The sequence below is a fragment of the Botryllus schlosseri genome, chromosome 2 (genome assembly GCF_051294905.1).
Source record: "Botryllus schlosseri isolate E-star chromosome 2, Bs_hap1, whole genome shotgun sequence".
In the NCBI taxonomy this organism is placed as follows: Eukaryota; Metazoa; Chordata; class Ascidiacea; order Stolidobranchia; family Styelidae; genus Botryllus; species Botryllus schlosseri.
Genome location: NC_137237.1, coordinates 37,786,361 through 37,852,065, shown reverse-complemented (window position 1 = coordinate 37,852,065; position 65,705 = coordinate 37,786,361). Strand labels below are relative to the sequence as shown.

Sequence of the window (65,705 nt, the reverse complement as noted above, 5' to 3'; positions counted from 1 at the left end):
ATAACACATTACATGGAGCGAGTGACATAATCAATCCCAGCAGGACATTGGCGGACGTCATGATTCAGTACGACAAAGCGACGTTACTAACGTTGCATTTGAAACCAAAACGAATTTAGGAAAACCTGTATAAAGCATGACCCCATTAAAATACTTTTTTAGCCACTACGTCACGAATCCTTAATTGTGACGTCACAATGGTTTGACAACCTCTGCGACTGCGTACCCTTTCGCAATTATCTACATGTATGGCGTACCCCTCAAAATAATGACAGTGTTGGGATCAAAACTAACCCGAAATCTACCCTCCATAGTAGGCTAAGACGTAGCTCTCGTCACGTTGAATGCAGAGAAACAGAAATTCACTACAATTAATGAGGAAGTGAATAACAACGTTACGCGGCAATGTAAAAGCATAGTGGTTTAAGCCTTAAAAATGATACATTAGTTAGCTTAAACCAGTGTTCTTACCCTTTTTTTCTCCAGCACCCCCTTTCAAAAATTGCCTGAGTCTGGGGCCCACTATTTTAATGACTGAAGTAAAAAACAACGCTGAGTGGTTGTAGTATCCTACCCGGTGTCCGATATCACACGTACATGCAGTCTTATTCCGATCCTTTATTCACTCCGCTCTCACTCTGTCACCCGCTTCACTACTCGCCTCATGCATACTCGCGCACCGTGGTCATGTGACTCCTACCCACAATGCCAAGACACTACAGTGGTCAAAGTCCGGTTTCGGGTTGGGAATTCCCTATTAGACCACTCGACTAATTAACGGTATATTTGTATGTACTATTTTCGGGATAAAATCCAGGGTGAGGCCTATACGGGCTCACAGCATTCGGTTCGAGATCGATGTACAGATCCCGAATACTCCTCTGCGATTGGCAATACCAAGAAGTTAATTGTATTGGGTTTTGTTTTATTGCTTTGTGTGACTACTAAAGCAACTGAGAATGTGGTTGAGATTTGCTCACATTAAATTTAGTACTGCACCAAGCTCTTAACTTTAACATGAATGGGGGTGACAATGACAACACTAAGCAGTATCATCCTTTATAATACGATGAAGAAATACTCTTGAGGATTTAGTTTTGTAGCTCTTAAATACAAGTATATTTTTTTAATCATTTTGGCCAAAAAGCTTCAAAAAATCTTCAATGTACAAAGGGCATTACTCTCGAAAGTTGTACAGTAAAATGCCTTTTCGATACCGACACGCAGTGCGCTGCAGGATACAACATCTAGTTCTAAACATTTTGTGGAAAACAACCCGAGCTATCAGTATAAGTATTACTTTAATAATATTTTCATCATTTCAAAACACCACAAAACTGCGATACATTGAAAAGATAGGAAGGTATCGAAACGACTTGGAGTAGCTAGCGTGACGGGAGTGTTTTAACGGGGAAATGGCAATCCAATAGTACGCCAATTTCATTTTACATGAATTAAAATAAACAACTGCATTCATGGAAATATCGTCGGTGGATAATTCGCGATGAGCGCAACGAAAAACGGTTTGATTTGACAGATTTTGTCAAATGTTAGTCGGCAATGAGAACTCAGGGATATATAGAGCTATTGCTTTACTATATAATCATATGTCCTTACCACACCATCTACCTCGGTAATCACTAATAAGGCACTACGAGTGTGCTGTGGTGCGATGAAAAGCACTCCGATATGTTCGATAGAAGCGTCGTGCAACGAAATGCCTATACACATAGGACACCAGTTTCTTTGTTTGAAATACCGATATGAAACTTCAACTAAGTCAAATCACCTAAACTCCTAATTACTCCAGACAACGTGGGAAGACACATACTGCCTATTGAGAAACAGATATTGTACGTTCAAATTTTTGACAAGATCGAACCCACTCGACGACCAGTGTATTCGCGGCAAGGAACTCGTTCGAGCAGCACCTTGAACAATCGGTGATTTACAGGTTGATTTGTCATTATCACGAATTATCAATCGTCACTCATTCCGATACATTGTGGGCGCAGCCTATTCTGAACTTATGGGCTCATACCCAAACCATTTACATGTTTTCACAGACGGATTGAAGACCACTGACGCCACTGGTTATGCGATATACGTAAAAGATCGGAATGTAACAATATCCCACAAATACCAAGGAGCTCTGTCGTCATTCTCAGTAGAATCGTATGCCATATTATCCGCTCTTCATTGGATCGAAACGAATAACGTTAGCCAAGCTGTTGTTCTCAGCGATTGCCTTAGTGCACTGGGCTGTATAGCTAATTATCGAACAGATGGGCCTTTTATCGTTAATCAAATCGTTAATGTTCTCAACAGGTTGACGAGAGAGAAGGAAAGACAATCACGCTCATATGGATTCCGGGCCACGCAGGAATTCCCGGAAATGAAGTAGCCGATCGCCTGGCCAAGGAGGCGACATCATCACATCGTGCCATCACAATTCATGACATCCCTATGGACCAGTGGTCGGGAGCCTTTTTCGTCCAAAGAGCCATATTGGCCCAATTTTTTCCATTTTAACTCCCAAAGAGCCATACATGTCAATCAACTGTTACGTCACAATTGCAAATTCGTGACGTCATTGTAGCACTTATATAAACTCACATTTTCTCTGTAAAAACTCGTACTAATCATGCTGGTAACCTTATTCGAGCATGCGAAACTTGAGTTGCGAGAACTTAGCTCCGTCGTAATGCTCCTTTTAAATGCGACAACCCATGATCACATGCGTAAGTGGACCCAAACATGATCACTACAGCAGTGTATAGCCAATGTAAAGTGTGATACTTCAGTCACATGGGGTCAGGGGAGGAAAGCGAGGCAGTTCGTCACCTGTCGCCAGGATGAGTGAACGATAATTGTGAAAATTTCAATTATTATTCGCATTTTCTATCGATGTTAATGAATGACTGAATTTTCCTCCGAAAATTAGGCGATTTGCATATTTATCATTCAAAAAGACAGCCCGATGCGAGAGGTAAGGCACAGACGGACCGCAATTGACAGCACAATTCATCGTAGATAGCTTAAAATTTATAATAACTGTAATGAACTGAATGTAACTGTTGCACTGATTACGAAAATCTAAATCCGGATCGACTTCTCAATTCTAAAAGTATTCGGCGAGAACATATAACGTTGCGCTGCACTCCTTCATTTTATCGCTTGTGTTACAAAGCAACTTATCAATCAAGAACGTGGATAGCTATATGGCGTTGTTTGTAATTGTGAATGTCACTTCCACGGCAGTTCATTTCGCGCCGTAGATCAGGAAGACGGTGAGTATATATTTGATAACGGCGTTGTCATTTATGGGCATCGCCATGTCTGCTATTCTCTTTGATCAATCAACGTATCGTGCAATCAAAGATTTCGAGTCGGATGCATCGAATTCGCGAGTGATATTGGTCGCAGGCGCGACAGTAACTGACATTTGGGGTTTTTGAAAAGGGCTGTCCGAGCCTCTAACCCTGAAGACGGCATTGCCTTCACCTCACAAAGGCATGTTTATACGCTCACGAGAATAATTATTCTGGTCGTGACGAAAATTTACCAACAAGTTGCTGCAATATTGATCAATTCAGTAAAATATATCTATATTTGGCAAAGAGCCATATCTTACACCCAAAAGAGCCACATATGGCTCGCGAGCCATAGGTTCCCGACCGCTGCTATAGACGATGCAAAGAAAATCGCTTTACGTAAATATAAAGCTATTTGGAACCGGGAATATCTCGATTCAGAAACAAGAAGCCATTACAAAATCTTCAGACCAAATCTGGAGGTGAAATTACCATCAGTCCCACCACGACGCAACGAAGCTACGTTGTTTCGACTACACACCGGCCATTGCGGACTCAATGCACATCTCCACCACATTGGCTGCTCGGAATCACCATTGTGCGAGCATTGCGGCGAATTAGAAAAGGTCGAACACTATATTATGACTTGCGCACATCTGACTGAGATAAGGAGAAAGCTACAACGTATCGCGCACACAAAGAACGTACCTTTCCAGCTATATAACCTTTTAACGGACAGCAACATTATCGCTGATCTACTGGACTTTATACGAGGGTCAAAGCGTCGCATTTAACTACTTACAGAAACAGAAACAGAGCTGTCAGATCACTTGTCAAACTGCTCCAGCACACCGTCATAAATGAAGATTTCAACCCTAAACGCAAACGGAATACAAAATAGACTTGCAGACATAAAGAACTACATTCAACAATCAAATATGGACATACTCCTCTTACAAGAGACGCACGGAATAAATAAATCGGATATAATGGATGGGGATGAAAGACTGGGATTCAAGATATTCTTCAACAACACAAATTACACAAGACAATTCGATGGAGCCGCAATAATGGTAAATAAAGACCACAAAGGTAAAATCTTAAAACTTCTACTCCCGTCGAGAATAGGCTCCAAAGTATAATAATAGAAATGGACCAATGCCCTGTTGAAGTAATCAATGTCTACGCTCCTTCCGGGAATACGCCAGCCGCCATAAAAAATAGAATCAAATTGTTAAACGCACTGGACATAGAGCTCGATAGAATCGACACCCCTATTGTAATTGGAGGCGACTTCAATTTTGTGACTGATCATAAGATGTTAAAGCCAAACGAAAGTTTGCTAGTACAAGCGAAGCTAAACAGTTTGAAAAGTCGATAGAAGATGCTGGTATGGTTGACATCTTCAGACATAAACGCCCCGGCGCAGAAGAATATACACATATAACGAAATATGGCGCAAGCAGAATCGATAGAATTTATATGACATATGAACTCATTGATCAGGTCGTACATGTGGGACATGAGAACAATTCCGTTGCCGACCATCTAAGCCCCACTGCAACCCTAGTCTTTGAAAACAAACCAGGTGGCATAGGCCGAATTGGAAGTGTAACAGCGACCTTCTGAAAGATGAAACTTACCGTGACATTATGAAAAACCTGATTGAAACAGAAAACTCCAAGACTTAATCATATGAATCAATTACCACCTGGTGGGATGCTCTAAAAACTAAAATTGGAAACGTTAGTAAAAGATACCAAATCCTAAGGGACAAACAACCAGACCTATCCGTACGATATGAACGTGCAAAGGGAAAGCTAAAAATGCTAACCAGAATTGACACCTTTGAAGGGGAAAAATGCTCCACAAGGCAGTTCTGGGCACAATTTAAAGGAAGAAAACGAATAACTGACATTAACGAACTGCGCGCAAACGATGGCAAGATAATTAATAATCCTAATGACATTGCTTACCAGATCGAGCAATTCTATCTAGAACTGTGGACACAACCCCAATCAAGTATACAGCGCTCTCAGGAGGACTATCTCGCACCGTGCACCTGGTCAACTACACAGCAGACCAACTCAGAGGAACCGAAAGCGGAACCCTTATATCAACATGAGGTCTGGAACGCGCTGAGCACCATGAAAAAGGACAAAAGTCCGGGAAGAGACGGTATTACCAGTGAATTCTACTCCACGTTCTGGAAAATCATTGGTAGGAGGCTTACTCAATTGATAAATAACGCGATTCTATTTAACAACATGCCGGAAAGCTGGGAGTCAGCAAAAATAATACTAATCCATAAGGGAAAGTATAAAAAGAAGCTATAAAATTGGCGACCAATCTCGATTCTCAATAGTGAATATAAAATAATGGTAAAATACTCAACAATCGACTAACTAAAGAAATTGAATCATCTATAAGCAAATCGCAAAAAGCCGGAGTCCCTGGACGCTATATGAACACAATTCATGACAATGTGAGCGCAATTAAGAACTACTATAAATCAAATTGCAAAGAGGCTTACATAATGACAGTTGATGGGAGGAAAGCGTTTGACAAAGTAAATCAACAAATGTTGATGAAAATCCTGGCCAAACTACCGCTAACAAGAGAGACTTTTAACACCATCGCAGCTATATATGCAAACCCAACTGCCGCAATTGAAATCAACGGGCTAGAAATAGCAAAAATACGATGTACAAGGGGAATTAGACAAGGATGCCCCCTAAGCATGACACTATATGCAATAAGTGCCGACCCATTAGCTCAGAGGCTAATTGGAAACCCAGATATTGACGGACTAAGAATTGGGGGAATCACCAAGAAAATAGACCAATTTGCAGACGATGTCAGTCTGTATATTGGTTCTATACGCGCAATAACAGCAGCGCTCGACGAATATGACATATACCTCAAAACAACTGGTCAAGATATCAACCTTGAAAAAACAGAAATTCTTCCCCTCAACAACAAGTCGAGAGTAATCCTCCAAAATTCCCGACATGCTGTACTAATAAAACCAACAATCAAGATTCTGGGAATCTACCATGGCGACTATGACGTTGAAAAGAACCATGATGAATTGATAAAAAAGCTGGAAGCAAGTGCAAGGAACATCAAAGCAAAAAAAACTGACATGGATTGGGAGAATTCAGGCAATAAAAGCATACATGCTATCCAAGATAACTTACGTCTATTACAATCTACAGATAACTGAAAAACAATCAAAGCAGATGGGAAGGATCCTATACAACATCCTATGGAGTCCTGAAAACCTGGAACAAAAATCAAGGAACACACTGATCAGGCCAAAAGAATATGGAGGATTAGGAATGCCTCACATACCGACCACGATCAACGCCAGAAATGCAAAGCGCCTACAGGAAATAGCAAAACTCGAAACACCCGAGGACATATGGCATGCCGAGGCCATTCACAACCTGGGGACCAAGGTGAGGTCAATAAATAAATCCCTCTACAACAGCCTCTTTCCTCACAGACAAATGCCAACACACAAATGGACCGAGGAGAAACGCATATACGACTCACTCGAAAACGAAGAGACGCCAACCTACGATCTGACTCAAAAAGAGATATATGCTTCACTAATACGAAGAAAAACGAAACACGGTGATCAGGAAGACACTTACTGGAAAGAAATATGGCTCTACAACGATACCATCAAGCACAACATAACCAATCACCAAAGAGTAATATCACATCGTATTAACAATGAAGCATATTTTACAGGCGCAAGGAAGAACGAAGCGAAATGGACGAGGAGGAAAGATGCAGAACTAAAAAACAACTGTAAATTCTGCAAAAGCAGCCATGAAACCCTATATCATATCTTCACGACATGCCCAATTTACAAAAATTTATTCTACCTTGTCAGATCCGACCCCGAGGACTCCCTGCAAACCGACATCAACGCTTCTACGGAAGAAATCCTCAGAAACACCTACGAGGGGCCGCACAAACTCATCGCGATTACAACCTTCATGAAAATGAAATGCGAAATATGGGAATGAAAAAAAACGCTTGATATTAAAAATGATTACGCCGAAGATATCAATTCAAAAACCGACGAGATCAGAAGAAAATTACACAAACCAGTAAGAAGACAATGGGATAGAGGGTGAAACGCGAAGCAGACCTGATGAACAATTGAAATCGACCACGCGCGCGCAAACGCTAATACCGAAATACATAGATAATATGCATAACGCGATATTAAGCGATATTAAGCACTTGACTAGTTCCTATAGAACCTATAATACTTAACGCACTGTTATTTTGACATTTATCCTGAAATCAACCGTAAAAAAATGAAATATTCAGCCAATATACTTACTGACCATGCCACCGCTAACCGAAAGATGAATGACATCTTATGCAACATCAACACCCCACGCTTACCTGTATTGCCCTATTCTACTATGCATTTCTTTTATATTTATGTGTGTATTACATTTTGAAATAAAATCACTGAAAAACTACTTACTGATATTGTGTTTTCATGCCATTTTTTGCCATCATATTGATCAAAATGTCTAAATCGCCGTGGTGCAAAAAGCCTTCGATGCGAAAAGCACCACTAAATGTTTTTATTCCTAATAACCTCGTGGCCATTTTTCTTCAGCGCCCCCATATACCGCCCCCTGATCCCAGCGCCCCATACTGCTCCTGATCCCAGCGCCCCCCATTTCACCCCCTGAGCGTTTACGTCCCCTTCAAAACCCAAATCGCCCCCTGGAGACAAGGTCAAGAACCACTGGCCTAAACCTTGTTCCCGCTTGTCACGTAAACGCTAAAATCGCTATTGCAGAAAACTTGCTAAAGTTACTAGCTTAACCCCGGATATTCTCTCGCGTACCACGGTTTGAGATACCCTGGTCTAGTCTATAGCTAAAGCAACCGAGGACCGTGGTAACGTCAGTAGCTGATGAGTCATCAAATATATCGGCATGGCGTAGAACGTGCAAGCCTGGATGTAACAGATGCTCAAGCCGTGCATTTTTGGCATTTTTCTGATTTTATTTTTGGCAATTTTGGCATCGCCATGAATTCATATTTATAGACTCGAATTAGCCGCGTAAATTGCTCAAGTGTGGTCTCTCTTATGAAACGAAAGTCACAAAACAAGCAGTATCCACACTCTGCAATCAAACAGCAAGATTTAAATCGTAATCGAGAACGGTGCTGAAGACCGAATTTACCCGAAACAAAACCGAGCGCTTCTGCAAAATCTATTCTCAATAGTCGATTCACTATGCGTACAACATTACCGGCAGTCACTCAGGTTACAATACTTACGATAACAATTTAAAAGGGTTTCTCTCTCTGATACGTTTGGGTAGTAGCCTTCACTACCCAACCAAATGGTTAGAAATTTTAAGTGACTTTAACAATAATATGAAACATTATCCACCCGGCAATGAAAAGCTAGGAAAGTACTGCATGTATATTTATATATATATATGTATGGTATACATATAGATTTGGAGGCCTTTTCCAAAGGCGGCATTTTTGGCATATGCCCAAAATGCCAAAAAATTCCTTATTTTTGGCATTTTTCAGATTTTATTTCGGCAGTTGTGGCATCGACAAGATTTCATATTTGTATACTCGAATTAACGATGTAAAACGTTGCATAGTTTAATCTCTCAGATCAAACGAAAGTCACAAAACGTGGAGTATCCACGTTGCGTCATCAAACAGCGACAGTAAAAACCAAATTGACAACGGTGTCGAAGAGTCAATTCACCCAATGCAAAATCGACCGACTGCTTCTGCAATATTTAATCCGAATAGTTGATTCGAAAGCCATGCATAATTACCCGTATCATCATTGATCAAGTATGATATTCGGAATCCGATTCGCATTTCCCATGATTCGATTTTGGTCATTTCCTTTTAGCAGGGCATGGTATGGTATGGTATGGTATTGAAGTATGGTATGGAAGGAAAATTCGGTATGGAATAGGGAAATGTGCAAGTATGGTATGTTATGGTAATTTTTTTCCATACATTCTATACTTTGGCAATTTTGCCAGAACCATGGCAATGAACGAACTTTCAATTTGCCAAATCGATTGCATACCTCAGAAAATCGTTCACTGACATGTCTATGTTCACATCTAAAATTGCGACTCAGACTCACTCACCCCTGTCGACATCAATACGAAGACAAAAAAAGTTGTACAACTCACATATGAAGCGAAATAATATTAATTAATATTTATATCTGAATATCAATAAAACGAATGATTTTCGATCGCTGTCGCGTTTCAGCTTACATTTCCCTTATAGTAACTTCCTCTCCGTAAACTACGAAGAGTAGTTTTACCATCGTATACTCTGTGAATGTAGCAGTTACATGAATATTTATCAATTTCTTGAACTTGGAAGTAACTTATTGCTGCATTTTGCTCGAATGATCACCACGCAATATCTATTTGACGTAAAGCATTATTGTTACTATAAAATATGTAGCTAATAGTCACGGAGCGAGGTTACGCCATGCCTGCCTCCTATATGCAACTTCTTTAAATCTGGTTATCTCTGATAGAAGAATGGACACTCCGATATTGGCTATAATTAAGCTAATGAGTATGACCCACACATTGACGGGGGAATCGGGCATTGGACCAGCTGTCGCAAAATCCCTAATGATTGTAGCGATGTAAAATTGTATTGTAAGTTGTAAGATATATTCGAATGGGACAATACCTTTTTTATGTAATTTTGTGGATAGTATCTTCATATTACTGCTAGAAGCGCGTTGCCACACTAGTTTTACTTGTCATGAGCTTTTATTGTGATTCCCATGTAATCTCGTCTTTGATGATTAGGCATCGCTTACATATGACAACAAGAAATTAGGGATTGAATTGGTGCATTAGAACTGTTAAATGAATAATTTCATCCAATATAATCAGATTATAGACGCCGGAAAATTTCCATGCATCAAAAATGGAATATTATCTGAGAGGTTGAGCAACTGGGAAAGTATGGAAAAAGTATCAAATATGGTATGGAAGAATGTTAGCTATGGTATGGGAAACTGTAAGTTTGGGATGGAAGGACTGAGGCGAGTTTGGAGTATGGAAATGTCCCATTCCATACCATACCATGCCATGCCCTGGTATTGAGATGAGAGTTTTTCCTACGTTCACAGTTTTGCATACCAAGCTGCAAAAGCGGTCCAGAACACATTTGAAGTTGGTGAGCCAAGGCTTGAAGAGTGAATACATCTACCAATTGCAAATATCATTTTTCTTTGTCTCCAATCCACTTCCATGTAATTCCACTCTAATCATTTTTCAACGGCAACTTTAGAGTAATTGATGTAATTATATTTGTCTTAAGAACGTTACAAGGGCCGAATGCGTAAGAATAGCATCAAAATCGTTGATGTTCCGTCTTATCAAAACATTGGAAACGATTGATCAATTGATATGTGTGGAGCGACCCCGTTGCGGCGTATACCAGTAACGGGATCGCGGGTTTGTTACTGGGCACGGGACCTCGTCTCTTTGCGACTGCCGCCTGCTCAAAAGATCACTTACCATCACAGCACAACCGACAACACCACAAGTCTATGTGGTTATAATTACATTGATACGACACAAGAAACTCATAACAGCGATGCTCATGAACACATAGCCTACATATAACGGAAGACAGACGATCTATAACACTCCTTCACGATACATGCACATTGCACAAGCATACTGCACAGCAAACTGTAACGGCACTCCAAGCTAACCCCACGCACACATACCCATCAGCCTAAACCTAGCCCAGCAGCCGTCTTGTCATCTACAAGCGAGTACGGACTACCAACGGGGCAACATCACTCCCTAGGTGCTCGCGTAGCACCGTCACTGACTAGGCCGTGCCCCAGTCAACTATCCGCGCAGAGACTCCGACCGGTACATCCAACTCAAGCCTGCTAATACAAGGCCAACTACCTACCACTTCAAGCCCTATCTGCCTAATAGCACCACTACTTCACGCTGCTGCTCCCAACTACTGATACTTCACGCTACCAAACCCAGAGACATACTCACTCGCATCCATCTTCAGATCCACGCTCTCAGCCAACTCCCTACTCAACTCACTCAACACGCGGTCTCCAGCCACACCACGTGCAACAATATTCTAAGCGGCAAATACAGAACATTTTGGAAACCTCGAGTTTCCACATGTGCTAATTCGGCTCAATGGGATTTGGAGTAAATTCAATTTCAAAGGCATCATCATGCATCATATCAATTGAGATAGAGATATCTCATAGCTTTAGGAATGTTGACAGCGTATGACTCTTGCTGATTAATTAAAAATATTCCAATCTGATGTCCGTGTTAGAGATGTCATACTTTGCAGATCGACTTCAGCGGATATATGTGGTACCCAAGAAGGCCCAAGGCAATACATTTAAATTTGGTGTGAGTGTGAGCATTTCGATTACCTAAGTATTGACTGTGAAGGCGCTAACCTTGCGTTCCGTCAGCAGATTATTATAGATTCGATCTTCCGCTTGCTGGGGGAATGATGACTACTTCGCCTACGTTTCCTCAAAACATCACGACAAAGTCGAGCTTAGAAACACCATCATCAGACATCAGCCCGCATGCGCTCGCTGTAATATGGAGTATAATTGGAATGCTGACAATCGTTGGATTGATTGCGAACATCGCAATGATCATTATCCTGCTTAGAATCAAAGCCAGTAACTTCACCTTGATCGTGACCGGCCTTAGTTTTTCTGATCTTGTATCGGCATTAAACAGTCCTTTTTACGTATACCAGTCTATATACAGCAGTAGCTTCGAATTGCCGTGGGGTTTCTGTTACATGATCATTCCCTGTGACACCGCAACCTCAATGGTGACGGAACAACATGTACTACTGCTGAGCGTAATCCGGTTTCGTAGTTTAGTGCATGATTTCAATTCACGCGGTGATGGTATGTCTGTACAGTACAGTCTTGTCGCAAACTGATCCTGGGATCATGGTTTATTTCATTTTCTGTCATGATTTGTCCGATGGTTTTGCAATCGCAACACGTTAATGATCATCATGGTAGCATGTGCACTTTCGGAGAGAAGCGTTTACTTTGGTTGAATGTGTTGACTGCAATTTCGATGACAATAGGAATATTGATACCAATCGTTTTAGTTGTTGCCATATGCATAGCGATAGTTTTCTTTTGCGACGCCGAAGAACATCTTCCATGTCCCTGTCCACCAGCAAGTCGTCAAAGCAGAAAGAGAAACATGCGATTTTTCAACTAAAAGCCATCATCATTACATTTCTTCTAGGGTACGGCATCAGTTATGGTGCACAAATGTCCTTCCTGATCAAAATAAGTCGTACGCCTAACATGGTCTTAGCATTAGTTTTCGTGCCGCACGCAACCCTTCGCGTCACCGAATGTCTCAATACGTTTCTGTACTATTTCGCGTCGAGCGAAATTAAGAGGTACAACGGTGTAGAGGTAGCGTGCTCAAATATGCCAGGAAGCGATTCAGTTGCTCTGAGATTGAGACTGCTGCTACTACTCACACTGCCACGACTACTGCAAGAGACAAATAATTGAATAAAAGAATGATTGACTTCATCCACGGAAACGTACTTTTCTATGTCCTTGATTACGAAGAGGATTGTATTTAAAATGAAATTATATTTAAAACACGGATGTTCAAAAAGGGACATGGTTTAATCAATGTTTATCGGTGTTTTTAGATATGACAATCTGTGTATGAAAAATAGAAGTTACAATATTTAGTTCATTCGCATACATGTCCAGTTGTGCACGACATAGAATTTTCAAGTGTTATGATAAACTTTAATTCAATAATTGTTTTCTCGTCATCAAATACCCAAGATACGTCCATTCACAGCCGACTGAGCTGCAATAAGCGGTAGTTGCTTAGTTGTCGCGTATTAAACAGGTCATCTTCCCTCATGGTCGCGTTTGCTAAATCAATCATATAGTAGGGATGGTGTGCACTTCTGAAATCTGGAGGTTCGCGTTCACAAACGAACCTTGGTAGGTACTGCACTGTGAACCTTTTTCATGTATCACAATTTTTCACGACATTATAACATCTTTGGCTGAAATTTTTTATGTTTCAACTTCGGACCAGCTATCTGTTCATTACATCGCATTGTGTCGTATCGTATTGTACATTGTGTTTGTCTTGTTCAGATGAAAAATATAATTCAACGATTTACGATTTACGATTTGATTGTTCCATTTCCAGTTTGACGTTTGCATGTACTTCAGCATTGTGGTATAATACTAGGGTTTTCATAAGTCAGTATTTCCTAAACTTTTTAGACCGCGACCCGAATCTGAGTTTTAATCAGAGGTGGTCAAAGTAGTCACTGTCGCTACTTAAGTAGAAGTAGAAGAAACGCCGGAATATCTACTCAAGTAGAAGCAGGAATGTTGGTTCACAAGTACGTGAGTAAGTAAGTATTCTACGCTTATTTTTGCCTACAAAACTGAAAACTGTCAAGTAGCAGTAGAAGTAGTCTAAAATCATAACTACTTAGAAAGTAGTGTTAGTAGGCAAAATCGACTTCAAGTACTTCAAAAAGTTGAAGTACTTCGTTACTGACCACCTCTGGTTTTAATGGCATCTCGCAACCCAAGTCCCACACTTCGAAATAAATTCATTATTAATATTAGTATTCTGGGCTACGTGTTTACACGTATGTATGACTTAGAGAGCGCGCAGACAATAGTTGTTTTCGAAACGCAACTCTATGAAACATGTCGTCTAATCACACGACTTCAAATTGAATGCATCATTTTTCTCTGTGGGAAGTCTCATTTGTACTGCGTTTGTACTACTGTCTACTCAGATTGCAATCATCGGACTGTTCGATGGGAACCATTTCGACGACCGGACATATCAATATCGAAGGTTTTAGCCAACCAGCATGGTCTATTTTGGTCAAGTTTTTATCGCTGCCGATCTTTTTAGCATCGTGCTTTGCCCAACGGTATGTTGGCCTAACATATATGCCCTCATGTGTCCCATCGCGGAAAGGGGTTGCTTCGAAATACCAGTGTCTGTGTATCCAGCAACACCCACTTGTTGCACACCCCTACACTAACTCATCCCAATGGTCGCCTTGGTGTTCTCCAGATAAACCCATGCCGGAAAAATCTTATCAATAATTCAAACCAAGTTGTGTAATACAAGGGTCGGCACATTTTCATGATTAAGCCATATTGTAGTAACAACGTTTCTAGGTGTTTCGCTTTGCCTATAGCATCCAACACAGTGAGCGCCGGACATGTAGAAACCAGCATCCTGAGATCGCAGGATGCACGACGAAACGTTTTGTCGCATAAAATTCAAAAAATATTGCATGCACATTAAAAGATTGCTCGGTTGCCGTCGAGATCCAATATTATACCGTTCGCGGCCCATGTTTGGGTAGCCACCCACACTTTAAGAACCCTTGTACTATAGTGTTATGTTGTTATGACAGTATTGATTATAATTTAAAATATACCCACCCTTATTTCGCACTAACCCGTTTGATGTCGTAGCGCTTATGCCTATCTATTATTCGTTTACGGTGAACATAACCGACCGTAAGAATCTACTGGTATTATTTTGGTAAAGTTACACATATTTATGAGAATGATGTTGCAGTTTCATGCTGAAGGAAGTGATAGTATAGAATGGAAGGTAACATTTACCTAACCGGGCCAGATAAATAATCCTGCTAGACTCCTAAGGGTGCAGTGATAACGCTCTTACCATCAACACGTATGGCACATGCGCCAAAGGCGTGGCACTTGCTTGTCCTGATGAAGTTCTGGCGTCACAAATGTGTTGGAGTGTTTAACGGAAAGCATGTGAACGTCCACCTAAAACAAAGCTATCAAGCAGGCGGCTATCAAGCACGCCGTTCCATTAAAATGTGCGGAATTTAAATCCCATTAGTTACTACAGTAATGAGGTAAATATCAGGCCATTTGTGGGTTCACATTCAAAGCAACTTGACGAGATGGTGTCAATGTTCAACATTGGCACAGCGTTCGTTGCACAGCCTAGAACTGTCCATCATTCTATCACTCGATAGAGCGATAGCCTTCATTATTCATTCATTCATTAATTCACCGTAGGATTATAGGATCATTAATACAACGTGCAGATAGGTTCACGGCGAATCCACATGGAGTGGCCGATCAAACAAGAACTCGCCTTGAGATATATCCCGATGATAATAGGAAAATAATTATGACATGCGCACACGATGTATTTTCGTCATGTTGGATACAACACTAGATCCAGTGAGCCAAGAGCCCATCCCAAAGTGAGCGATTGTGAGAGACGGGGCAAGAAAACTGTAGATGTAGAAGTAGTATACATGCAAAACTACTTTAGTAAGTGAATACAACCTATACTTGAATTATACGGAAAAATGGAAGGATGCGGTTACTGGCGACCTACAGTCTTTAGGAGGGCGAGAAAAATATGTCGAGCTTCAAAAGCAGCGATGAGTCAGGAAATTTGAGAACCAATGAAACGTCCCAGCGCTGAATAGTCCTGTCCTCTATGCTGGACGACTCTCGTGTTGCCGGAGAAATACCGTTCCATGATCGTGGTCAGTCATAGTTAGTGCACCCTAAAATCGTGCTGATTGTATGTTGATAGTACCAGAAAGGGTGGCGGTGGCGGGATAGCGTAGTGGTATAATCCATAGCTGCAACACCAATGGGTTGCAGGTTCGAATCCGACCGAGGTCTACTCCAGAATTCCTACTTAAGTGTTGGAGGTTTTTCTAGGCTTTTCCTCGCCATCTCATCCGCGTAAGCGGTATCTTATAAAAAGCCTAGAAATTGGCCGTGCTACTAGTCAGCAGCTACGGAATAAAAATGAAGATTATTGGCCTGGTGTAAATGACCATAGTAGTCGACAAACACCATGAATACCACAAACAAACAAATACACCAGAAAGGGTCATTAACGATGCACTTTTTACTTAATTAATTGTAATGACTTTTGCATTACATAACAGTGGTCTGGGGTAACCAGAAAAGGTCAATGCACCAGAGAAAAGAGCTATACAGACTTTTGGCAGAGGGAGGGAAAAGACTGTCAAAAACACAGAACGCCGGAGAACCTTTTCGACCCTTCCGCTTTCAAGGAATTGTCTTTCCTTGAATTCAAACGCCGTTGGACCGATAAATTAAATTGTTGCCGATAATCTTTAAACAATTACGATAATGAGAAAGCGTGTTTCGGCTGCTTTCTAGTGTGGAGTTGCCGCAGCGGATCAATGACCGCTGAGCAGTTGTCCTCACAATTATGGTGCCGATCATAAAATCACACCGAGGTCTTTTCCCAGCAACGTTCTCGCTGCCTTGTAAGTTTCATTTTGCATTATCCCCTGAATCTTAAATGCTTTTTGTTCGAAGTGGCGGAGTTTGCCTGCATTTAGTTGCTCTCGTACGTCCTCTACCGATCTGTCGTATGGGATGACAACGTCCCTGAAAATTATAACAAGCCCTGATTTGAGACTAAAAGTTCCTAGTTGCGCGGACTCTGACTGGCGAAAGGTACCTATGCGTTTCGAACACATCTCACTTATTACACCACCTGTGAGGACACGCGTTGCTGAGTAGAATATCGTGTGACCTTTCGAAGAGATACCAATATTACACATGAAATACGCCGGGGCTTTCGAAGTGTAAAACTATTATCCAAGGGTTGCGAACCGGCAATCTGAGCTAAGTATTTGGTCACCAAAACATAGATTCTGAAGGCATTTCGCATGCATCATGTATAGCGCCCTGGAAAGTAGCCGATGATAGCTCAAGATTTGCTATTGGATAGTAGGAATCGTCGGAGGCCCAACGCCGTGGAACACCGAACGATAACTGTTGTCTAGGCCAATTTGGATATGCATTGATCTAAAATAGTATTTGATAGGGATGGTGGGGGGTCATAAAAGGTTCAGCTTTGTTTGTTAGTTTTATGAAGGCAAACTTGAACTAGAACAGATGACGTAAACATATGTCAGAATGCTAAATTTAAACTCAAATTAATTTCTTTTTTCTGCCTATACGTAGACTCCCGTCTGTTGCCGGAGATTTAGTCGCACTGGACGCTTGGTGTCAGTATTGTAGCATAATGATTTATGATGATCTTATCTTGTAATAAGTTAACTGTGTAATTGTATAAGTTCGGGTTGATTTCGGGCCTTGAACAGGCTCTATTTTTTACCCTGCATTACTAGATCTTCCGGGGATCTTCGGAGCCCATTAACGATTTTGCAAGACTTTTATGTCAGTTTACTGTTGACCTGTCGCGAAACACTGGTTTGCACTTTGCAGACGCTGCCTTAGCACACTGCAAACAGAAATAATATCTAAAGGTGAGTCTGATTGGAATCACGCCACAAGATTCGAAATACAGTCATGCCCATCTGTATTAGGCGCGTCACTTTCGCAATTTCAACGCATCCGGAAAAGATGTGCCTAATATCGAAAGGACACGATGAGAGATGAGGCTGATTAAAGGATTTCGTATTGAATTGCGTATCTACTGCGAAAATGCCGCAACTTCATATCATCAAACACACGCAAGTTTCAACGCAAAACAATGAACTCACCGAATATGCGTGTATCAGTGATTTCTTATCGGCCACCACAATAATAGGATAACGTGATTGTAATTCACTCGGGTATTAACGCAGCGGTTGCTTACTCGTATACTAAGCCATGAGATCAAATGAAACACAGTGAAGTTTTCATTATTGTCCTGAATAATACATATAATCTACCGCGGAGTTTCAGCTCAAACATGTTTGTTTCCGCACGTCGCACAACAAGTCAATAGCTTTCGCAGTTTGAAGGTAAATATTATATAAAAACGTTTTCAAACGTTCTTCTTAGTAGTACCGGCATTTTATAGGTGTTTTCATTCAGTAGATGTCAGTTCGGAACCATCTTGTCACTCATAGTGTCGCTATCATCCTTCCATTTTATTAGTATACAAGTACGGACACTATAACGGACGAATGAATGTTGAATTGTATATGCAACACTGGTTTCTACTAACGTTGTATTTAAAACAAAAATCAATCTAAAACAAGCATGTTTAAAACAAGGCCCTCATATAAAAGATGTTTTTATTGTTGTTTTTCAAAGCCATGTCGTCACCAATATTGAATTGTGACGGCATAGTGGATTGACATTGACAATTGAAAATATAGGGTAAATATAGCTCCTTTGACGAGATATCTGAACTATTAATGTTGAACCGAATATTTTGCGGGTTCCAACTATCCCATATCGATATGTGTCAGCTATATCGGGTGGTAATTGTCCGTAGGCTCATACAACATGTTTTTTCGAAAGTATTTACACAATTATAGCATAATTTCACAACTTGAAAAAACACAACTTAAAAAAAAAAGGCATTCATTTAAAACATTGTTTAAAACATATTTTGAACAAAGTGCTTTAAAACACCGTTTGTTTTAAATGCAACCCTAGTTTCTACGATACATACTATCTGTATAGTCGCACTGTGACGCGCAGGTACTAATGTAAATTTGTTTAAGGTCACGGCTGCAGTGCACGTTTACATCCAGGCACAGTAGCCATAATAAATTCTGGGGATCTTTACAATCTCGCGTCTGCGGTTTACATCAGAAATGTATATTTCTACGTGCGAGACGTCTCGATGGAATAACGTCAGTTGCTGCTCAAACTATCGGCGATAGTTTTGCAATTAAAAGTTATAAACTATATTCCACTATTAGCTTGACGCGTATTTCTTCGTTACTCGAATTCCTGGATTTGATATGACCAATTAATATCGTTTACAAATCCATTGAATAGTTCAATCTATATACGTGTACCAACGGATTCACACAGACTTATCCTAATCTCTTCTCATAAATATGCTTTTAATATAATTCGAAGCGGTGATCTTCATTGACCTGCTATGTTCACTGCAGAATGCCACAAGGGATTCGACATTCCAACTTTGAGACTCAGAGTGCAAGTTAATGCTGTCACCTACCGCTGCGCGATATGCAGCTCCACCACTGAACACTCGTCCGTGATATTTAATATAAAAGAGTTCGGCATAGACTTGTACAAACTAAACATTTGGTTAGTTGATCGTCAACCAACTAACGGTTTTTTGAGTAGTTCTAGTTCCAGTCCTAGTTGCGGATTTTGAAAATTGAGTAGTTCTAGTTGCAGATTCTGAAAATTCTGTAGTTCTAGTTGTAGTTGCACATCTGAAAAAATATTAGTTGCTGAACAACTAGAGAGCACGTGCTGTGGTTTTCGGCGAATTGAGAGGCCGGTATTATGTTGAGCGACGTTTGTGCTGCCATTGCTCGCTCAAAGCCATCACTACTAACAGTGGCGTAGCCAGCGGGTGACTTTTTGGGGTCGGAATCTCTCCCATTTCAAACTCGAAATCCCGTTCCTTTGAAATGTCGATTCAATGTCTGATATTTCCGATAAAATAAAAATTAGTATACTTAATACGAGCACGAAATCCAGTCCTGTACGGTTCCTAACCTTTACTGACTTGGGAACCTCTACGTCACAGATGGGCAACTAGTTTTTGAGAATGACAGGCAGCAATTACGTTGGCGAACTAAATCAAAAGTTTGCACTATATTCGGCGGTGTATTAATATCTAATAATTTATAAATTGAAAACAATGAATAACGTGGTTAACACAAGCTTCTGGGTGGATGTGTTACTATTGGGCAATTAAGAATTTATAGTCAAAGTACAAATATAATATCTATCTCACGTAATTATTCGTAACAATGGTAAACAAGAAACATGGTGAACTCTTTTTAGTCACACCAACCCACAGACACGTTCTTCTATTAAAACACCAAAATGTATGGGATGTTACAGCTTGGTCGCTATCCCGAGCGGTATGTAGGTTGATAAAATCGTCTTGTTGTATTGGTAATTTCGCTGGCAGGTCGTCCAAATTCATAAGCCTGACTTAAATTAATCCATGTTATATCGAGTTTATTATGAATATAGATTATTCCAGGGATCGGATATCCCTGCCACGCGTGCCATTTTCATAGCACGCTAAATGATTTGATGTGCTTTATTATAATCATGTTTCCTGCGAAAAGTAAAACTAAAGTTTTGAAAATGGGAAATGCTCGAATGTGAATCCAAAATATTTCGTAAATCAACATGAAATAGTGTCTTTTGGGACAGATTATGTTTTTCTTCAAAATGTTCTCCGCACTTTTCACGTACCCGTATAATCCGTATTTGGTTCACGGGCAGGTAAGTGCCCAGGTCTGCCCTACGCTAATCTACAAGCCTTCGGAGAACCCTTAATTTTCAGTGAGTCACAAAACAAAAGTCTACCACATGTGTGCGCATACCATATGTATTGAAGTCTGTAGGACTACCAGTAAAGCTATTCAGGCAGACTTGTACAAACTACCCATTTAGTTAGTTGATGGTCAACTAACTAACGGTTTTTTGAGTAGTTCTAGTTCCAGTTGCTGATTTTGAAAATTGAGTAGTTGTAGTTGTAGTTCTAGTTGCGGATTTTGAAAATAGGCTAGTTCTAGTTCCATAGTTGCAGATTTTGAAAATTGGCTAGTTCTAATTCTAGTTCTGGCTGCGGATTTGAAAAATCGGGTGGTTCTAGTTCCAGTTATAGTTATGAGTTTTAAAAATTGACTAGTTCTAGTTCTAGTTATAGTTGCGCTTTTTGAAAATACAGTAGTTTGTACAAGTCTGGTTCTGCACGTAAGCACCACGTGTGCCAGAGAAAGAGAGAGAGAGACTATCTATTCCACACTATATTCATATCAAACGCACGTTTTTGATAAACAGTTACCCAAGAATGTTTATTATCAGAAAACGCCGTAATGTCGATGAAAATGTGTGTCAAACCGTGTTCCGAGGCTCAGTATTTAGTCTCTCGAAACAGCTTCCTAGGTGTGACATGAATCTGTTTGGAATTTGGAAAAATTGCTGTATTATTATATATTCAATATTTAAATGAATTTCGGGCGTATCCTCGCTAATCCTAGTCGATCGTCGGTACGAATTAAATCAGAATTATAACGCCATGGCAATGAAATACTAGTTTCCTTGTTTTGACAAATTAGAGGCTGCAAACGAGAGAGACTGAAAGCCTGGAATTGACAACAAAATATTTATCAACAATAATGCAACCTCGTTTCAGTCGTAGAAGAACGAATAACGAAACACCTCTGTGCATTAACAAGCGAAAAGAAACTTTTCTCAAGCAACATTCCTTCTCTTCCAAGCGTGCCGCGAGCATTTGATGATTATTCTACTTAGCCGTAAACTGAATAAGTTAAGGACCCAATGCTGTACTGACTACTTCACGTTTTCCCTCTTTATGTAATTGATAACACTGGTCGACACATATTTTGAGGCAGACAAAGTAAGATTGGTTTGGGGGGTTCAGAAGGACACTGATTCCGAATATGACGTCCGTTTTATTCAAATTGACCCTATTTTAGGAGATAATCCATGGGGCTATTTTGACGAAAATCTCATGTTTTCGCTGTATGGGCTTGATAGAAAATCTGCTCAGTCGTACTATTAAGTTCAGAAATGCACTCTACTTGTTATTTTGACACGCTGAAGACTGTTTTAAATCAAAATTGGTTCTCGCACTATTTTCGGTTGTAAGCAGTTTAGTGCAGTTTTTCGAAACGTTCCAGCAACAGTCTGCCATAATATGTTCGTCGCATCTGCACTAATACCTTTCTTTTGTTGATTTGATGTATTGGTGGATCTCTCCCCTTTCTATTCGCTCTAATCCACAATATTATCAGAAAATATTGCAAGATGACTGAACAGGAAGTGAGATTTAATGCTCATGTTTGCTTCAAGGTTTCCATGTGCAGATACCAATTCTCGGACCAACTGTTTGTATAGTTGGGTGCTTTGTAATCTTCCAAAAAGTTTTATTTACTTCATCCTAGAAGAGCTTCCATTCAGTGAGCACCTCTTCTAATATGAAATTGTAATCCTTAGTCCGTATTCGAGTCTGAGATCCATCAAAGATTCCAGATTTAAGCTTCTCGTTTGATATGGATATTGGGTATACCCACTTTGTTGGCTTTACGGAAAATTATCCATTTAGTAGTGAAAAGAGATGAGACGCATATGAGTATTTTAGTTAAGCTTCCCAGGGACAAATTTATCCTTCTCTTTCATCTTGGTAGAATGACTAATTGGTAGAGGAGAAAATGTATTTCCACTGTGCAAAAGTACAATTTTTAGGCTTGACAAACTTCTTTTTTAACAAACAAATTTCTCGCATAAGGTCATGTTAATATTGATGGAATAGCTGAGAATGACATGAATGTTTACCGTAGTCAATTAACTATTTATTCGCATTGTAAAAGTAAAAAAATCCAAGATCTACTTCCAACCAAGTAAAATATTCAAGGGTAAATACAGTGATTTTAAGCTTTTTTAGGGGTATAAATATCTTCTTTCTGGAGCCAACCTGGCAAAACTAATGTGATATTCGTAATCAGGAACTTTGAAAACTCCAGAAACGGCTCCTAGATGTTCTGTCAAATAAATTCTTTTTCATTTTGTTGGCCAGTGTAATACACCTGGAATGCGCGAAATAACTATTAATATTAATGACCACCGCATCGCGAAACATGACCAAAATATTGCCAAGATACACACGAGTGAACTCTTTCCAGTACCTCGGGGCACTTGCGCGCACACAATGATATCCAGACAACCATCACAGTAGCTATGTAATTAAACCAGTGGAAAGACAAAACCCGAGATTGCGTTTAACTCACTACGTTAGAATACTGGTAAATTGATAGTGGAAGATTGGAGTGGAATGCCGGCATCAACTCATGTAAGAATATTGAAAGGAAGCGAATACTACTATGTTTTACCCGTACGGAATTTGATAGCATATTCATTTTAATAGCGGTTTTAAACGTCTAAGTATAGTCTCCTACGCGAAGTCTCTCCATAAACCAGACAAGCCGTCTAAATAGTGATGGGAGGATTTCAGTAAATGCTTAAATGCTAATAATCTCAATAGGACTCTAATGCCATAGTTTATGGAGAGTAGTCTGCTGAATACGTGATGGACCTCAAGCACACCTAGCAACCTCGTATATTCAATATTAATTATTAAATGGATGTAATGATCATAATCAATTATTCCGCTCCAGGTACTGTACTAGTCCGGCATTCATTAGCCCCAATCTGTGAAATCAATACCTACTTGGAAATAACTACTTCGTTAACAGATTTTGATGTCATCATCATTTATACTGCAATTCACCCGTTTGGAAATTTCATTATCGTCTCTAATAAAGTAGTAATACTCAGAGATGGTGAAAGTAGTTAGCGTCGGCTTTGGGGTAGAATTAATTAATTTCTCGACAATTAAAAATGGAAGTAGGAAATGAAGGAAACGAAAATTACTCAAAGTAGGTAGTTTTGAAAAAGTAGATTATATCGCATGGTTTTAGCAGTTAATCGGAGGTGGCCACGTTCTCAATTGCAGGTTGTATCTTCGCAACTTATGCAAAATAAGTCATGTCATTGCCAATAGGTGCCATGTTCGAAAATATATTCAGTTACCGTGATACAGAGACTCTTTCGCCCGTTCGTTATGACAATACCACTCATGAAGGTGATACAAGCGTATCTGAAAACCACTGTCTGCTTTCATAATCCAAATTGCAAAATATAAGTAGTTCTCATATAGAATTGTTACGTAAAACTGAAGAACTTTAGGAAGTAGCACATCAGGCAATACCTAATTGAGTGCTCCGAACCCAGAGCGAATGTTAACGTGTTTAGACTGATGTGTTATATGACTCCAGAAGGTTGCGTTGCGTATTCGCTGCGTATATTTTTCTTTCGACGGACCTGACCTCATTCACGTAAGTTAGGGTTGTTTTTAAAACAAAAATTCATTTATAACAAACATGTTTAAAAGAAGGCCTTTGTTTGAAAGATGTTTTTATTGTTTTTTTTTATAAGCCGTGACGTCACGCCTATATTCAATTGTGATTGGATTGATACTCACCAATGAAAATATACGGTAAATATAGCTCCTTTGAAGAAATATGCTTCCAAACCCTATCATATACGGACCAAAAATATCTTCAGCGAGGACTACATTATCTTGCAGCATTTGTACGGTCGGCGGTCATCATCATCAGAACATTCATTCCGTACAAATGATATATATCTACGAAATGTGTGTACTATAGCTGTTGAGCCGACTATTTCGAGGGTTCCAACCATTCCATATCGTATGCGTCGGCTATATCGGGTGATAGCCTAATCATCGTCCGTAGGCTCATACAACATGTTTTTAGGAAGTATTTACACAATTATGGCATAATTATATAACTTTAAAATACTTTTTTTTAAAGGCCTGGGTTTGGAGCACTGTTTGAAACATGTTTTATACAAAGTGCTTTAAACAACTAACCTACGTACATTACTTTGACATAATTCGCAGCAGCCTGTATTGTAGACACGGAAACCGCGACACGACAAGGTTTTTGTTTGATTGTGGTATTCATGGTGTTTGTCGACTACAATGGTCATTTACACCAGGCCGATATTACTGATATTTTGATTCCGTAACTGCCGAGTTGTAGCACGACCCACTTCTAGGCTTTTAAGACGCCGCTTACGCGGACGGGATGGAGAGGAGGAGCCCAGATAAACCTCCAACACTTAGGTAGAAATTCTGGAGCCGACCTCGGTCGGACTCGAACCCACAACCCATTGATGTTGTAGCTGTGGATTATGCCACTACGCTATCTCGCCTCAGGCGATACGACGAGGTCTTGTTGTTAGCACTCCAACGGAGCGTAAACTTTATTGAGCCAGATGGAAATTCGAATGTATAAGAATTACATAATACACACTCATATATTCATAATAATACGAGAGCATAGTATAATGGCAGGGCAATTCTGATCATGCTTTCTCGCGCTAAGCGCAAAAATTCTTATCGGCTGTTTGTTGGGAATTCCTTAATATGTTGAGATGATGAGTGGCGATTCGTCTCTATACGTCTGTAATCTTTTTTATCTGTACAAAATGGTATAAAGAATATATTCTGTTATATGGCAATACCTCGTTACTCAGTAGTACTGATGCAATATAGTGCACGAGCTGATGCGATACAAAGCATTGTTAGAATTATAGAAGACTTGTTTACCAAAGTTCGTCATTGAAAGCTATAATAATGATGGTTCCACAGCGGCTAATTGTACCTTTTCAAGTCAGTCTTATTCTGACGCCGATAGTTGTAAATGATCTATCCGAGAATGACAGTCTGTAGCTCAGTGAGTTATACGAGGTTAGATTGCATTTTGAAAATAATTATCGTTAACAATAATACATATTATATTGTTTCACCGTAGAGCCTGTCATATGCGATTCATAAGTTACGCACATTTATTGCGTCTATGCAAAATTATGACTGCCAAAAGGCTTGTCCATGTGTGGACGGATAATTGCGGAATGCGTTTTTAAGCAGTTCGCTCCTCATCGGCCCGCTCAGCACAATGATTGGCTATATCAGCTATTATTCACATATCATCCAGGCAAATTTCCACCCCGTGGTCGTGAGCAACATCTCCAATAGTTGAGAAATAATAGTCACCTTGCCATGGATGACAGTGTTCCTAATCAAATGTAAAAAAAAGTCATGGTATATAGTTTTAGAAAATCATGTTCATCTACGAATAGAGGATATTTACCTTGATACAGGATTATCCAAAAATATACCGACAAAAGCCTCAGGTAGTTGTAAATACAATAGGAGTATAAAGTTCATATCCTTCCAGACATTTTACTCATCTCTCATATTTTGCAACCGAGTCTCACTAATGCAAGTGTGAGATTAGCTGATGCTATACTCTGTCATTATAGTTTTCCATACGTTAACGACGGTCTGTCGCAGTGTCGCTATAGACGACCGTGATTCCCGCGAACTATACTCGAGAACTGCGTAATCTGCGAGATGTTTAATTTCTTCAGTTTATGGAATATATCTTGTATGTTCGTAGATAGGGCTGCAGATACAGAAGAAATTACAGTTGCTGTCCGTTGAGTGAGCAATGTCAGCATACTGTTTGTCGCAAACGCCAAGGCTGACTTAGAATTTGTCTCATATTGTCTGTTAACTACTGAATCTACTGAAACTACGAAATTCATATTCGAAATATACTATTTGAAAGCTATAGTCATATCTGCTTACACGTTTATTAGATATACGGGGGCATACGTGATGCGAAAGGATAGAATCACATGTTACTTCAACGACCTCGCGATGATTCCATGTGTCAGCAAACACTATTTTCATTCGCTAAGCCAGGGGTTCCCCATTAATGGTCGCGACACCATATTTCGATTTGAAAATGTTCCGTAACCAGAGTCACCCGACTTCACAATTTGTCGTGCTGATTACCAAAGAAATAGACAGCACCTTCTCCAAACCGACTCACCGCCTGTGTGGGAAGCTGGCGAATATGTGCGCAGAAATAGCAATTATGCGATTATGAAATCGTCATCCTCCGTGATTTCTATCTATATCCAATCGAAATAGTCAAGTATACTGCTAGGCGAAATTCTGCGTCGTGCGAAATACAGATAACGATCTATAGGATATTCGGCCGCGTGTAACTGTGTATGTATTGTATACCTTAACACATAGCACTACCGGTCACTTGTAATCTTTTTTGAGGGAAGAATAATCGTCATATTGATTGCTATACTATCGACACTTTAGTCTTGATAATGATGGCCAGACACCAACGGTACGTTATAGTAGGTGAGGCTTTAAATTGATATTTCAGCTGATCTGATACCTTGTTTGCCGGGTTCGCAGTCCTCAGAGGTCGTTTGATCGGGAGATTTATTTCCTAATGCCTGCCACATTTTCTGGTAAAATACTATGTATTCATTAAACCTGCATTTGAGGTAAAAGCCACTATAGTGTGAAAACCAAATGACTATATCTAATCAGTTCAGAATGAAGGTAGAAAATGTAAAATGAGTTTGAAACTTGGCGAGTCACTAATATTGGTTCCTAACAGTCGTTCGGTTTAATTATATGCCTAATTATATTTCCTTAGTCTTTCACCTTGAGATATTACGAAATGTTCTCGTACCCCTTTCTAACAGGGCCCACGGAAGTCCATAAAATTGTAATAAGAAGAATCAATGTCAATGCATTTATAACTTAGGTCTTCAATGCATGCATTAAAAACAATCTTTTCAAATTTCGTAGAGGCCCCTGGCCACAAGAATGCCATATCGAGACAGAATAGGCTACAACATTTAATATCCACATTTTTAAAACTTTTACGTCAATACAACACTATGCTCTCTATTCTCTAACAGGGGCGGTGGTCATAGTTACCATTTACGAAATACGAATACAACAAAAAGTATTACGATCATCACTTTTATTTTGAAGCTAAGCGTCTCGGCCTTGGCAGTGACTGGGCACGTCAAGGCAATATGCTCATTGCCCATTCATATTAGCTGATTCTATATTGATGCAATGCCCAGTGTTTACGAAGTCTTGCTCTAAATACACCCGACTAACTTCGGGCCGTATTCAGCTTAGTAATCATTGACAATCTGGGAATTAATGAGATATATCAGAGTTCATGTCATTGATGATTGAGAATTGATTAGAGAATTGTGTTGTATTAAAACGCAATGCTATACTATGTAAGATTAAATGTGTTTACTCAGCATGCCTCTTATTTCATCGGATTATGGTGAAAATCTCAATTAATTTCATTTGCTTCACATACCAGCAACTGTGTGGGCTAATTCCATACAAGTACGTACAATGAGAAGAGCGTGCAGCGGTATTACGAGAGCGTTACGTGCCAAGATCCATTCTAAAACCAAGTAGCAGAACGGTCAAGTTGAACTGCGCGAGGTGCTTATTATCTTGTATTAATTCGCGATTAGGCGTTTCTATTTATAAATAATTTCGTCCGTACATAAACTCAACTCGTGGCGATTGCACGACTTCAATTAATTTCCCAGAAGAGCGATTTTGGCAGGCTTAATCAGATGAGGCATTACCTATTACATCCGCTGTATATGTCCAAATTGTAAATATTGGAAGTGATCTTATATTTCATAGGGTGTATCGTGACGATATAGTCTGGAAAGCCTGTGGTTTGAATACCTCGGCGACTAGCCTATACCAAAAAGGTTCGATGTTTTGACTAAAACGACAGATTTAATGTACCAAAATAAATCGTTTTCAAATCTTACAGTTCACCATGTTTTGTGTGCAATATCGGGGCTGGTAAAGTTATTGCCGGTGGGTCAACTATTACTAGCATTCCGTGAGAACCTGAATAGGTTTGATATCCGAGGTGATATTGCGGTAACGCGTGACATGTACAATGTACATACCTCCAGATGTGTGATGTGATGATATCGCGTTTTAATTAGGGCGATTTTTTTGACATGTCAAAATAAGTGAAAATTGTATCAAAACTGAAGTGTTAGGTCAAAAAATTGTCAAAACTGTGTACAAAGTCAAATTTTCTTTGACCCCTCCGTTTCGTTTGTATCGTAGATTTTGCACTGCCGGTGAACTTATCATTGGATGTTTTACAGCCTGTAGTAGGGATGGTGTGAACGTGAGGTTCACGTTCGCGTTCTGTATGTGAACCTTAGATATTTAGAGGCTCACGTTCACAAACGAACCTTGGTAGGTTCTGCACTGTGGACTTTTTCATATATTACAATTTTCACTTCATTATAGCATCTTTGGTTGAAATTTATTGCATTTCAACTGTGGGCCCGGTATATGCATGGCGCTGGCAGCATAAAAATCAACACTAAACGAGCATGCACCTTGACAAGCTCAAAAATTTTACTTGCTATGTTACAATTGTTTGCTCGAAATATCCAGCTTTCCGTTTGCGAATATTTAGTGCAGTGGTTCCCAACCTTTTTGACCTCGCGGCACACTTTGAAAATGAAAAAGAGTTCGCGGCACACTAACACATTGGTTCTGAACTCTTTTGGCTTACAGCAAAAGCAAACTACCAGAATGCGTATAGCAGAAACCACAGTCTTATATAGGTGGTCACTGGTCACTGAGGAAGTACCTCTGCCTTTTCGGTGTACTCAAGTAGGATTTTCGCTGCTTCAAAGAAGAAATTAAGTTTTCTTTTATCTCTGCGGACATTTCACAAATACGTCTACGAATGGTATAATTTGACATGGGGATCGTTTTCAATTCTTCATTTTTTACAATTTTATTGCAGGCAGGAATAAGGACTTTCTCTCAATCCGTGTGAGGTTTTGAATTATTAACCATTACCTCTGTTGCCACATAACTTGCCTGGTGAGATCTCGTTTAAACTTCAGGCTGAGGTTAATTTTATAAGATTGGCTTGACAACAAAGTCTGCCCACTACCTCGTTGTCGATGTAATCAACCGTCGCATAGAAGAGTCCAATCGCGAGACGCGTATAGAGGTGTCTACTGTCTATACTTGGAAGCCGAACGCGTTTCCATTCAGATCGTGTGATAGCTTCTGTGAGGATAGCAATACCTCAGTCAAGAGTCTTACTGGCAGCCAGCTGCTGTTCAATTGCAGTTCCAACAAACCGGGATGATAAACCTCAGGACCGGTGAAATTTTTTAACTGATATAATTTGATCAACATTACTTATCAATTCTCAAATTTGTCGCCTGCAACATTACGTTGCACCCTGAGCCTACTTTTACCTGGAATGCTGGCACGCTACCTAACAATCGCAATGTGAATGGCTATGTCGGCAATTCTAATTTGTAAACGTGAACCTCACTTCCAAATGAGTATACATTTCTCGATGGTGGGAATGCCTTCCTAGGTGTTGCAGGTTTATATTGGCTCCTACTGGTCCTCGGATCTGCAAAAGCGGTGTCTTACAAAAAGTGGACCGTGCTATAAGTTGGCATCTCAGGAATCAAAATATGTTATATCGGCATGGTATAAAATTATCATCGATAACGAAGACATGGCAAGAATACGACTACAAATAGAAACAGAAAAAGGTCACCAACTACGTCACGTCCCTGCTCTGCCTCCGGTTCTAATGGGGGGACAAGTAAGAGGACACCTTCGGCCACACCTCAACATCACGGTCCAATAGCCCGAGTCTAGTTATCTATCTATCACCGTCATAAATGCTAATATATGAGGGCAAACTAGCGCATCACACCCATTGACGGTGGAGGCCCCAGTTTCATTCATGGCAGTGCAGTAGCAAGTTACGAAGCGTCGCAGATTTATGAGATTCTCCGACCATATACGTTGCTGTTCTCAGAGCGTCTTTACAATAAAAAAGCCAGAAAAAACCCAATCCATGACCTGATGGGGATGCCTAATTAAGATAACGTTACTATGGCCGTCGCGACATCCTTGTATCTGTTCACTGCATCGGTTGTACATCGTGTGTCTTGATATAGTAAATTCAATAGAAACTCCAACAATGACACACTCAAAATTTAGATTTTTGTTATACTTCGACCCAGTTTAGCGCATTTGCTCGCGGCACACCTGAGCAGTCCAATTGGCACACTAGTGTGCCGCGGCACACCGGTTGGGAACCACTGATTTAGTGACTAATCTCTGCTGTGAGCTTGACCCGCAATCATACAACATCAAGAGCGAAACAGTACATGTAGGTAGTCAGCGAATGACTCTTATCCAACTAATCAACGAAATTGATATCGTTGTCTGATGTAAAAAATCTAGCAGGCGTAGGGGGTCCATCTCGATTTCATATGTTTATTGTATCATAAAAACCAACTTCGTGGATTGGGGTGTTGGTTACTGCTGTATAACTTGTTAAAGGGGTAATGTCGGTAGCTAGTAGGGAAACCCGTTTTACACTCTGCTCAACATCAACGTAGCAATACTCGGGACGCCGAATAAATTGTCCGGTCTGACCTTGACCGTTGAGGCATAAGCTTATATTTCCTTGCAAGATCACGCCGAAATTGTGGTAAAGCGACGCAAGATATTGATTTTCTGGGATGATTATATCAATTGATTGCCCCAGTTGATACATCTGTAGACGTTTAAAGTATCAATAGGTATTCAGCATTGTGGCAATATGCGGCCCGAATCGTCGCTAGATATTGCAAGGCTATCACTTCACTGAAATATAGGGTTGGAATTAGCAATATAACGTCACGTGACGTCACGAGGTTCACGTTCGCGTTCATAAAGAACCTTTCAAAAAGGTTCGCGCTCACACGAACCCGAACCTTTCAGAGGTTCACACCATCCCTAGCCTGTAGCCTACTTTATACGCCTACTGTTGTAGATGGCCCATTGCCATGCTCATTGTGAATCATAAACGGTCGAATTAAGCAATTAAGTTGACATAGTGTTATGGTCAACGTACCGCAATATCCTAACTGAAGCAAGACTGCTTGGGCATTGCGTGATTCTTATATCATGATGAAAAATTGTGATATAAACAACATTGTCAGAATGAAGCAACACGGTGTGTCACCAGCAGTGTACGCACAACTTCCGTGTTGTCATCCAACAGCTGCCGCTGTTGAACGTTCTTTCTCCATTCTTGGCAGGCTACTTACTAAGGACAAACACTTTCTACCCGAGAATGTAGGAAAGTATCTTTCGTTGTACTACAACAAATTTCAATTATTTCTACCATAATGCGCGGTGTAACTTCTGGAATCCTTCATAGGGCCAGATTTCGTTAAAATAAAGTTTGTTCATGTAACAATTTGTCAGTTTTCAAGTCAAAAACGTTTTTTCATGCCAAACTACTTCGTAAGGACAGACAGTTAAGTGGTACCATTTTACCAATATGTGCGAAAACACGTAATTTGCATGCGTGAGGTCAAAAGTTGGTCAAAATTAAGTTTTTTGAAGTCAAAAAATGTCAAAAGTTTGATTTTTTAGGTCAAAATCTTCCGTTTTTTAGGTAAACAAATCGCTCTTATAATATATAAGAATGTGGCAGCACAGTTCGAATAGACGCTAGCGAGTGGCATCTAACAATAACAATTTTCTAAAATGTCAATGATGAGAGAATGTAAGGTGTATATCAGGGCCGGCCGACCCGTGGCCCGCGGGCCACATGTGGCCCACGAGAAGGTCTAGAGTGGCCCGCGAGGTAATTTCCGAAATTAGTAATATTATCAAAAGTGGATTGCATAGATTGTGAACTAGCAACGCCAACCAAAAATTTGATTTGTCTGGTCACAACACTTGAGATGTGAGGACTGAAATATCAGTTCCGAAGCATTGGCAGATCCATGAGCCAGTCACATTTTTGTAGATCTTCTTACACTACAATAGAGCAGAATAATTTGCGATAGATTTATCAAAAGTAAAAATTTTCTGCGCTGCGCGCAACATGTTGTCACTCGATTTCTTTCTCTTCATATTGTTACCCCTTTGTGAAAATGAAAGAGCGCCTAATGTATCAGACTGAGTCTAACTATATTCGCGATTACGAGATAAAGTGTCGTTCACCAACATGCGACCTTGCATTTGCGCACGCAGGAAGACCGTCGACTATGAAACCTAGGACAAAATGATTGACGCATGTTGATCGAAGCCTTCGATATCGATATCTATGGGCGCCGAATAGTCCATTCATTGCAAACTGAGCCCAGCGATATACAGCAGGCCCGAAATATAGTCAAGTGACAATATTATTGACCTATGAACTTCGAAAAATTTTCGCGCTTGGCGCGACTAGTGGCCCACGCGATGGTTCGACAATCAAATGTGGCCCTTTGGCTGAAAAGGTTGGCCACCCCTAGTGTATATATACGAGAGTCTATTGCCACTGTTGAACCCTGTATAGAACAAACAAATAGCTTGTGTAATAAGTGCGGTCATCACAGAATTCAACATTGGTAAGTAAAAGTAAAAGCAGAAATAACAACGCAATTTTTTTACTGAAAACAAGTAGAAGTATCGAGCTCCCAAACAAGTCAAAACCAATTGAAGGTGAAGTAGAAAATGATTGCATGAAAAGTACTCAAGTATTTGTTTCAAAATGTAGATTCGGTCAAGGATTGTATACTTTTAGAGGTCAATAACAGTCGGAGGCGGATACATTAGAAATGGAATATTATTCTTCTCGACTAACGCCACGTAAGTAATAACACAATAGATATGTAACATTTATTCAGATACCGTGATACAGGGGTATTTTGCTGGGTTCTTATAGCAATTTCACCATATAAATTGATGCTAACTCAAAAAAAATATTATTTTCAAGTATCAAAAGTAAGAGTAGTTTAGCAGAAATAGCTGATAGTAGAAGTAGAAGTAAATAGTCTAAAAACATGGCCCATTGAGTAAGTGGTATAAATTAGGCAAAATCCCCATGAATATTAGGAAAAAATACAAGCACGGTATTGCGTCATTGATTAGTTCTGATATATGGATGGATGCAAGCGTTCGACTAATCAATTGTAACTAGAGCCCGACCGATTATCGGCTCGCCGATAATATCGAGTCGATATCACACTTGGAAAGAAATATCGGTATCGGCCACTTGAGGTAAAAAAATATCAGCCATTTTCGTGACGTCACAACGTGGTCGTAAGGGTTCAGAGAAGACGCAAAGTCTTCACTGAATGTCAGTAAATTATAAAGATAAATGGCCAAGCTGCAATGCACACAAGCCCGTAGCCCTACGTGAAAAATATAATTTCACCGTTATGCCCCAGTGACTTCAGCGGGAATCCCCTTCGGTAATCGAACACAAGAGACGGAGAGCAGACATCGAGTGAATAGAATGTATGCAGAAGATTTCAATCGATTCATTTGAGAAATGAAAACTTCATTCAAGTTGGACTGACCGTCGCGATGACAGAGAAAAAAGGTCGTGTGTAAACATTTACCTGTAGGTAGTGCTGTTGGTGTCTGTGTAGGAAGCTCACAAGCCAAGGCTCAGTACCAACAAAGCGAAAAATACCGGTAAGGTATGGAGTCATCTGACTGAGGGGCCTCCGTGATAAGTAATGTGCGGGCATAGAGTGCAAGAAAACCAAGCAAAAAGAGCCAATAATTCATACGAATATTTTTGATTCCATAATGACATGGGCCAATTCTGACGTGTGTAAAAGATTGCTCAGCTGATTGTTGAAATGCTGTTCATAGTCAAGGGGATGGGTGGAGCTGACGTGAACAATTTGAGTTGTTTTGCACATTCTCTTCAGCTGTTAATGATGTTCTGAAGGCTCCAGGTGCACTGCCAGAAAAATATCAATATTTGGTGGAACCAATGAAGAAAAGATCCCCTGCAGTCGTGGAACCAAAATAAACAAAGATTCCCGGTTCTTGCTGTGCTACCAACTACGGTACCAAGGGAAAGACTGTTCACTGTGTTTAGTACCGTATAGCTTTCATCATTTATGAATACCACACAAGTTCACTCCCTGGAGAAAACGCAGAGAAATTATGCTTCGTGAATTGTAATCTGCAACTGCTAGACTGGTGCTACTGATATATTTTTATTGCCCCCCAGATCATTCATTTCATGTTTAGTATAGCAATGGCTGTAAACATTTTCAATTAAATACTCTTGAGGTGTTGAATATGCGCCTTGAGCTAGATTCCATATCTTTTGAATATCGGCCGAATATATCGGGGTTATCGGTGAAGGTACTGGATATCGGTTTTATCGGTATCGGCTCAAAAATCCAATATCGGTCGGGCTCTAATTGTAACCTATATGTTGTTAAATTCATTGCATGGACCCCGTCACGAATTTGATTTCAAGGCCACGGGGTTCGTTCACAAGGCTACCTGTGATCACTAAAAAGAGACAGATGAGGCGCAACGATATAGTGCAGTGGTTCTCAACCTTTTTGACCTCGCGGCATACTTTGAAAATGAAAATTAGTTCGCTGCACACTAGCACAGTGGTTCTGAACTCTTTGGGCTCACGGGAAAGGCAAACTAGCAGAATGCGTATAGCAGCAACCACAGTCTTACATGGGTGGTCAGTGGTCACTGACGAAGTACTTCTACCTTTTCAAAGCACTCAAGTAGGCTTTTCTCTTCTTCAGAGAAGAAATTAGGTTTTCTTTTATTTCGGCGGACATGTCACAAATACGTCTACGAATGGTATCATTTGACATGGGGATGGTTTTAAATTCTTATCAAACATTTTTTCTACAATTTGAATGCCGGCTGGAATAAGAACTTTCTCTGATTCCGTGTGAGGTTTTGAACTATCAGCTATTACCTCTGTTACCACATAACTGGCCTACTGAGATTTCGTTGAAACTTCAGCTCGAGGTTAATTTCATAAGATTGGCTGGACAATAAAATCTGCCCACTGCCTCATTGTCGATGTAATTAACCGTCACATCGAAGAGTCGAATCACGATCGCCACTAACCAGAGGTGTATGGCATTTCCATGCAGATCGTGTAATAGCTCCTGTGAGGATAGCAATACCTCAATAGTCTTACTGGCAGCCAGCCGCTGTTCAATTGTAGCCCCAACAAACCGGGATAATAAACCTCAGCGGCGGTGAAATCTTGTTAACTGATGTAATTTGATCAACTTTACTTCTCAATTCTCAAATTTGTCGCCTGCACAATTACGTTGCGCCCTGAGCCTACATTTTACTTGCAGTGCTGGCACGCTATACCTAACATTCGCAATGTGAATGGCTATATGTTGCCAATTCTAGTTGTAAATGTGAACATCACATTCAAATGACTTCATTTCTCGATGGTGGAATGCCCTCCTAGATTATTGAGGTTTATGAAGGCTCCTACTTGTCCTCCGATCTGCAAAAGCAGTGTCTTACAAAAAGTGGGCCGTTCCATAAGTTTTCATCTCAGGAATCAAAATTAGTAATATCGGCATGGTATAAAATGATCATAGATGACGAAGACATGGCAAGAATACGACCAGAAAAAGAAACAGAAAAATGTCATCAACCTGCGTCATGTCCTTGTTCTGACTCCGGATCTGATGGGCCTCAACATCACGGTCCAATTGTACGACTCAAGTTATCATCGTCCTAAATGCTACTATATGTGGGTAAACTAGCGTATCATACCAATTGACGGCGGAGGCCCCAGTTTGATTCATGGGAGTGCAGTAGCAAGTAACGAAGCGTCGCAGATTTATGAGATTGTCCGACCCTATACGTTGCTGTACTCAGAGCGTCTTTACAATAAAAAAGCCAGAGAAAGACCCGATCCATTAACTAATGGGGATGTCATATTGTGATACCGTAACTAGGGTCGTCTCGACATCCTTGTATCTGTTCACTGGATCGATTGTACATCGCATGTCTTGATCGGGCAAATTCAATAGAAAAACCAACAATGACACACTCAAAATTTGGATTTTTGTTATACTTCGACCTAGTTTACCTCATTTGCTCGCGGCACACCTGAGCAGTTCAATTGGCACACTAGTGTGCCGCAGCACACCGGTTGAGAACCACTGATATAGTGTATCGGTTTGGAATCACTGCTCCATACCCAGCAATATGACAGTAGGTAATCGAACTGGAACACAATTATGCCAAATGGCGTGATATCTACAATACACATCAGCACAGGCAGAAGACACAAGCTTAACTATCACGTTATATAACATAGGCTATATATATCCCGGGGAAATAGCGAAGTCGATATGGCGATAGTCGAGATAGACGAGGTAACACGATAAACCGCGAGAATTCCCAATATCTCCGTAACTTTTTCTTTCATCAATTCTTACTATAAAAGCGAGGTTGTCGCGTATTTGTCTGGCAATCATAAATATAGATTGATTCCGCGTCTGCGATGTAGCTGGGTTACTGAAAGGTCACTTTCTGCTCGACATTCGAACGCGTTGATGAGTGCCAATTATTGTTTTCGTCATCCCGTTGTTTTTGATCCGCAGCAGCTTGACCTTGTCCTTTCAAGCACCAAGGTGTTCCACTAAAGTTATATTAAGATTTGATGTATAAGAAATACCTTATAGTCCTGTGTTAAGCGTGTCGTTCTACTACATAAAGCTATACGTACTTGTTAGCTTAGTAGTCTGATTATCTGAGTGTGGAAATGATTTATTCACGAAATCGATCATTTTTATGATACGGTTAAGTTATTCAGGCAAAATAAAGAAATATGATGTTCGAAAGAAATAGTGTACTTTTAGACTCGTGAATATCCATGCACGGACTGATTGCTGGTATTTGCTACTGCTGAAGAAAAGGACATGTATGTTGACGTACATTTATAGTTATTTATATTTGCACCAGTGAAGAGTAAATAAGCTCAAGGATGATATTTTAACAAAATCCACTGCATTAGGTAAGAAATCCCTATTCGCAAACAGCGGAGCTGTTCTAATAGTTCATTGCCTAGCTGAAAGATAGCTTGACCAGTATTTATGCTATAGGAAGTATTTTGAGACTTTTTTTACAATACTGTGATGAAAAAGTTTTCTTAACATTTCATGTGTGGACCCGTACCTGTCAGAGATAATATGGAATATTTCGATAATTCTGTTCGGTTTCCTCGTTAGTCAAATCATCAACCATTTTTTACGTGTTCAGACTGCCTAGACTCTATCAATTGCACATAGAGTTGCAATGAAACTTTTTCAAGCCATACTCCTGTTCGTCACATTACTGTGCTGCGTTACGAATACACTGGGACAATGGCAGTCGGCAATACATCTGAATTATGCCGACCTTGGTCTTTGGAACAGTTCTGGGGCACACATGCAATCTGGAAGTAACGAACCTTTTGACGATTTGGACAGAAGTTACTATGACTACCACACTGTTCTGACCAAGTCCGGGACGGAAAGACTGGCTTGGTCATTTAACGAGGAGAATATCACATTCAAGGTATACTATATAGTAGGGTTACCATGCGTCCTTGCTGCTTTTACAGGTAGGATAATGGAGAGATTCGACTGCAAATGGGCTTGAATGACGCTAGCTTAAACGGACGTCCGAACGGGTCATTCGGCTATCCGACGAAAGTGATGACTTTTTTTTAGTCAACTCACAAATTTTCCACCAAAAATAGCAAAATCGGCTGTTCTTAATCGAGATCGTCTAACTTTTCTGATTTGGTAAAAGTGTTCTCCTTTCCCAATTCCAAAATATGGTAACCCTACTCTACAGTAATGAAGTGTTTCTACTTTTTTCCGAGTCCACTAGTAGGCAGGGCTGTAACCAAGCCACACGGTCCCTAGCCACAAGTCAATTTCACTTTTATTGGTTAAACTCACGTCCAGTCCCGTCATTTTCAATTCACAACCGAGCCCAGTCCGATTCCAAGTCAGGGAGCAACGGGTTGAGTCTTAGTCATAGTGTTAAGACTTCAGTCCAAGTCCAAGTTACGTTGTTTACTGTTCAGCGTTAACTTCAAGTCAGGCTCAAGTCACTTCTGTAAACCCCCTGGGGGATATCGTAGACCTTCGGATTCAAAATGAACTCATTTTACTCATTCTAAACAATTTTATTCAAATGAAAAAAACTGTTTCTGGGCCTATTTTTCAATTATCAGTCCTGATATCCGAGACACGAATAAGTCATATAGAATGTGTCGACGTTGAGTCACGAGCAATGAATTGACTGCACGGTGAGTTAGTAGACAAATTGACTCGAGTTGAGTCGCGTCATTTTACATATTTGATAAAATCAGACGAGTCAACGAAAAATTGCGACTCGAGTCATTACAACTACTTGTACTAGTTACTCAAATGGTTATGTGTAAGGAGTATTTCGGATTTTAGTCGAAGCTATCTGCTTTTTGCATTTTGGGTATTAAAAAATTAGAAAGTAAATTAGAAAATGCTTGCATGACTAATATGAGTATGATGGAAATAGTCATGACAACTGAGCCAAAGTAGGCTACCCCGTTTCCCCATATCTCAATATCTTTTACAATTTTACAATACAATTTTACAATACAATTTTTACGTGGATCACGGTACATTACCGTTACTTACGCCTCCAAGCTATACTGTATTCCTTGTATTGTTCATTCCCAATTTAATAGGTTATATGATATTAAGTAGGGTTACCATACGTTTTCCTTTAGGAGAATTTGTCCTCCTTTTTCATGAAATGTCCTCCCTTCGCCCAAATGTCTTCCTTTTTAGCCTAAAATGGTCCAAGATGTCACGGAGAAGAGTGTTCTTCCATTTACTCATCCGCTATATTGACTTTTGAAGCCTGTCAATCGTGTCTTTCTTTACGGATCTCAAAATATGATAATCCTAATATTACATACAACTGACTTCTATTTCCCTTCAGTTGTCGATGGACACGTCGGGTTGGATGGCAATTGGACTATCGAAAGCTGGTCAAAATAGTCATGAAACGGACTACCTATTCATGGGAGTTATAAACACAATATCTTACGTGATTGTAAGTATAGGCCTATATGATGGCCGTACTAGGACTGGTATCGCCCGCGATTGCATATGAGACAATAGTTTATAATCAGCTGATTTGACGTTGGGTAGCTGGCATGCCTGTAGATGATACATTTCTTAAGGATAGACTTACCGCTTATATCATTACCCCCTGTATTGAATTATAAGGACTAATTATAGATTACCCCCATTCAAAAATAATTATGGCTACTGCTAACAAGTAATGGATTAAGCTATGACGTTCTAGATTACATTCTATATCCGAATAATGAATTTATTTCTAAAGTGGACAACATCATCTCCCGCTTTGGCACGTGTTAGGGGGACGCAGGCTATAAATTGTGCGGTAGGAGCGCTTAGAACAAATGGAGAGGGAATAGGTTTAGATGACGGCTACTCTGTAGTGTTGAAATGGTGGACGAAGAAAGCAGTGTAATGCGCAGTAAATAATATGAATTGATGCAGTCAAGGCAGTTTAGGGTCGAACACTTTCATCTATAATTTGAGACCACGTCACATTTAGATAGCAGTGCCCCATTAGCAAGATTGTAAACCTGTCTTATAGTCCTACCCATTCTGGACTTGGAGGAAAATAAATGCGCGTTTGGGGGTAGGCCCACACCTGTACTTAATTTTCAAACTCGGCCAACAGAATTAGGGCCATCTAGCCACTCTTGGGACCTTAGCGGTTTCTAAAGCTCTCAACTATTATTATATTGGACATTGCAGTAATTACCAGCATGACACTTTTGAATAAAATGAATATTACAAAGCAACCAGTTATAAAAGTACAGCTTTTTATATGATAGTGGCGTTACTCCTAGGCGATATATCGGATTAGATTTCAGTTCTTAGTATGTTATTCGTTCTTAAGTCAGTTTAACGGAACAGTAATCCTTGGAATCGGGCATGCGTATGGGTTCGTCTCGTCACGTTCATCAGATTTATCCAACCACACCTTCAATGGATTAGCTCGGATCAGATTTGATGCAGATGCTTTATTGTGTCAAGTTTATTTACGCCATAAATATGATGTTGTCGAATCTGCCGGGTACAAATGGTCGCATATGCACTGTGCAGATGACAGGTCTTGTGATCAAAATGGATACAAATGTCAGCACCAAGAATTCATATAATTGTGCACGCAATCATCCGATTAATTTATCAACCGCATATAGAATTGACATTATTCCTCATCGGAGCTGTCAGAACAGAAAATAAATATAAGCTGTTTTTATTGGTCAACGGAGGTCGAATCGGGATTGAAAAGGTCGATATTACACGCGAAAAACTTGCGTGACCTCATGTTTGCAATATTCGAATTCCTCGACGTCTCAGCAGAATTCGAAAGATGCAGAGTGTTGATACAGTGTGATTGTGAAACATCATAGAAAATAGTAGCTTTGAACCCCTTCCCTCGCAACCACCCCTTTATCCCCTCATAAAATCACTGGTAAGCATGTTGTTCTCATGGACATACGCCAGGGAGGTGCGGCAAGGAGAGGCAAAATGAGGCAGTCCCACACCCCTCGTCAGGATCAGCAAAATAAATTGCGAAACCTTCAAAGATTATTGCATATTTTCTGAAATCTGTCCATGGCATATTAAGATAGAAGGTCGTTCGATGCACCTTACTTCTAGGATCATGCATCCAGGAAAGGCAAGTGAGGCACTGCCTCACCTGTCGTCAGGATGAATAAATAAATTGTGAAACCTTCAGTGATTATTGATATTTTCTATCGAGGACATATTTTCTAAACATATTTTCTAAACATTTTCTATCGAACATATTTATTCCCACAATATCACAGTTTGCATATTTATTATCCAAATATATAGCGCAAAACGAGAGATGGGGCAGAGACGGACCTAGCCTCACCTGTGATAGTGGCAATCATCATAAACAGCTTCGAATTTATAACACTGGTAAACAAAATGAAAACAAATTCAGGCAGAACACCTGAGAGCCGTTTCTGGGGTTTTTGAGGTTGCTGATTACGAATATCACATTAGTTTTGTCAGATTGGCTCTCTGTTAGAAAATAATTATAACCCTGAAAATGCCCAAAATTACGGTATTTAGCCATAAATATTTCACCAGGTGGGAAGAAAATCGTAGTTTTTTTCTAATTTTATGCTGCGCATAAATGGTCGATTGACTATGAAGAACCTTCATGTCATTCTCAGTCATTCTATCAATATTAACATGGCATGATGCGAAATATTTGTTTGTCAAAAAGCAGTTTGTCAAGCCTAAAAATTGTACTTTTCCAAAATGGAAATTCATCTTCTCTTGCATCAATTGGTCATTCTACCAAGACTAAAGAGGAGTATTAAACTATAAAATTTGTCCTTGAAAGACTTAACTACAATACTTATATGTGTCCCATTTCTTTTGACATGTAAATGGATAATTTTACACTGAGTCAACGAAGTGGGTATACCTAGTAGCCCTATCAAACGAGAAGCTTAAATCTGGTATCTGGTATATTCGAATACCGATGAAAGATTCCAATTTCACATTAGGAGGAGTTCACAGCATGTAATTTCTCCTAAGATGTAGTAAAAAAGACTTTTTAGCTGATCACAAAGCACCCATCTACAAACAGTAGGTCCGAAAGTTCGTATGTGCATATCGAAAACTTGGAACAAACATGTGCATAAAAGTTCACTTCCTGTTCAGTCATCTTGATATATTTCCCGATCATCATGTTGATTAGCAAGGGGAGAGGTTCTAACAAGACATCAGAACAACAATAGAAAGATACCAGTGCAGATGAGATGAACCATTGATCATATTATGTCAGACCGTTGCCGGAACCTTTCGAGAAACTGCACTTAATAGCTTATAGGCGAAAATCGTACAAAAAAAAACAATTTCGATTTAAAATATATCAATAATATTGTATTCCAACTGATTATTTCAAATTTACAAATAGGTGGTTGACGTAAAACTGATTGAATTAATGCCACGTTATTTGAGTATCTAGGTGAATACTTCTATACAAGACAGGAGTTTATTCACGTACATGATATCCGTGAAAGTCTGTAACTATGATAAATATAATACCCCAAAATATAGTGCTGTTGCTGTATTTTGATTTAATATAGTCTTCTGTGTGTAAAAATAACAAGTAGATTGAATTTCTAAACTTTATAGTACCACATAGCCGATTTTCATATCCAGTCATTACCGCAAAATGGGAGATTTTGGTCAAAACAGCCCAATGGGTTATCTCCACAACAAGAACCAATTTGAAAACACTAAGGTCATATTCGGAATCAGTGCCCTTCAGAACCCCCGAAACCACTCTCACTTTGTCTGCCCAAAAATATGTGTTGACCAGTGTAATTTATGGCAATAATCGAATGCTGTTGTCGCACTGATTCCAGATACCAAAATATTATTAATTTCAGAGCACCCGAACGCCCTGTAAATCGCCAATGAATTTGAAGTTAGGCTAATATATAGGCCTACGTATATGGTCGATGCTCGAATGTATGACATATCTAGTTAAGTTTCGGTTAAGATAAATATGAATGCATATTATGGAAGGGTATATTAGCATTATAGCAACCGAATAATGTAACATAATCATGTTTATGGATATTTCATTTATGCTTAAGTTATACATAACGACTTGCTTTCTATCACTTTAGGATGCTTACGTCAGCGATAATAAAACGTACGTAAGGGATTCCACACAAGACGTTGTACAGTCAAAAGTCTGGGAAACGATGTTTAGAAGAGAAGCAATTATCACGAGACCCTTGATCACTTGTGACCGACACGACGTAGACATTACGGTGAGCCTCAAGCCGCAAATAACATAAGCTATTAATTAGTTTTTCGGTGCACCAATTCCAATGAAACATGGAATCAACGGGGACCGCACCATTACTTCTGTCAATACTCCATAGCCCAACTACCTATATATAGCATATAGTATATACATTTATGTATACGACTTCAGTGCGCTATATCTGTGGTTACGCAATTATGGAAGCATGTTTTGGAAAATAATGAGGTAGAGGCACGTGGTGAGTGGGACGCTTTGGAAATTATGACATGATTGACATGATGACATGATTTCATTTGAAGACTAGTTTCCGAAATTATTTGAGTTTTTTTTGTGGAGCATTTGGTCACGACCTAAACTACTGAATCCGGTGCATCAAAAATATGTTGATATAGTTCCGAAATTCCACCTGTATGGTTGCTCTTATGATTTAAGTCCCTTCCCTCACTTATCGGCTACATATAATCGCTGGTTGAAGCGATGATCCTGTCTTTTCAATTTATACGGACCACTGCTCTACCAGCGTATCACTTAATATTTGATTAATTATTTGAGTAGCTGAAAACTTTGTATGCTTGTGTTAAAACTATATGGTGTTTTGGCCTGCCCCTAAAACAAATACTCTTATTAGTCCCTAAGTACAGGTTTCACAATCCCAAATTTATAGTATCATCATTAAGGCCGAGCTCATAATGATCGCAAAGTCGTAGATACAGATACATTAGTATAAGTGGTTTTGCTTATGTGATAGAGATACATCTCAGTATCACATGTACAAATAAAGCATTTCATCAAACTAGTCCAGGACTGCATGCGACGGGACAAAGTATAAATGTACCGATTTTGAAGTCAAATATAGTACTGAGGACTATCAGCCGTACGCGAACAAGGCATGCCAACACTAGGATGTTTTTTTCTTTCCACCATTTTTGCTACAGTTTCCATTGGTTTCCAGCCCCGACGCAAGTCCAACATTTTGATCACAATACCGCGGAGTTTTCGCCATTTTAAAAATGATATCTTAACTGCGCACCCTTATCGTAGGAATATGTTAGAATGTCACCTGACAATCGTTCGAGTGTAATTCAATGATTTGTTCTTTCATTCGCGATCATTAAAATGTGCCATTGCGCATGATATAGTCATATACGGTTCAGCAAATATATTTCTGTTAGCATTACTGGGATCAGTTTTGGATGTAGCAGTAATAAGTATGATATAGTGTTATATGAATAGTTTTCTCTGCATTCCGAGGGTGTCAGTCAAATAGCAATGGACGGAATAAAACTCAAAATAGTCGCACTATAAATGTAAAAAGCGATTTTCAACTACTAATTTGACTCATTTCGATATAAATATACCTACCCTAATCTTACGTATCGAACGAACGGATATCGTCTAAGATATTGAGGTACCAACAATGTGTTTCTGTGCAGCTACAACATACTTAGGAATATCCCGATTGTAGCGGAATCGCACTCTGGTTTGAGCGGATTTTTATGGGCATTATCATTTGACATTCATCCTTAGTCACTTACTTATCTGCTTAGAACGACACTTTCCGCATATTCTGGGCGTACGGAGGGACGGACATTGACGAAACAAAACCTCTTCATGAGCAGACACGCGATGTCAAAGAATCTGGTAACCTATAGCTCTCTTGATTATTACAGAGTCATGATCCGCTGAGAGTTTGTCGTCGTTACCAAAAGCAACTAACAGAATCATTTGCCAAAATATAAATCCGCTATCAATTTCTATATTTCTGTTGCTCTTCTCGATATAGAAATGATAATGAATGTTTAAATATTTCATTTCTAGTGATGATAAGTATACATCGACGTTTATATTAACTAAACATGATGTTTCGTACATTCACATGCATATTTCATGACACAATAAACTTTTGGTTGTGTCCAGATAATGATAGGCTTGTATTCAAGATCATTAATCAATGCACACATGCAAATATAGTCCGATCATCCGGTATTTAATACATGTATTCTAGTGACCACGAATACTTTAAACGCGACGTGAAATGATGTTTAACCATCATTTCGAACAACGTTCCTTTACTCGCCGTGTGCTAGATTTATGGCAGCAAGTGCAAGTCCTGTAGACATATTGATTACACTCATGCTATGTATCGTGAATAGCCTATATGTTGTTTCAATAAAAAAGCTGAGCGTGTCTGCGGTCACGAGCGCAGCACGAATCGCGGGTGATATAATGAGTGTCGTAACTTGGCAAATAACTATCGAAAACCTAATAATGATATGTCTGGAACGGATGCCAGTAATTAACGTGAAAACACATGATCAAATGTTACAAATGCGCATTGTGTATCGTGAAGAGCTTAATACCCTGTCAGTGATAGCGGTCGACGACATTTTGTATTTCGATTTGGCAACGTATTCCTAAATATAAGCGTCGTGGCGTATGTGGTATATGGTTATGAAAGTGGAGGAGGCAATCCAATGAAAAAAAACATTTCCACTGTGAATTCGTTATACTGTTCCAATGCGACGGGACAACATTTCTGGTGTCACAAACTCTAATGCAGTAGTCAGGAAAACAGCAACAGCACAAGCAGCTACTTTGAATATTTCCTATAATGTTGGTTGGATTGTTTAATGTTTAGGATGAATATATATTGTTTGTTGGGTGTCATTTGAATAATGTGTGCTGTGCACTTCCTGAAACATTGGATGTATTTTGTGTATTTTTTAGGCGACCTCTACTTGAAACTGCTCAACTCACCCACTGGAGAATTCAGTTATAAAAATCCGGTGTTTGGTATGGTGACTTATTTTATTGTTTATTTCTCTACTTGCTCTACTTTCTCTGCTTCTCTACTCTACTCCCTACTTGAAGGCGTGTGGTAAAAGCGTTTTCGTAACCTAAAGTCCATACCTGCTGCATGTCATTATGCAGCACATATGAAGTATATGTCATTCACGCGAGGTACGCAGACAACCAACACTCATCACGGTGGGTCTCAAAGTATTTTAGAACGCAGCGTAATATACTGTACAGTCCTTTGAAATAGTTTGTTGAACTGTCGGTGGCATGCGCAATTAGTTGTGCATCAATGGTCAATCGTCGTAACGCCGATACTACCTTTTATCATTCCTGAACTGCCGAGCTATAGAAACGTTCACTTCTCGTTCTAGGCTTTTTGCAAGACGCCGCTTGGGTGGCGAGGCAGAGTCTAGATCAGGGTTATCCAATCTGCGGCCATCTACAAGTAATTCAAATAGCATGGTTGTCATCAACGTGCTATTTGAATGTACTAATCAGCTCCAAAATTAGTGAGATATTTTTATTCAAATTTGCTTCCTTCAATATTCGATTTTATTGTAGTAGTGTCTTTGCAGTCTGAGTCACACGGTGCATATGCCAACCGCAAATGTACCCCATTAAGAAATACACATTGGAATCGCGTGCGTCTCACAAAAGTTTTTTTTCGTACGTTTTGGCGACTCCAATATAATTTGATTATACCGACAATCCTGATGGGAGGTCAAGAAATAACAAAATGCAACAAAATGATCATTAACAATGCTGGGTCTACCCGAAGATGAGTCATCATGCCCTAAAATTCGACGACACCCCTTCAATCTGCTCTATATCGGTAAATCTGATTACATGAGCGGAAAAAAGATAAATATTTGATAGTAATACGTGCAACTACCATTATTATTGACGAAATTCTTTCATAAATATGAAAAAATTGCGCCTGGCACTACTAGACAACGATTCGTAATCCCTTTTGATACCATTGATACTCGCGATTTCGGTACGTGTGTAAAGCTCACCGAGGCGTTGTTGTTCTACAATTAAAAACGTTCGTGCGCTACGTATTTTTCAAGTCAACATTGATGCTTCGGAACACAGCAATGGCTGTCCGCGATGACAAGTCTCCCGATAGCAAATTCAGCTTGAATATTTTCCGTCCAAGTGGACCATTACGAATGTTCGTAGGAATGAGGCCGTACGCCATATATGTAATCGAAATGAGGCCGTGAATAGCAAAAAGGTTGAACACCCGTGGTCTAGATAAACCCTCAACAGTTAAGTACAGAAATACTGTATGGTGTTGCAGCTGTGCAACCTACCACTACGCTGTCCCGCCGCCTTGGATCCGCATAGTGATTCAATCGCTAGAATAGGATCAATACTTATCGTATTCGTGTTGACGTGGATTCTTAGTAAACCAAAGTCCATGGAATTTTGTCGTATGTTCAGTGGAAAAATTATACGGCCTAGGTAGAGCGCAAAGGAGGTCTAATCTGCATTTTTTATGACATCTCAATATCTTGTAAATTGAGATATCTGTTCATTCATTGATAGTCAACTTCCTTGCAGTGGCAACGGAGGGGAAAAGCGTCACCGTGAGAGCATCACATCATGACGCCTTTCGAAAGGGCAGGCGTCACTGCGAGGCTTTTCGATTTGGTGGAATTGCAAATAAAGTTCATATTACCGAGGTGAGAACAGCGTTAAGAATGGAGTCGATTTAAAATTTCCAAGACGAAAAAAATAATACATGTACGAATTGATTTCGGGTCGGTTCAGGATAAATTAGAGTAGGGTTCCCCACGGGTTCCACTTTGGAATATATTTCGCGCTTTAATCGGGTCTAATGCTCACTAGAAATATCTACTATGTATAATTTATTCCAGTTTTCAGATCACAATCAGTTTCACATAGTACACTAGGGCTGATCAAAAATGTAGGAAAATGTCTTTCCCAAGGGATAGTCAATATTTGGGAGTATCATTTGTCTCGTCAATGTAGATTTCACGAAATCAGAACATACTTTGGGGGAATTCTTTACAATGCATTTGATATCGGCTTGTCAGGAATCCTTCCTTAAGGCATGCCTGGGACACGAAGTGGTCATGGTGAAGTAACGTAATTTGCCACCGTAAATACTATAACTACCAAAAATGATTAATATTTCAAATCGTAATAACTTCGCATTTACTGGTTGGAATTGACTCAAATTTTGTGTGCAGCGTTTACTTGGGCACCCAGACAATTTCTCAATTATAGTCAGTGGAATTTGGAAAATCTACCCTATTCCACCTCCGCGTAACATGTTTCAACGGACGAGCGGCTGGACTATGTATAGAAGTTATGATATGCTAATGCTAACAGTGATGTCGAGAAGTACGCATCTTATAGGTAAATTGGTAAATGTTTGTATAAAGGGCCAACGTCAGCTAATTAAATTTTGTAAAACTTTAGCACAGCACTGTGTTCTGTGCGATTTTGATGATAGCATTTTCAACTGTTTTCAAACGGTTCGATATAATGCGAATCGGAAGAATGGAAGAAAAATTAAGCGTGCGGATCTGACGATCGTACAGCTAGGAAAGCGTGTTTGCAGTTGTCGGATTACATAGCGTTGAGATCTATCTACCGGCATTTCTATGGTATTTGTTGTGAGTCGTGACATGCGTTAACCACTCGCCTGGAAGCATTCGTGTGATTGCGCCGCGGCTTTACCGTGCAGGTGTTACATCCGTAACGCATTATAATAAACGCGACAATGCTAAGGAATGATTAGAATTCCATCCTGTCAATCGGTAAGGATGTAATTATTGTAAGATGATTCATCTCAAGTCACTTCGATAAATGAATACTTTGTATGAATGGATTGTTGTAGTTGTTGTTTGTGGTATTCAGTGCGTTTATCGACTACTATGGTCATTTACACCAGGCCAATTGTTGTATTCCCTAGCAGACGACTTGTAGCACGGCCCGCTTGTATGCTTTTTATAAGACACCGCTTACACGGATGATATGGCGATGAGGAGCCCAGATAAACTTACAACACTTGGGAAATGAGTCTGGAGTCGAACTCTATCTCACCATAACGCGTATGAATGGGTGTCATGTGAGTGCATGTGATATAGACCTATAAATTAAAGCGGGCATTTGTTGGACGCACAAAGGACCAGATGAGCTAGTATCAAATTATTCAATCATTGAAAGATTCAAGCGACATGGCTTGTGTTCCTCAGACATTTTCAATTTTAAAATGGCGGTGTTCACAAAAATTTTCAATGGTCAATGGCATGTCAGCGTATACTTATATAAGAGGTTGTGCGGGAATCCGCATAGACGTACATTTAACCCGTGTAAAATGTAACTTGCTATAAATATTAATCAGGAAAGCAATCAATCTGCTAAAAATATTTCGCACATCATTTTTCTGTTTATATCAATCCAATATACTATATAGAATAAGTCAGTATAGTTCACATTGTAGATTGGATTGGGACACATTGCTAGGCATCATACTGTAGCTATTTATTTTAATTCATTTTTATTATTCTTTGCTATCCCAATCCAAATAATTGGCAATATCCTTTATCATATCAAGCCAAGCATTGTCAGCTGAAAGTCATTAACCGCTAATGAAGTTGACGTCGATAATAATATATTATCGGTACAAGGTGTAAACATTTTCGTTCAGCGACGGGTGTTCATTTAAACAACATTTCCTCAGGAAGTGCTTCTCTACACCGCCAGCGCGGCGCTGCATCAACCGCGCCATGTCCAATTAAGCCAATTTGAATTGATAGCAACCCGGTGTAATCCACGATTCGCCAGATCATTTCCGATTCATTTCGGTGTCTCATTCGATTGTTTGGGTTTAGGATTGAATCGCTGTATTGTGACTAAAGGAAATGAGCATTGGTTCTCCTCACAATCACATGGAGGGATATTAATAGGTAATAATAGGACTTAATATAATTATTACCGCGAGTAACAATACGAATGCAATCCCGTATGTAGCCTACCTCGAATAATGGATATCGCAGGTGGAAAATAGGTACTTTCTTGTGACCAGTCTCTTATTAGGCGGCTGTGACATTCTAACTAACATAATATGCCGGGGATTGTCGGCAGTCTCTAGAGTGTTTGTGCTTCATGAGCAACAAATTCACATTTGCGGTTTGATGTTGGTAAAACATAGCACCCATTTTGGGCTCACATGAATTCGCATATATCACACAAGGCACGTAGGCTATAGTGACGATAATTGTTGCCTACCCTTGGGTAGTTAAATTTCCGGTAATTAAGTGTCTGCAGCAGTGACGTGCGGTCCAATAAGGCGCAGGTGAGGCAGTGCCTCACCTGCCGTCTGGATGAGTAAGTCAAAATTGTGAAACACCTCCATGAGTCGATGATTATATTGATGGTACACATCAATGTTCATAAATAACTAAATTGGAACATTTTTTTCACCAAACATCATGTGGGCCGTGCTATAACACTGCAGCTACAGATTAAAAATGAAGAAAATTGGCATGGTGTAAAAGACCATAGTAGTCGACCAACACAATGAATACCACAAACAACAACAGAGAGAGAGATATTATATTCTTTTTCGCCTGCACCATCGAGATGCTTTGACGACGGAGTTGCGATACGGCCGTGAGGTCATCTAGTCTGCGCTCCCGTTTTTTCTCCTCCATGCTATCCGTGATTGCTGAGCGCCAAGCAGGATAGCTGCGGATACCAATTTTCGGGTCTTTGGTATGGCCCGGCCGGGGATCGAACCCACGAACTACCGATCGAGAAGCCGGACGCATAACCATTACACAATCTCCAATTAATTATCAAAGCAGTCTCAAGTCCCATGCGCGGCGATTTAATAATGATCGATTCTGATGAGAGTCAGTCAAAAAGCTTGAATTGAATAAATTTAGCAATATGAATAGATATTGTATTGGGACATAGTAGCCTACGTAGTCAAAGTATCTTTGTAAAATGTATTTCGCAATTTCAGTTCGAACCACTCTTTCGAAGAGGCCAGGAATACAATGTCGCTCAAATTATTATCAGGGAATGTCGCCGGAGATTTCAGGTGAGATCGGTTAAGCTACCTATTACGTTACCTTGAAGTCAGTATACTTCCTTTATACATTCAATTTTGATATAAATGTTAATGGAATGCCCTGACGTGGTATAGCTGTCACTATTTTCAAACACTGTCGTCGATGGACAGTATTATTAAAATTTATTAAAATAGTTTTGAATCATTTTTTTTTCGGAATCTGGTACAAGGGTTTCACACCATTTTCATACGCTGACCTCATTTGAAAGTCATGAAAAATTTATGTAGGCCTACCACCTATTCTTTCAGACTTTTGTAAAAATTAAGACACGTTATTCTAATTAAAAAAAACTGTCTCTACAGTAACTGTTAGTTAGAATGATAAATAATTCAAATAGGCCTACAACACAATAAACGTAATTCCACACTGATGTCAGTTCATGTTATGTTTGAGCTCGTTTTGCTCTGACAATGTCTTAATTCTGGGTTTGCTGGTGGCTAGAGCCAGTCGCGTGTCAATTTGAATATCCCTGCCTTCTCTTCAGAAATAAGATTGTTAAATAACCGCATTCACAAGTATAAGACCACGGGAAAGGAAAAGGAATAGCACGGCAACATGCTGTACTATCGATGTATCAGTTTTTTATGTAAAATCTTAATTTATCTCCATTGTTACGGTGAAGTAGGCGTATTGATGGCGGATTTATTCAGGGCTTATTCGTGGCAAGTCTCACAGGTTATGAACCCCTGGCTCAGTAGGCCTATTTGGTGTTGGAATAACATGATTCGAATCACTCCGAATTATTGTTTTCAATGGAATCACTATGGCCAGTGCGACATCAGCTCATGAATAACTTCAAGGAGCATCCGTGACGTCCCGAACGGGATAAAAAATGTTAGCGGGTTGGCTTTCAATCGGTTCTGCCGACATTTCATTACGCGTATATATAACTTCTTAACATTTATAATTAACCTGACATCATCGCGGCCAGGTATTGACCTCGTCTGAGTCTAGCCCTATCGCTTGCGAATCAGGATGGCAGCGAGCGAAATGTGGAACGATCTTATTCGCATGGAGTTTAGGGATGAAAAACTTCGCGTTTCCAACAAATGTGGGCTACCCCGTTGCCACAAGCGACTCGCATTTTGTCATGGAAATCCTATACAAGAAAGTTGCGATCGACGGTAAGAAGTCACATGTGTAGTAGATTTTTACAGCAAGCAATGCTTATTGAAATGGTTGTGATTTTGGATTACTTACACTTAAAATTAACAGACTTTCACGAAATACTTCTTATTTATTCCTACCAAAGAAGCCAGCTCAGATCAACTGTGAACCGTAAGCGACTCCTCGATCAAATCTACTTTCTGAAACTACTTACTTGACCGTATTTCATAATTTCACTTACTACTACCACTTCAAGTATTTTCTTCTACTTGTGACTAAGTAGAAGTTTGCGGCGCTTATTCTACTTCCAGTTAATTGGCAACGCTTATTACTTTGACCATCACATCTGTGTGTAAGTGCGGGAATACGTGCGTAGCCTAAATAACTCTGGAAATTATCTTTTCATGTGAGCTAATTCGACTAATATTACTTGAAATAGCCTTGTAAGATGACGTAGGGGCCTATCCTGAATGTATATGAGACAGATACAGCCAGACACTTGTAATTGTATTTGAAGCCAGTCATGAATATTGTGTGAGTTTGACTATACTCTGCTATTATTCTGCCGCAGGCTGATAGGAGAATTTGGCCCGGGTTATTTGAGTTGTCATATTCATCACGTCAATCAAACTATCGTATAGTATGATTCAACATGCGAAGGCTGGACAGATAGGTTTGAACCTGTGGTTCAAAGACTTTTTCGACTGGTGGCACACCAAAAAAATTATAACGTGGTAATGCGATGGTAATGGTTATTTATACGAATGAAACGAGGATTCTACGACTGAAACGAGGCTGCATTGTTGACAAACATATCCGCAATTCGTCGTCAACTCCAAACAGTCTCTCTCGTGCAGTCTACAGTTTTTAATTTCGGTCGCAACAATAATGCAATGTTCACATAGTCAAGAAGATCGAAATTGATTGATTTTGTACCTATCATCGTATGAGATTTGGAACGAGAAAGTCGAAACTCACTAATTCTTTGAAAAAAGCGTTTTAATAAACGGGGAGTTTCGTAAATCAATCAGCTGCTCCTCTGCAAAAAGATTGCTGCATCTGTAGTTTCAAATGGACTCTCTACCCACGTAAATAAAAAAAATATCCTGATAAGTAGAGCGACTTTTTAACATGTCAAAAAAGTCGAAATTTTGTCAAAATTGTAGCGTTGGGTCAAAAAATGTCAAATTTTTTTGCAACTTACATTTCGTTTGTATCGTAGATTTTGCACTGTCGGTGGACATATCATTTGACATTTTACAGCTTGCAGTCAACTTTTTTAGCCCTACCGTTGTAGACCGCCCATTGTCTGCTCATTGTGAAGCATAAACATTCAAATGAAACAAATAGGTTGACACAGTGTTATGCTCAACGCACCGCCATATCCTAACTGACGCAAGGTTGCGTGGGCACTGCATGTTTCTTATGTCAAAAAGCGCATGGCGAGAGATTGTGATGTAGACACCATTGTCAGAATGAAGCAACATGGTGAGCCACCAGCAGTGTACGCACAACTTCAGTGTTGTCAGCCAACAACTGCTGCTGTTGAAGGTTTGCTTGCTACTTAGTAAAGACAGACACTTTCCACCCGAGAATATAGAAAAGTAACTTTCGTTGTACTACAACAAATTTTATTCATTTCAACGCATAGCCTACTAGTAGGCCATGCTCTACCATGATACGTGATGTAACTACTGGAATTCTTCATAGGGCCAGATATTGTTGAAATGAAGTTTATCCACGTAAAAATTTGTCAGTTTTTGAGTAAAAAAAGTATTTTGCAGGCCAAAATACTTCGTAAGGACAGACAGTTCCAACCAGAAATGAAGATAAGTAGTACAATTCTAACATTATGTGGGAAAACACCTAATTTGCATACGTTTTGTTAACATTTGGTCAAAATTAAGTTCTTTAAGGTCAAAAAATGTCAAAATTTTGCTTTTTTATATCAAAATCTTTAGTTTTTCAGGTTACAAAAATCGCCGTAATGATAAGTGATAGCACAGTATCCGATGCAGTCGAGGCGGTGTGCTCAAGATTTTGCGGAGAAATCCTTGTTCATGAGTTGATTAATTAGGAGCGTGAAATCAATAAAAACATTTTTCGACACATAGCAGCCCGCTTATGATGTTCCAATTACCAAACTCATCGACAGTGCGATGATTGGATTGGCTGGGTTTGTAACTAATGGCCACGTGTTGTCATTTACCAACTGTGAAGAAATTTGAGCGCGTTCAAGTCGCATATGCTAGCCTAAATGCTTCACTTTAAAAATTTACAAAAGGATTCGCGGCACGACCGGAAATTCGTGGCGGCACACAGTTTGGGAATCACAGGTCTGAACTGTAAATGTGTGTCGATGGGGCAAATTTAGGTTCGTTGTGAAACATATTTCCTGCCGCGTGTTAGGAATAATCACTAACATGAAAACATATCATGAGTCCAAGGTAACTGATTTAATGCCTCAACCATGAGATCGAAAACCAAGGATCCTTGCTCACATCATGATTTATTAGCAAATATAACTGTTATTGTGCTGTAGCTGATGTCCTGTTCCTGTGCTCTATTCGATGATAAACTGAATTTATACCAAACAACGCGGATTTCTACCATCATCAAAACCGTTATCGTGTTGCTCCAGGCGAAAATATTTGTTTGGGAGTTTCAGGAAATTTGTATATTACTCCAACCTTTTCTACATCGTCTTTGATGCAAACGTCAGTTGCAAATCTTACATTTGAAGAAGAAAAAAAGTTTGATCGCGGTTTACCAATTAGACACGTAATGCGATAGCTGTCCAATTGTCCACTGCCTAGTGTCTAGTGCAGTGGTTCTCAATCTTTTTGTCTTCGCGGACCCCTTGTGCACCGTCAAGGACCCCCGCGGACCCTCAAGTCTTAATACACATTTAACTCAATTATCGTGCAACCGTCATCTGTCTTGTACAAATACTAACTGTAGGCTAGTGACAAACAGCAATAAAATGATTTTTCTTGAAAATAACATCATGCTATTTATGTTGAAATTGGGCAATCTTTTATTATATCAAAGCGAATTCTGTAGCTGCATTTTTTCAAATACGCGGCCGATTCTTGAAAATCCGCGCCGTCGAGTGCCAAAAATCCATTTTCACAAAGATGGGGACGAATGTAATAACAATACTTCCGACGACACCTTCGGCTATGATCGCAAGTCGCAACATATATCGCACCAAAATTTGGTAACATATTTTTAATAAACATACAACATTCAGCCTACTTATTTCTATTTAGCAAGTCATCATGTAGTTATTCTGGAACAGCGTTTATGTACATCACCGGAGATTGCAGAGAATATGGTTTTTTCAAACAAATTTTTCCAAAACCCAAACAAAACATCTTTAAACAGCAATAGGTTTAGGCTATTGGCAATTAAAATGAGTTTGCACAGTAGAATATATCATTTTAGATGGCCATTCTGTTTATTTGGGTCCCGACGTTTGGGCAATTATAGAGCGAAACTGCCTCGTAATTTACAAATTAGGTTATCAACCATTTTGCAAATTTGGAGGCTTCGCGGACCCCGGTTGAGAATTACTGGTCTAGTGGACTTACAATCGTAGTATCATGAATAGATACATCTGTAATACAACGTTAGTCCAATTTCAATGCGATGATATTTATTCAACGGTTACTGTAATTACATATATCACCGTTTGAAGATTCGTCGGGCATGAAAATACATTACACATCCACATTGCGCGAATTCGACGCGGGAATCTTGACCACAGGAAGCCTAGTTCACCAAAGCCAGATCATTCCACCCAGGGCACCAGATTTCCAACTACAGGGACACTGCATTACAGAATGCATCCGGTTGGTGAGTGCGGGGTCTTACTTATGGAGATTCCACGGCATATTTCAAATACAAACAAAATGTTTCCAGACAATTTCCGAAGATACTCCAGTAACATTGTTTACTTCTACCGTATATACGAGGGAGCTAGGAAAGCGGATACGTTTGCGGCATTTCAGGTGGGCTGAATTTCTTCACTACAAAATCATGGAACTATGTGACACGCAGAGGTGGTCAAAGTAGTCAAGAAAGCTACTCAAGTAGAAGTGGAAGTAGCGACGAAAAACATCTACTTAAGTACGAGTAGAAGAACTTCTTTCATAAGCAACCAAAACCTACTTGAAGCAGAATTGATTGACTTTAAATCTACTCAAGTAAGTAAGTAGTTGCGAAAACGATCGTAATTCGTTCGCATGGACTGGCAAAAGCTGCAAATGGAGCTATGCGGAAAGTGTAGATTGCTTGATTCATATTGATGTATCCCAGGAGGTGTCAATTTTTGACAGAATAAGCATTCGTCCATATCATGGGATGTAAATGATAGTATTGATATAGAAATGCCATATTAATACTTCGTTTACCCGAACACCCCGTTTTAGAGAATATCATGGCATGGCGCCCTCCCCGATAATATAAGGCCCTTAGTTCATTCGAAGAGCAATACGGAGAAGTTGTGTCGGATACGGCTTCAAAACTTTGCGTGATTAGTATACGATAATTAAAAATATGGCAGATCGTAAAAATTCCATATAGTGTATAGCAGTGGTTCTCAACCTTTTTTGACACGCGCCCCCCTTGGAGATGGTCAAAAAACTCGCGCCCCCCTGACCCCCCTTGCATTCATCGTCATGTCAAAAAGAGCACATCATCTAATACAGAGGTGGGCAACGTTTTTAATAATCATGACCGCATTTCGATTGCTTATGTAGCGTAAGGCCGCATTCCAGGGCATAGCCGCAATGAACGATCTGGACGCAAAATTCCTACGGTAAACTGTCCATATCCATTCCCAGTGAACTCCGGACTATTCTACTTTTCACAATGGCCAATTGTACGCACCGAAATCGCGAGTGGCAATGTTATGAATAGTTGCCGGGATGTGCATATTGTCGCGCGGGGCGCGAAAATTTTGCAGGGCCGCGAACGAATTGCTATTTCTTGCCAATTCCCATTCCGGCTCAGATTAAGAAGGGCGCTACTGCATTAAAATAGAAAAATGAAGTCTTGTTGAATTGCGTGGAGGGCGAAGAAAATTTCAAGATTAATTAAAATCTCTCAAAAATGCGGGAGTGAATTCGTAATTGTAATTTGCATGTCTACGGCCGCAAACACATACTAATTGAATTAGGCGTCGACGGCCGCTCAAATTCCCTTCTACGGCTGCAGGCTGCGCACCCCTGATCTAATAGTATACATAAGGTATATCTTACGCAAATTTTGAATCTGCATTCCAGTTGTTGAGTCTTTTACATTGCTGACAAATTTCTTCAAATTTGTTTGAAAATAACAAAAAACATTGAACAAGACATCCAATTAACTTCAATGTAGGTCACCCTGAGACTAATCCTGATGCTGCTAGTGAGTACAGAGAGCAAGGCGTCGTTCTGTCCTGTCAGGCTAAATTTGATCAGTTTTCGAAATGAATTAATTGTGTTGATTTATAGCCTAATTGAGGGCGAAACCGGGTAACCTATGTTGCATCTAAGTCTGTCTTAGGCAGTGCAGTTCGCAAGCTACTAACAAGAGCTGCCCAGCGCGACAAGCTTTAGGCTACTGTCAAAGCTATGAAGCAATGAATGACTTACACGTGAGAATTGCTCTCTATATCTCCAAAGAATTTTAAAAATTTGCTCAGATGAAGTTGAAATCAGACTATACTCAGTTGAGCGCTGTTGCTAGAGTTTGTATTTTGCAAGCTTTCTTGAATATGGAATAAATTTCATCTTCATTCATCGTCTTCTCATAATGGATGTGAAACACATGTTCAGACACGTACAATTTATACTGACTTTGTGAATTTTTCGCGCCCCCCTATACTGACTTCGTCAATTTTTCGCGCCCCCCCTGAGAGCCTCCCGCGCCCCCCAAGGGGGGCGCGCCCCCCAGGTTGAGAACCCCTGGTGTATAGCTTTATTTCTGGAAAATTTAAGGCATTACTACACTTGCTTTTATGCTTCAACATGTATGTTCTCCAGGCAAAAGAACTGAAACTATAATTAGAAGTCATCGTATAATACTCATCATTGAAAGAATATACAAATACCACTTCTAAAAAGAGTAAAATATAGTTCTAGTCTTTTGTCCAGAAAGTTTCAACGGCGGTCTGCTTAAACAGGTTCATTTTTCCAGATTAGGACACGCCATGAGCTGCTAGGTATGATAGGTAATTGCTAGATTGCGAAACGGCAGTTTCAAACGTTAAGGGGGGTCATACTTATTGTGATGAAATATTTGATATAGGCGACAATGCGGTGTGAACGGAACCACGCAATCCGGCCTCTAAATTATATTCAGCGACACTTTCGTTAAAACATATTTGCTACTGCATATCTACTGTACGCGAAGCGCGACGAAAATTCCGGGTAATACATGACTTTTATGAAAATTAAATGTTGGTACTACGTGAAAACAGCCCCGAAATTCCTTAGGCTATCTTTCTTATTGGGGGATAAAACTACTTATACTTGACAGATTCAAAATATCGAAAAGTAAGTAAGTCGTTCACAAAATATCACGAAGTAGAAGTAGAAGTAGCGAAAAACATATCTACTTGAGTAAGTGCCAGAAGTAGGGTTAAACTACATGAGTACTTCGAAAAAGTAGAAGTACTTCGTTACTGACCACCTCTGGTGACACGCCTGACTATCTCCAGTAATTAAAGAGGGAAATTCTACTGACGCACTTCAACAGTAGTCATATTATCCTTATTTTTAATACTCTACGATTATAAGCAATGAGCCATATAAGATACATAACTTGTCCGCTTATCGTACTACAGTTCTATCTCTATATTGGCATTGGGGTGAATACGTGTAACTAGATTAAATTATTTCCCGTTCCACTGCATGCCTACATTGAATTGCAAACAGACACACTCCCAGTCTCACTGATTTTTTTCTTCAAAAACGCAAAAATTCAATGCACACTTATATGTATATACTGAAAAGTCAATACTATCATATACTGGCCTACTATAATCTGAAACAGACGAGCGTGTCTCCTAAATGTAAAGCAGTTTTCATTTCATACGAAAAAAGCAGTTTTATTAATGTGTGATCATTAAGCGATTTTTTGACCTAAAAACAGAAGATTTTGACGCAAAAATCAAATTTTGATATGTTTTGACCTGAATTTTAATTTTTACATAATTTTGCCCTCATGTATGTAAATTAGGGGTGTTTTCGCACATAACGTAAGAATTGTAGTACTTATTTACATTTCTGGCTGGAACTGTCTGTCCTTACGAAGTAGTTTGACCTGAAAAAACTTATTTATCCTAAGACTGACAAATGTTTACATGAAAAAACTATATTTTAACGAACCTATGAAGAATTCCAGTAGTTTCGTCACGCATTATGGTAGAAATAGCTAAAATTCGTTGTAGCACGACGAAAGATACTTTCCAACATTATCGGGATAAAGTGTCTGTATTTGCAAAGTAACTTGCCAAGAATGAAGAAAAAACGTTCCACTGTAGCAGTTGTTGGCTGGCAACACTGAAGTTGTGCGTAAACTGCTGGTGACACACTGCGTTGCTTCATTCTAACAATGTTGTCTACGTCACAATTTTTCATCATGCGCTTCTTGGTATAAGCACCAATGTCCACGCAGTGACTCTGCCTCAGTTTGGATATGGCGCTACGTTGAGCATACCATCATGTCAAACTATTTATTTCATTTGACCGTTTATGATTTACAATGAGCAGACAATGGACCGTCTACAACAGTAGACCTATAAAGTAGGCTACAAGATCCAAAATGTGAAATGATAAGTTCACCGTCAGGGCAAACATCCACGATACAAACAAAATGCAGGTTGCAATTTTTTTTGACATCGTAAACAATTTTGACGTTTTTTTTACCCAACGCACCTATTTCGACAAAATTGTGACCTTTTTTACATGTAAAAAATCGCCATAGGCATCATCATAAAATAATATAATGGATGTTAATGTTGATCATTGTAATATTATTACATCAAATTACAATAGATACATCGTGTATACCAGTGGTCGGGAACCTATGGCTCGCGAGCCATATATGGCTCTTTTAGGCATATGGTATGGCTCTTTGCGAAATTTTCATTTTTGTGCCTTATTTATCAATATTGCAGCAACGAGTTATTAAATCTTCTGCACGAGCAGTATAAATTATTCTTGTGGCAGTATAAAATGTGTTTGAGAGGTTATTACAGTGACGTATTCAAGGTTAGCCCCATTTTCAAAATCCTCAAATTTAAGTTGCTGTCGCGCCGGCGACCAATATCACTCGCAATAAATTCGATGTACCCGGTACGAAATCTTGAATTGCAGGATGCATTCATTGATCAAAGAGACGAGGTGAGATGGCGGCGCCTGTATCACAATGCAATTTTCAAATATGCATTGTCTTTCTGATCTGCGGCGAGAAATAAATTGCGGTGGAAGTGACATTCACAATTACAAATTGAACTTACCAACAACGCGATAGCTATCCACGTTCTTGATTGATAACGTAGCTTTGTAGACGCTGTTAAAATGTAGGCGTGTTGCGCAAATGCTACCGTCGAACACGTGAGAATTAAGAAGCCGAATCGGAATCAGTGACACAATTATATTCGAATAATATCAGTCATTATACATTCAATGATATTTACGGTGAATTGCCCTATCACAATGTCTTGTCCTCTGTTTCGAACTTTATTTTCTGACAATAAATAGGCAATAAGTTACGTGATTTTGGTAGTAAAAATGTTCAAAATCTAGTACACAGGTGAGGCACTGCGAGCCATATATAGCTCTATTGGGTATAAAATATGCCTCTTTTCCAAATATATATTGTTGTACTAAATTGATCAATATTGCAGCAACTTTCTAGAAAATTTTCATCACGGCCAGAATAAGTATTCTCGTGGCAATATACACATGGCTTTGAGAGGTAAATACAACGCCGTCTTCAGGTTTGGGGGCAGGAACCCCCTCTTTTCAAAATCATCAAATTTAAGTTACTGTCTCGCCGGCGACCAATATAACTCCCGAATTCGATGTGCCCGACTCGAAATTTTTGGATTGCACAATACGTTGATTGATCAAAGAGAATAGCAGACATGGCGACGCCCATATGACAACGCAGTTTTCAAATACATATTATCTTACTGATCTACGGTGCGAAATGAACTGCCGTGGACGTTACGTTCTCAATTATAATACTCAAATTACAAAAAATGTAGTAGCTATCCATGTTTTTGATTGGTAGGCCCAATACGCTCTGTACTACCGGCTATAAGACGTAGGCGTGCGGCGCAGCGTTATATGTAACTGCCGATTACTTTGAGGATTTAGATCTTCGGAATCTCGGTGACAATTAGACTAGATTAATATCAGTTATAATAAATCATAAGCTGTTTACGATGAATTGTGTAATCAATGGTCTGTGTCTGCGTCTGTACCTTGCCTCTCGTTTCGCGCTTTATTTCCGAACAATAAATATGCTAATTGTGTGATTTCGGGAAAAAAATGTTAAAAATCGTGTCATTCATGAACATCGATAGAAGATACCAAAAGTAATTGAAAGTTTCACAATTTTCGTTCACTCATCCTGACGACAGGTGAGGTACTGCCTCACTTGCCTCCCCTAACCCGACGTCACTGATGTATCACAAATTTTAGATTGGTAGGCATATTACTGCTGTAGTGGCCATGTTTGACTCCACTTACGCATGTGATCATGAGTTCTCGCATTTAAAAGGACAATCACGACGAGCCTACGTTCTAGTAACTCATGTTTTGCATGCTTAAATAAGGTAACCAGTATGATTAGAACGGGTTTTAACAGAGAAAATATGGCGCACGCGACATTTCCCATGTAGTTAGTTGAAATTAGTGCTACCACGACGTCACGAAGTTTCAATTGTGACGTAACAGTCGATCTACAAGTATGGCTCTTTGGGAGTTAAAATGGAAAAAATAGGGCCAATATGGCTCTTCGGACAAAAAAGGTTCCTGACCACTGGTGTATACTATGCTAATATAGTTGTTTAAATGTTCTGGTTATCATCAATTTGAGCTAGTGAAGAAGAAACTATTAGATATCTGAAACTAGTAAAGATCTATGATACGTATTTAGAAACATGAATCTATCGTATTGTGTAGAAATGGGCATCTCGTTCGTTTAAGTTAGTTTATTTAACAAGTCTGATATCTTATAGAAATGGCGTAGAATTGGGTCCTGTAGCTACGGATAATGCATTCCGACATGAGAGCTTCCAAACTGCATATCTACCGGGAAATGTGCAATTGCGAAAGGGCGACAATCTGATCGTTGAATGTACCTTCAATACCGAGACACGCGACGAAATCACATTTGTAAGTGAATTTATGATGGTCCTATTAGTGCTAGTAATATGCGGAAAGTATATCGAGTGATGTAAATGAGTTGAAGTTGATTGGTCTTGAGCTCATTCGAATTGGTGTGGTAGGACAGTATGACATTGGATATACTGAAAAGAGGACAATCTTTACAATCTCTATACAATGCATATTTTATCCAGGTCAACAACTCGCAAGGTGGCGAGTCGTGCTTAGCACATCTTGGGTATTATCCTAGGAAAGTGAATTTAACCGAATGCGAAACAGCGCCGACTGAAAGCGGTAAAGTGAAACCTATATATTATCCGAACGTTATATGTCATGTCAGTACTTTTGTAGTGATTACCAGGACAGTTGGAGCTTCACAGACCGATGAACTACTAAAAGTTGCTGAACAGGTATTAACTATCGACGTTAGTATTTTAAAGGCATAAGGCACTTTTATGTATCGAATATCCATTATTGACGCAACACGTTATTTGTGACGTTTTATTTTCATCGTTGCAAAATATTTGCCTTCCTTCTCTATCTAGAATCATAAGAGCATAGTCTGTTTCAAGTGTAGCATTATTTACAGAATTAGTGTATAAAAATAGTATCACCGTAATTGTGAAAGATAAAACCACGTATTTCGTTTGAAGCGGATCAAGAAAGTATCTAGTCAAAAATTTAATTTGAATAATAGCTACTTCTTATGGCCATGAGTTGCAGACTTGAGGTAATAAGTCTTCTTTCAAAAACAATGCACTAGCTTTGCCGAATTACCATTTACTACGCCATATTGAACTGCTTTCGGCTGAAATTTCAAAGTATTCTGATTTCATTTCAGTTCCAGTGGACTAAAGAGAAAATCCGCATTTACAATGAACAAGTGTTGAGAACTCAAGTGTACGTTCAGTGCGGACCAATCCAGGTAGATTACGCATTAAATCTTGTCTCACGTATGATGGTAATTGGAATTTAACAAAGGCAATGGAACCAAAAATTTTGACCGTTCCGTATAGGGCACTGAATCAGGTCACATAGATGAGTAAACTACGTACAAAGCTTTGTAGATAGCCGTGATTGCTCTGCGTTGGTGACAACATTAATGAATGTCTGCTAGAAACGTAGTGTCGACAACTGTATTCAACGTTAATTCTTAGATTTCCAATTGTACTCAAGCATGTAATACAGCTGCTCAGGGCTTTGATAGCATTGTGGGCGATGCCGCCAGCAAACCACCACTCCCGCATTTAACAGGCAGATATGTAAACACAATATTGAAACGGTATGAATCGCTAACTGATTTTGCAAGGACTTTTTGGACTCGGGGAAACATCTTGGTTGTGATACATATGACCATTTCGGTAACGAGTATGAATATTCACAAGGGAATGTTTTATACGATATGACTTCAAAACGATAATTTGGAGGGGCCAGAAGCTAACATTTGTAACAATTGCTCTGAAATTAGAGCAGCTGCTATTGTTAACATCTTCAGCAGCCGAAAAACAGGTTACATAAAAGTATTTCTATCAGCTCCTGCAGGTGATTTCACTTCATCGAGAGCTGGGATATGATATTGGTGTGATAGGCCTACTTCACATTCCTACAATCCTGATATTTTTCAGTTCGACGAGCCCAGACCGGTGCCACAAATAAAGAAAGCTTACGACGATAGTGAAAAGTGTCCTTCCCCTCCTATAACTGTATCGTACCCGAATACAGCCAGCTTGATTGTACCCATCGAGCTGACAACTGGGTCAAGTGGATTTCGGTGTATTCCACTCATATCGATCGCATTTTGTCCATACATTGTACTGATGCTGCTCACAAGACTACAAGATACGTAGGAGGTAATGGATAGTTATTAAAGACGTAGATTAATATCAAATCGCAATAGACACCGCGGGTTCACTGATATGATGTCAGATGAAATCCACTAACAGCTGCCTATCTCCGTACAATTCTCATTCAATCTGCCCCAATTTATGGGGGGATATGGCTCCAATTCTCCATGCGTGTCCTTTCAAGTGTTGATAAAGCAGGAAGCAGTTTTCTCTAATAGATTATCACTGATTTGAGTAAAATGAATTATTTTTAGACTCGTTAGCCGGTCCTGTGGAAAGCATTTAATCATTATTGCTCTACTTTATCCTTATGTACGCGGTAAAACTATCAAGCAACGCCCAAGAACTATCTTCGGCGTAGTCAGCATGATTAACGCCCAAGGATGAGGGATATCTTTAGGATATATTTTATTCGTCAACAAACAATTGATATTTACTTCAACGCAATTTCCCTGTTTTAGTTTCTATTCTGGTCTTTTTGTATGTATTATATCATATATTTGATTAAGCTGCCCGATTAACAGACCACATTTTATTATTTATCTGTCACAGCCCTTCATCACTATTTAGAGTTACCCCATGTGTGCTTTTCTTCCATTATACTGTCAACGTTATTGTTTTCAAATATATTGACGATTTTGTATTACGACTCTTTGCAATATATATCAACAACATCTTTGAGGATAGGTTAATCACCAAGGAATAGTAGTTTAGTATCATACATTCCTAACTCCATACAAATACATGTGCATGTTTTAGTTTTTGAATAGTATGTGCGAGCACATGCAAGTTGTAACTAGAATGCATGGCATAAGAACTGTGACGATATTAGAGATAGCGATTT

The 65,705-nt window shown here is 39.6% G+C and overlaps 1 protein-coding gene across 1 annotated transcript; it reads left to right on the top strand.

Moving 5' to 3' along the window:
• Positions 1–37,383: 37,383 nt before the first annotated feature.
• On the top strand, positions 37,384–65,504 carry LOC145434591 (DBH-like monooxygenase protein 1 homolog). Its single transcript, XM_080311931.1, has 15 exons — positions 37,384–38,266; positions 39,686–39,799; positions 43,467–43,613; positions 45,157–45,250; positions 46,337–46,402; positions 47,975–48,096; positions 51,414–51,491; positions 52,454–52,646; positions 56,330–56,487; positions 56,554–56,642; positions 62,870–63,026; positions 63,212–63,311; positions 63,369–63,427; positions 63,859–63,942; positions 64,643–65,504. Exons 1-15 carry the CDS (start codon positions 38,006–38,008, stop codon positions 64,862–64,864), a joined length of 1,944 nt encoding a protein of 647 aa, XP_080168057.1. The 5' UTR covers positions 37,384–38,005; the 3' UTR covers positions 64,865–65,504.
• The last annotated feature ends 201 nt before the right edge of the window (positions 65,505–65,705 follow it).

What these genes read in the sequence shown, in the direction of transcription:
- LOC145434591 (XM_080311931.1), top strand. Translation starts at nt 38,006, where the DNA reads ATGAAACTTTTTCAAGCCATACTCCTGTTCGTCACATTACTGTGCTGC. An exon ending in ACGCGATGTCAAAGAATCTG is followed by an intron (nt 45,251 to 46,336) that starts GTAACCTATAGC and finishes TGTATTTTTTAG; the next exon opens with GCGACCTCTACTTGAAACTG. An exon ending in AACAGCGCCGACTGAAAGCG is followed by an intron (nt 63,312 to 63,368) that starts GTAAAGTGAAAC and finishes GTACTTTTGTAG; the next exon opens with TGATTACCAGGACAGTTGGA.